The sequence below is a fragment of the Notolepis coatsorum genome (assembly GCF_963971535.1).
Source record: "Notolepis coatsorum genome assembly, chromosome: 20".
Taxonomy (NCBI): domain Eukaryota; kingdom Metazoa; phylum Chordata; class Actinopteri; order Aulopiformes; family Paralepididae; genus Notolepis; species Notolepis coatsorum.
The window spans coordinates 12,567,236-12,638,575 of record NC_140184.1 but is presented as its reverse complement, the minus strand read 5'-3'; the positions used below and the strand labels follow the sequence as shown (position 1 = coordinate 12,638,575).

The window sequence follows — 71,340 nt, the reverse complement described above, 5'->3', positions numbered from 1 at the left end:
CCCCCCCCCCCCCCCCCCCCAACATATAATTTTGTTATTAAATAAAAAGTCCCTCCTGGTGAGGGACTATTTTTTGTTACAAAACGTGTGTTTATTCACTATATATTGGGGATACGATGTGTGCGGGAGCTTAGAGGACTGTATATAATTATCACCTTAGGGGGTGTGGTAGGATGCCTTAACTCTTAAACTAATTGTACCAAATACACAACTGAGTGAATAACTTAAAATGGAGTCACCTAAACTAGAAAGAGCGAGGAAACTGTTTGAAACATAATGCTTTTATATAAGCAAAAAAGGGAAAAAGGATACATACAAAATATTGTTATCACATTACACAAAGCCTAATTAAATACTATTACTAAATTTAGATGGGCGCCCAAATAGTTCTAATAAAGTGTTCTGGCCAAACGTTGCCGCGGTTACCACTGTGACAGAGGAACAATTCCCTCTGCAGGATGAGAGAGATGGAGGTGATGAGGAGTAGTAGACCGCTGCGTGTTGATGAGGGCGGGAAGACGCTGCCCGGTCCAATAGGCGCCACTAGTCTGCTCCTGCAGACCAGATGCTCCGCTGTGGTGGTCCGAGTGTCTCGCTCCGCTCCGTGGTGCTGCACGGCGCACGCCGACAGCTGCTGCAGACACGCTGGTCCCCTCTGTACCACAGGTTACTGCTATGGCTACTTCTCAGGACTAGTTGTGTCCCTTTACAGCGACACAGACCTTATCTAAATGTTCTCTGGTCTGTGTTATATATCGACTGATATGTCCAGTATAGAGCAGCTATCGAAGCATGAGCCGAAGCTACTTTAGGTATTAGCGCCGAGCTAGCTAGCTTCGGCTAACTGGTAACGATAGATGGGGAATACTATAGTCTGCTGTAATATGCTAATCCCAGACGTTTACTAAACATCAAATTAGCTGGGTACTAAAACTCACTCTCTCTTGGTGGTATAATGTCCGCTTGGTAAGCCACTTTACATACTTGGTCACCGTCAAACTATAACGTTAACGAGAGCAACGCCGTGTGTACGTCCGCTCTCTTCCGTGTCCGGTCAAGTTCAACGTCACAAGCTCATAGAGAGGAAGTGACGCAGATACGAGGGAACACTAAACCACCTCTGGCCCACTAGATGGCAGCACCGTCATATAACCTGAGATGCAATCAATAGGCAGACAGTGTAACATTATGTGGTAAATAATAACTTAACTCCCACATATTAACTTAAAGGGGGATTATTTTAGGTCTAATTTTACCTAATTGCAGACCCTTCAGCACAGCCGCCCCCTGATTTGCGGCGCTAATCAGTACTGAGGTCTGCTGAATGTCTAGTAGTCACTCAGGCTGGTCAGAGTACGGGGTAGTCGGATCAGTCGAGCCACTGGTCTGTGGTATGTTCTTCCTCCGACATCCACGATAGCCGAGCGGACTCTTCCGTCTTGCCCTTTTACCACACTCTTCACCCCTCCGGTGAGCCAGCGGGCTCGGGGAAGCGCCTGATCCACGATCATGACTGGGGTTCCTGGTTCTAGGTTGCCTCTTTCAGTGATCCACTTGCGGCGGCCTTGCAGCGATGGGAGATATTCGGTGGTGAACCTCTTCCAGAATTGGTCGGCTAGAGCCTGACTATACCTCCATTGTCTTCTGCCGATGATCTCGGTGGAGGCGTAGACCGCAAAGGGAAGGGCCGCGTCTCGCCGCCCCATCAAAAGGCTGTTGGGTGTTATGGGGTCGAGATCGGCCGCGTCGCTACTGACGTACCCCAGTGGCTTGGAATTCAGAATGGCTTCAATCTCCACCAGCACGGTGTTGAAGACCTCTGCCTTCGGAACCTGTCCTCTGAGCGCGGCTGCTAGAGCAGCCTTTACTGACTTGACCTCTCTCTCCCACGTTCCACCGAAGTGGGGTGCATTTGGAGGGTTGTAGGAGAAGGTGACCTGTTGGGAGGCCAGCTCGTCCCTCAACTCCTCACTCATCTGGTGGTAACTCTTGATGAGTTCAGCTTCTCCTCCCTTGAAATTCGTCCCATGATCAGACCATAAGGTATGGGGTCGCCCTCTCCTTCCAGTAAATCGACGGAATGACTGGAGGAAGCTGTCTGTTGTCATTTCAGCCAGCACCTCGAGATGGACGGCTCTCGTGGTGAGGCACTTGAAGATGATTCCCCATCTCTTAGCAGTTGCTCTCCCGATCTCCGCCTTGATGGTGAAGGGCCCGAAGCAGTCCATGCCCGTGTTGTGGAAGGGCGCTTCTTGGAGACGGAGGCGGCAGGATGGGAGGTCAGCCATTCGTGGCATGATGGGTTGGGCTCTGAGCTTCTGGCAGTCTGTGCATGACCGTTGGTAACGCCGCACAGCCTCCCGGCCGCGAAGTATCCAGAACCTTCTCCTGAGCTCCGCGAAGAGCCGCTCCGCTCCAGGGTGATACAATTTGGTGTCATAGTGACGAATCACCAAGTTAGTCACCGGATGCTTCGAGGGGAGTAGGATGGGGTGTTTGCTGTCCTCAGTGAGGCCCTGAGCCCGTCGTAGGCGGCCTCCGACACGTATGAGGTCTTTCTCGTCCAGTTCGGGGGCCAGTAGCCTCAGCTTGCTGTCTCTTGGTAGCTCCATCTTCCGTCCCAAGCACGCCATCTCGATCTGGAAGACCTCCCGCTGCACCCTCTGCAGCAACATGATCTCAGCTGCGGCGTAGTCGTCAGCGCTGAGAGGGGTCGGGTCTCCGGGACCGGGGTTCCGGTGGTGGAAGGTACGTACTTGGAGCTCTTCTAGGGTCTGGCAATCCTCAACCTTGGGACCGTCAGTATTTGAAGGGTCTTGGAGTCCAGTGAGGCCGCAGAAGATGGACTTCTTAAGTTCCACCTCCACCTCTGCGTTCTCCAAGTTCGGAGGAGAAGGCCAGTCTTCTTCTGGCTTGCGTAGGTAGTCGGGTCCACGGTGGTAGAGGTTGGGACGTGCCAATTCCTCGAGGGTCGCACCTCTGGTGATCACGTCCGCCGGGTTGACATCTGTCGAAACGTATCGCCAGCAGCTGATCCCCACAAGCTCTTGGATCTCTGTCACCCTTGTTCCTACGAATACTTTATATCTGCACGAAGTCGACTGGATCCACTGGATGACTGTTGTGGAGTCAGACCACATCGACACCGCGTGAAGGGGGAGGTGCAGCTCTTCCTTCAGCATCTTTCCCAACTGGGCTCCACTTAGAGCTGCGCAGAGCTCCAGCCGGGGAATGGATTGCTGCTTCTTGGGTGCAACTCTTGAGCGTGCAAGAATGAAGGAGACGTGGACTGTGTCGTCGGGCTCCACCGCGCGCAGGTACGCTACTGCACCATATGCCTTCTCAGACGCGTCACAGAATACATGAAGGGAGAGCTGGCTGCCGGTCAGACTGACGCTCGAGGGAAAGTAGCTCCTGGGAAACTCGATCTGTTGGAGGGTGGGGAGCTCTTCTTCCCACTTCTTCCACTTCGCCCCGAGTGTCTCTGGTAGGGGGTCATCCCATCCCTTCGCCTCAGTCCACAGCTCGCTGACCAGAGCCTTGGCACGAGTCGTGTAGGGGTTGATGTAACCCAACGGGTCATATTGACTCGCCAGAGTACTGTAGATCGACCTCCTGGTTACGTAATGGCGAGTTTCGATTTTCTTTTGCCGGTAACACAGGGTGTCAGACTTGAAACGCCAGAGGAGACCCAGAGTCATTTCCTGGGCGTCCTCACTTGACTGGGAGAGCCAGGTCTCGCTGCTGTCAGCCTTCGCTTCGTCTGGGAGGTCTCGGACGACCTCAGGGTTGTTGGTGGCCCACTGGCGGACCTCAAAGCCAGCGGTGGCCAGGAAGGTGCGTATGTCATGCACCAGCTTGTAGGCCTCTTCCGCGGTCTCCACGCTGTGGAGGCAGTTGTCCACATAGAAACTGTGGTGGACAGCATCGGAGACTCCGGGGGGTGCGGCGCCGTCGTCGACATGAAGCTGCAGGGCGTAGGTGGCGCAACACGGGCTGCAGGTCGTCCCGAAGGGCAGCACCTCCCACTGATAGATGGACGGTTCCGGGTCGTCTGGGTTTTCTCTCCACAAAAACCTCATGAGTGGCTTATCTTCGTCGAGCAAACACACCTGATGGAACATGCGTTTGATGTCGCCACTGATGGCGGTCTTCTGTCGTCGGAAGCGCACCATGACTCCGAGGAGAGGAGGGGTCAGAGTCGGACCGGGCAGGAGATAGCGGTTGAGGTTCTGCTGGCGCACTTGAAAGCTGCAATTAAAGACCACTCTGTTCTTTCCGTTGTGCTTAACGTTATGGTGTGGAAGGTACCATGACTCGGTACTCCTTTCCGCCTCCTCAGGCTTCAGCCTCCTGACGAGTCCAGACTCTATGAGCTTGCTCATTTCTGTGGCGTAGGCGGCAGCCGTCTCGGGGTCTCTGCTGAGTCTTCTTTCAGTGCTAAGCAGACACGGCTTCGCTACTCCTGGGGGAACCTTGAAGGTCGGCATGGGCTCTCTTCTCAAGAGCGGTGTGGCGTATCTGAGGACACCGCGCACGCAGACACGCTTGGTCTTGGCTTGGAGAAGATCCATCGCCGCCTTATCTTCTTTGGAGCGAGTGTGTATCTTCTCGTTTTTGTATGGAGCAATGTCCAGCCGCCATAACCTCTGAACATTCTCCAGCAATGCCTCGTCTTCGTGCCCCGCTCCAATGAAGAGGCAGTGGGTCTGACGGGCGTTCAGATTTCTTAGACTGATGGGGCCCTGCAGGGTCCAGCCTAGCGGAGTCTCCAGGGCGACGGGACATCCGGGTGGACCCGGGATGATGTGCTTGGGTAAAGTGAGGTTCACATTATCGGAGCCGAGCAGGAGGGTGGGCTTCACCTCCATTGCAGCGTTGATCCCCAGATTACGGAGATGTGGGTACCTCTTCATGAGGGACTCCATCGGGTAGCCGTAACTGGAGAGGCACAACCCGGCAGCTGTGAATACGCGGCTCACTTTGAAGACTTCCTTCGGCCGTCCGGCCGGTGTGAGGGTGAGGGCCACACTTTCTCCTCGAATAGTGGTGCGCCCTGGTTGGATGGTGAGGAGATCCAGCTCCTCTGCGTCGCCCACGAGTCCAAGGGCGATGGCAGCCTCACGCATCAGCAGCGTGCGCTCCGAGCCATCGTCAATAACCGCGTAGGTCTCCAGAGTCTTGTCGCGGTTCCGCAGGACCACCGGCACAATCTTCAACAGCACGCGGGGAGTGCTGCCTCTCACGGGGCCCACGTAGTAGTTGCGTAGCTCTCTAGAGGGCTCATCACGGACTTCCGCCACATAAGGCTTAGCCTTGTCGTCTCTATTGTTGAGGTCGTGGAGGGCCGTGAGGTGGATCTTCCCGCACCCGCTCTGTCTGCAGGGTCCCTTGAGGGTGCAGTCCTTTGCTCTGTGCTCACGGGCGCACTTCCAGCACCGCTTATTCTCTATTATCCACTGTTTCTTTTCCTCTGTAGTCTTCTCCTTGAACACGGGACAGTTGTCTAGCCAGTGGACCTCTGTGCAGCACTGGCATGGCGGCGGAGTCTTCTTCTCTCCTTTCTTCTGGGAGGAGAAGCCTCGTTGGCCTTTCGGGGGCCCTTGGTGCTCCTTTGATGTGGTTTCATGTACGGTGGTCAGCACCCTAACGGGCCGCCCCGTTCGGTCGGACTTGTCTCGTCCACTGCCTCTCGGCTCTTCCCGCTTGGGGAGGCGGATGTGCCTCATCTCCGACTTCAGGAACTCTGAGAGCTCCATCAGGGTAGACAGTGGCTGTTGGGGGTGGAGACGCTCGTGTTCCCGTCGGAACCTCTCTTCCCTTTCCTTTGGAAGCTTCCTGACGAAGCGTTCTACGTTGGAGCCTGCATAGAGCTCAGTGCGGCCGGCGGCTCCTTGGAACGTCAGGAGGCTCACCAGAGCCTGTACCTTCAAGGAGTATGCGTCCAGGGCGTGGTCGTCCTTTATGTCTGCCATTTCTCCCAGCTCGTGGATCTCCTCCACTATGTGGTCCCACGGGCGTCCCCAGCGCTCGTCCAGGGCCTGGATAGACGAAGTATAGGGGGTGGGGGAGTATGCGTTGGCAGTGCATATGAGCTTGGCCGCAGGCAGCCTACAGTGCATAGACAGCTCGAGGAACTTCTGTTGCTCGCTGTGGTTGGCGGCGCCCAGGAGGAACTCCAGACACATCCTCATGTCATGGTACTGACTTCTAGAATTGTCTTTGAAGAATGGGATGGCGCTCCCTGGTGGGCGCTGTGGGAGCGGGTCGTACCTAGCGGCCGGTGCAGTTACGGGCCAATGTTGATGGGATCTGGAGGTTGCTTTGTGTGTGGCGGGTAGCCGCTCACATTGAGAGCGGGGTGGCGCCTCTCTTGGTGCCGTATATTCCTCCTGCAGACGAGCCAGTCGCCTTTCCAGGTCTTCGGAGTCGGCCTTGTCCCTTCTTCGGGGTCGGGGATACGTAGCCGGGTGCTCCTCCCTTTCAGGCTGGCGGCGCTGGGGTGAGTTATTCCTAGTGGATGCTCTTGATGATTGCCTGGAGGCAGAGGCCGATTGCAGTTGGGCGGTAGCGAGCCGGGTGTACTCCAAGGCCTGGGCTGCCGCTCTATCGCGCTCCCGCTCCAGTGCTTTCGCGGCTCTTCTCTCTCTGTCGAGCGCATCTCGTTGGAGCCACTCCTCTCTTGCGAGTGCATCTTGGCGTCGTTGAGCCTCTCTTGCGAGCGCATCTTCGCGTTGTTGTTGCATGCATTGGAACATGAATTCTGTTTGGCTTGTAACGCTCCCTCTGCTTTGTGCTCTGCTGGGGGGCCTACTAGTTCTGCGAGTGTCTACGAAGAACTCTCCCGGTTGGAAGTGATTGAAGTCCTGCCTGCCGCGTGGCTCCACTCTGTCTGGGGGATTGATATCCTCTCCAGGTTGCGAGTCGTTTTCAGCGGAGTCACTCTCCTCTTCTTCTTCAGACTCATCTTGCTCATCATACTCATCTTGGTTGGCGGTATCCAGTGGCGAGAAGGTAGTGATGTCTTTACTACACGAGACTGCCACCTGGTGTCTCTTCTTCTCTTCAGGCCGCTGGGGGGTGTCAGTCGGGTCTGACTCTGTTCTCAGAGTCTGATCTAACTGCGGTGTGGCAGCAGCACCCTCTACTAGCTGGGGTGTGCCTGCCGTCTGATCTAACTGTGGTGTGGCAGCAGCACCCTCTACTAGCTGGGGTGTGCCTGCCGTCTGGGTTGTAAAGTCCCCTACTGTCCGGTCAGCTGATGTGTTTAGCATATGCTGATTGCTCTCCGAACTAGGGCTACTGGGTGTACCCAGGACACAGTCATCTAGTCGGGAGGGTAATCTACGCTCCCTAGGAGCACGTGTCTTCCCTTCAGGGAAGGGGGGGGGGGGACCCTTTGAACCTACCTCGCTCTTTTGTGACATCCTATCTGGTTTAAATCCGGCTCGAAGGACCAAATTGTGCGGGAGCTTAGAGGACTGTATATAATTATCACCTTAGGGGGTGTGGTAGGATGCCTTAACTCTTAAACTAATTGTACCAAATACACAACTGAGTGAATAACTTAAAATGGAGTCACCTAAACTAGAAAGAGCGAGGAAACTGTTTGAAACATAATGCTTTTATATAAGCAAAAAAGGGAAAAAGGATACATACAAAATATTGTTATCACATTACACAAAGCCTAATTAAATACTATTACTAAATTTAGATGGGCGCCCAAATAGTTCTAATAAAGTGTTCTGGCCAAACGTTGCCGCGGTTACCACTGTGACAGAGGAACAATTCCCTCTGCAGGATGAGAGAGATGGAGGTGATGAGGAGTAGTAGACCGCTGCGTGTTGATGAGGGCGGGAAGACGCTGCCCGGTCCAATAGGCGCCACTAGTCTGCTCCTGCAGACCAGATGCTCCGCTGTGGTGGTCCGAGTGTCTCGCTCCGCTCCGTGGTGCTGCACGGCGCACGCCGACAGCTGCTGCAGACACGCTGGTCCCCTCTGTACCACAGGTTACTGCTATGGCTACTTCTCAGGACTAGTTGTGTCCCTTTACAGCGACACAGACCTTATCTAAATGTTCTCTGGTCTGTGTTATATATCGACTGATATGTCCAGTATAGAGCAGCTATCGAAGCATGAGCCGAAGCTACTTTAGGTATTAGCGCCGAGCTAGCTAGCTTCGGCTAACTGGTAACGATAGATGGGGAATACTATAGTCTGCTGTAATATGCTAATCCCAGACGTTTACTAAACATCAAATTAGCTGGGTACTAAAACTCACTCTCTCTTGGTGGTATAATGTCCGCTTGGTAAGCCACTTTACATACTTGGTCACCGTCAAACTATAACGTTAACGAGAGCAACGCCGTGTGTACGTCCGCTCTCTTCCGTGTCCGGTCAAGTTCAACGTCACAAGCTCATAGAGAGGAAGTGACGCAGATACAAGGGAACACTAAACCACCTCTGGCCCACTAGATGGCAGCACCGTCATATAACCTGAGATGCAATCAATAGGCAGACAGTGTAACATTATGTGGTAAATAATAACTTAACTCCCACATATTAACTTAAAGGGGGATTATTTTAGGTCTAATTTTACCTAATTGCAGACCCTTCAGCACACGATGTATAACCCTCACCTAGCTGTGGGGTTGTGTGCTTGTTTGGGAGTGGGGCAGTTTTCTTGAAAATTGTTTTCTGGTCGCTATATATATGTGTGCTTAGCAAGGCCTGTGGCTAGCACTCGGTCGAAAGACTTGTCTTCTCTCATCATAAAAGACGGCGTTCTTCTTGCAGTAGTAAGAGTGAACTTTACCTTTTTTATCTGAGGGGGTTGTGTGTATTCTGTTACGTTTGGGAAATGTGGCATCGAGTCCACAACTAGGTTGAGTATTAGCCTACAGAAGTAATCACATATGTAGCTATTGTACCGAGGTCTTTGGACCCTCTCTTTAACGTCTGTTGTGTTTTCTTTACTTGGTAAAGGTATAAAAATGCGGGTGGCGAGTTTCGCACATGAGCCAAAAGCCTTGTATAAAAGCCTGTTTTTTACACAAACAAGTTTATCGTCTGTGGCTGGCGTGCAAACTGTTAAGCTTTATCCTAGAGGTATATACGCTATACTGGAGACACAAATGGCACAAAACGACACAAGAGGCTTATGGCGGGGACTGAAGACAATAACTGACTACAAAGTCAGCGCCCCCTCAATGGGGAGCGACGACGCCTCTCTCGCGGACAAGCTCAACTCTTTCTACGCTCGGTTTGGTGTGGACAGTGGCGCTGCTAGCTCTCCGGCTAGTGACGTCACTGACGCGCCGGCTGTTGTGGAGGGGGGGGGGGGGGGGCAACCGCGGGGGGGGACGGACGCTCTCTCGTTGTCGGAACACAGTGTGAGAAGAGCATTTATGCAGGTGAACACCAGGAAAGCGGCAGGCCCAGATGGTATAACAGGACGCATACTTAAGTCCTGTGCCAACCAGCTAGCCCCGGTGTTCACCGCCATATTTAATCAATCCCTGGCGGAGTCAGTGGTCCCTGCCTGCTTCAAGATGTCTACCATCATCCCTGTACCGAAGAAACCCTCCCCAACATGTCTCAATGACTACAGACCGGTGGCACTCACCTCTGTGGTCATGAAATGTTTCGAGAGGCTGGTCAAGGACCACATTTGTGCCTCTCTCCCCAGTGATATGGACCCTATGCAATTTGCATACAGGACAAACAGGTCCACTGACGACGCGGTCTCCCAGGTACTGCACAGCACCCTCTCTCACCTTGACCGTCAGAAGGGGGGCTATGTGAGACTGTTGTTCATTGACTACAGCTCAGCGTTCAACACCATAGTCCCCACCAGACTGGTGGACAAGCTGATCGAGCTGGGTCTGAGCTCCGCCCTGAGCGCCTGGGTACTGGACTTTCTGAGTGAAAGACCCCAGGCGGTCAGGGTGGGGGGTCAGACCTCCAACACCATCACCCTGAGCATCGGGTCCCCCCAGGGCTGTGTTCTGAGCCCCCTGCTGTACTCACTCTACACACACGACTGTGTGGCCAAGTTCAGCTCCAACTCCATAGTGAAGTTTGCAGACGACACGTGGTGGTGGGGCTGATCTCGGACAACGACGAGAAGGCCTACCGGGAGGAGTTTGAGGTACTGGAACGCTGGTGCCAGGACAACAGCCTGCTCCTGAACATTGGTAAAACCAAGGAGCTGATCGTGGATTATAGGAGAGGACAGCAGGAGACACACACACCACTGATGATAAACGGGGCTACCGTGGACAGGGTGAGCAGCTTTAAGTACCTGGGGGTCCACATCTCAGAGGATCTGACATGGTCAACACACATAGACACAGTCGTAAAAAAGGCGAAGCAGCGCCTCTACCACCTGAGACAGTTAAGGAAGTTCAGAGTATCGGGGAAGATACTCCAGTCCTTCTACTCCGGAGCTGTAGAGAGCATCTTGACTGGAAACATCACTGGCTGGTATGGAAACAGCACGGCACAGGACAAGAAGGCCCTAGAGAGAGTGGTGCGCTCAGCCGAGCGTACCACGGGTATTGCACTACCTCCCCTGCAGGTTCTATACAACAAGAGGTGCAAATCCAGAGCCTGCAGAATAATGAAAGACCCCCACCACCCCAATAACAGCCTGTTCCAGCTGCTGAGGTCAGGCAGACGCCTGCGAACCCCAGCTACTAGGACAGAGAGGCTTAGGCTCAGCTTCTTCCCCCAGGCCATCAGAGCCTTGAACAATGAACACTGCCACAGAGTGCCACAGAACACTGATCTATCCACACACAAGCACACATGAGCACACACACGACACGCACGTTGTGCACGCTCACACACTAGCAGCCACTTTAACACTTTAACATGAGCAGACACACACTCATGCCGCACACGCCCACACTTATGGCCAAAAAGGAAAGGTCACTTTAAATTAGTATAACAACAGTAACAGTGTATTGCACTACCTAAGCTACCTAGCATGTCCTATATGCCCTGTAAATAACTATGTACAGATACCGAGATGTCCCACCATGTTACCTGTTACCTGTTTATTGCACAATGTTGTTTTTTATTGGATTTTATTACATGTTGTACCACTGTATTGCACATTGTTGCGGGCAAGACCACCCGCATTTCATTGTATACTTGTATGCCGTGACAAATAAAACTCTTGACTTGACTTGACTCTTGGCTTTTCATGTAGCATGCTAGACAACTGGTGTCATGCGCTGCTTGTTATTTTCATCGTATCCGGGGTGTGGGGTCATAGGGGGTGAACTGATAAACCCCTCCCCCCTTTTACTGATTGGCCAGGGGGTTGGACCTCCTGTTCGTCTGTCTTCCTGTCGAGCTGTGGGATCAGCGCGTCACATGGAGGGGAAAGGGGGGGGGGGGTTCCCTGGTCCCACGCCATATTAGGATAGGTGGGTCACGGGATTTCCCCAGCCATGGAATACGTCACTGGGCACGTTTCTATTGGCCATGAGACTTCCGTGAGTTCTTTCAGGCTCCGTACTACGGACCACTGTCATTGTCAAGGTTGGGTGATGCGATGCGTTGGAAACTATTTGTTTTCTGCTCTGCTCTCTATTGGAATATGTATTGGGCCTTTGGTCACGTGGCTCAATGTTTACATATATCTTTTCAATTGTTACTCACGTGGAAGGTCTCTCGGGGGGATTCTCTGTCTTCCCTCAGACGCGTCATATGGGACCCATATCTGTGTCTTATTTGACCGGCTTCCGGCTGCTCGTCCCAGACAGCATGGAGGGAACATTGTCTGGTTTTCTTATTAGAATTTACCATTGATGTGTTTTTTGGGTCTCGACGTGTACATAGGCGCTGGTCCTGGGTGCTTTCGGTGTGGAACCACGTCATGGGCTGGCGCGCCTTGGTTGCCTGATTCATAGAAACAGCGTTTTTTATGCGAGCGACTGGGAAGGAGATTTTTTATCTCTACCGAGCACCAGTGTACTAGGTTAGACTCGACGACTCACGTTCATCTCCGGGGGAGATGACGGATAGATCAAAACATTGGCGGAGGGGTCTCACGCCCGAGGGGTGGGCCACCAGGTGGCGTGATTACCAAACCTTAGCCGCATTTCTGGCAGACACTCTCTGATTGGCCGACGTCAGTTTCTACACTGGTTAAGCTTAGGCACTCTTCGAAGTTGGTTAAGGTTAGAGTTTGTCTTAGAGTGTGACGGCAAGTTCTTTCGACGGTTAAGCTTAGGCACTCTTTCGAAGTTGGTTAAGGTTAGAGTTTGTCTTAGAGCATGGCGATAGAACGCCAGGTAGTTTGCAGGCTGTTCGACGTGGAAATGGGCAAAGACACAGCTCGTCGCGCGATTGGGCAAACATGTCAGTGGCCAATCAGAGAGCGTCAGTCAGTGCCAATCAGAGAGCGTCTGCCAGAAATGCGGCTAGGTTTGGTAATCACGCCACCAGGTGCAGTGCATTCACGTGCTGACCATCTTGGTGGCGCCCTCTGTGATGTTTTGGATTGACGCGCGTACCTACCCCCCTCTTAGGACTGGGTATGGCGGCGTGACAGTAGGACACAGGACTGGTTCTGGTCGCGCCGGACCAGGTCAGTTAACCCGTTGTCCGCCGGGGCACAGATCTGCTGTTCTGGTACCCCGAAGGACTTTGTGCTTTTCCGGGGGGAAAATGCTGGGTCGGCCCAGGCGTCGCGGGGATTGATATCATGGATGTGTGTGTCATATGTATGCCACTACGAGTTGCCCTTCACAGTGATGTGCTTGGTCCATATTGTGTTGTACCTTGCGCTGTGTTAGGGGGCCTGGTCCTTCTCCATTTGTTTTCACTAGGGATGTCCGATATTATCGGCCGTCCGATATTATCGGCCGATATCGGCAGTAAAATGTGATATCGGAAAATATCTGTATCGGTTAAAAAAAAATACAATAACAATATTTGTTATATATATATCCAGTGAAATGATTAGTTACCTGAAATTATTCCGTTTTTTGGGGGGGGAAACCCTGCATATATCGGTATCGGTTGATATCGGTTGATATCGGTATCGGAAATTAAGTGTTGGACAATATCGGAATATCGGTATCGGTAAAAAAGCCAATATCGAGCATCCCTAGTTTTCACCCCTCCCTCCCCCTGCTGGGCAGGGATGGGAGGGGGCTGTCGAGGAGCTTTTTCTGTTGAACCCCTCTGGCATCCCTGTGTAGGTCCCGGTCCGCCGGGCCCAGGTCCGAACTCGTTCTCGTCTACCTGTTGGCCTGGGATAACCCTTTAAAAACTGAAACACTTGTACTGCCTGTATAGCCGGTGTATACGCGCAGTTATGTTTCTGAGTTTTTTCTTGGTGGGTTAAAGGAACAACCGCCTCCTGTTAAACTAAACATAGGGGGGTGGTTGGTTCCCCGGTGTGTTGGTAGCAGAGTCGACTCTCGGGTTGAGGCCGGGCTTGACCCCGTCTCCCCGCGAGTGTGCCCCTGCACCTTTCATGACGTCTGCCAATCGTGTCAGCCTTCTCTTGAACCTCGACCCCGCTGGAGGGGTCGGGTTTGTGGAGGTTGCGACATGGTGCACAGCATACCGAACGCCCCTTCCGCTGGGGTACTGTTCTCACAGTAGACCCCTTAGGTGCCTGTCTAGACTGCAGTGCTCCAGGCACAGGTCGAGTTATGCTCTTGGGGCCTGTTGCCTGGATTGAGGGATCAACCTATTTGAGGGTTGTCTCCCCGGCGCGCCGACTGGCCCCACAGTGTTGTGGGGGTGAAGCCGCTTGGAGTGCTTCAGAGCGGCGTGCCAGGGGGGAAGGGCCTGCTCTTGATTTGGGCCCTGTGTGGGGGGTGGTGTCACCAGTGACCGTCTGGTGGGGTCCCGATGCTACGGCATCGTTGGCCTCACCGGGCCCCCTTTTTCGGGGGGTCCTGGCCCTCAGGTTGTTCCTGGGGCTGGGTCCTCCTCCGCGCTCCGGGGTTGGGTTCTTGACCTTCGACCCTGTGATGTTGGGGGCTGTGACAGGGGTGTTTTGCTTCCCATCCGTTCCCTGGTGGCATGTGGGATGCGCGCCTGAGTGGTCGCGGGTCCTTCTGTGAAGGTAAGTCCCACGGTCTGCTCACCCTGTGCGTTTTGAGGTGCTAAACCCTCTTCGCACAGTCGGATCCGATTACCTCCCGTCCTCCTCTAGGGGGGTTCAGGGGGCTCGGGTCCTCCCCGGTTCTGATGGTTGTGGGGGGCCTCAGCGGGTACATCTGTCGAGCTTCCGCTCTGCTCAGCTCCTGTGTTCCACTACGAGCAGAGCGTAAGCTATTACGAAATATAACATACGGTTATTCTATAACCATAGTTATACGAGTATAGCGAGCGCTCTGCTCGGACTCACTGAGGGCCCCGTGGTCTTCGCCTTCGGTGGTGAACGACTTGGGAAGGAGCTGATGGTGTCGCCACGACCCCGCTTATGTAGAGGAGCGGATGTGGGTGTGGCCAGGCGGATGGGTGTGTGCATGTGGAGAAAATTATTCATTATTAGACTGGATAAAGGGACAGTTCCACTACTAGCAGAGCGCTCGCTATACTCATATAACTATGGTTATAGAATAACCGTATGTTATTGTTGTGTCCAGTGTGATGCTGGAGGGAGGGGTCAGTAGGGGATTAGAGGCTGGCAGCACATGTCAGTTAGTGAGAGTGAGACCACAGCGTGTCGGACAGCTGGGTTTATGAGGCTCAGAGTCTGTGACACACGACTCAGCGCACATCATACACAGAAAGACACGTTAGAAAGGTTGGGACTCTTTAGCAGAGGTTATGCTGGCTCTCTACAGGCACGTGCACAACACCCCCAACTGTTCTGACACATACTCACCTGTGGATAGACACACATACAGTATACTTACATGCACATTGACACACATCACATGTATGCAATACTGATCAATCATGTTAAGAATATATGGATATGTTACCCATATACTCTGTATGATAGCATGTACAACAGTGCTGTATATAACGCATATTTACATTTATATATTTACCGCATATATATATCCATATTTGTCTGAATATACCTGCATATACAGTAACCACTCTATATACTTGCTTGTACACCTGCATATAACCCATATGATAGCATGTACAAATGCTGTATATATCATATATATATATATATATATATTTATTCTCACCACATACATACCTATCCACACCTGTCTGTATTTACCTGCACATAGTCCTTTACAATATCTATATCTGTACATATCTTACTCTTACTAGTTACTAGTACTCTTACAAGTACATATCTTACTCTTACAGCTAATTATGCTGGCCAGTATGACTACTACCATAGTGTCTTTATACCTGTATCACATAACATACTACAACTCTGTAGCGGCACGGTGGTGTAGTGGTTAACACTGTCGCCTCACAGCAAGAAGGTCCAGGGTTCGATTCCCGCTTGGGGACCCGGTTTCCATGATGCCAGGTACTCAGGTGGGGTATCTCCCAGGCCTTTCTGTGTGGAGTTTGCATGTTCTCCCCGTGCTCGCAAGGGTTTCCCCCCCGATAAGATAAACCCAATGGAAAAACATGCACAACAATAGATCGCTAACGCTGTGGCGTCCTTGACGAAGACGGACAGGAGCACTTGGATTGGTCCCTGGGGCGCGGCTCACGTTGACGCCCTATATGCTCCTGGCTGCCCATGGGGGGAAGGACGACGGGATGGGAAAAGTGCAGAGAGACATTTCATCTGCGACTCAGTGTGTGTGTTCCTGTGGGTCGCCCATCTCGTGTGTGTGTTAAACTGCATGACAAATAAAGACTTCTAGTCTAACCTATTATTATACATACATCTGATTAGCACTACACTCAGTAACACTGAGCACTAACCTCACTCACTAATTTGTATATTTTGTACCCAGTTTAATCACCTGTACATTGTATATTGCGGTTGTACCTTACCTCTACATGTGCACTCTGGTTGGATGCCAAACTTACTTTCGTTGTACTGTACTTGTGCTGTATGATGACGATACATTTTAATCTAATCTAATCTAATGGTTTGGTTTTGATTGATTGATTGACAACTTTATTAACAGATTGCAGAATGGGTACAGTACAGTACAGCTCAATACATACAATTGTTAAGGGGATGCAGACCAGAGAAAGACTTTCGTCTTGTTTACATCAGGGTCCCCCATTTTCAATTCATCATAATTGTGACATAATTGTCAATCATAATGGTGGTTCAGAGCCTCTTGATGTGTGAATGGCAATGTGTTCTTTGAGACTGTGTGTTGACTTAGTGTTAGTCTCACATTGCCAGGTGTATTGTTAGCTAGTATTTTAGCATTGTACCAACGCAGGAGAAATGCCGGGCAGACCTTCAGTGCTAGAGGGGGGAAAAAACATGGGTTTATTTTAATTTCTCAAAACAATCACAATCTTCAGGGGGTGGTGCTAAACCCAAAACACATCTTGCAAAATTTCATTTAATTTCAAAACCTTTATTTAAACTTGAAAGGCAACTGAGGTTTCCCTCATTTACAGTCACATCGAGTGTACATACAGAAATAAGCAAAAACAATACATAAAATCACACAGCATATAAAATCATAACAATAAGACAACAAGGCGAGACAAAAGTAAGGATAACTACTACGGAAGCCCTAAGAGGCCGTACATTCATACATTTTATTTACTCCGTTTTCCCGTGATAACGAGTTAATTTAATTTGTTTTCTCGTGATAACGCGATAATTTTCTCGAGATCTCGAGAAAGCGAAACGATAGTCTATATATTAAATCACTGCAGGAAACATCATTCAGTGTCGCAATGTCAGAGGAGCAGGTAGCCCTTTCGTGACTATGATGCACTCTGTGCATCACAGTCACGAAAGGGGCTAAGCAGGATATTGATCACCGCGTCACATATCTCTTCAATCAAGGCCTGACACAGGCTGAAATAGCTTTATGCCTTGCTGTTACAGATAATATATATATACACATTAGTGTGCGTCAAAGTGCAATCAAAGTGAGCTCTCAATGAGCACCTGGCTATGGGAGGCTGCAACTCGAAACTGGCCCCTGTATGTCCAAACCCCTCCCACCCCCTCCAAATGTACAGTTCCCTACCCATCGTATGTATATTTTCTGTTAGGATCTCTGTTTAACAGTAGGCCTACTGTATATTTGCATATCTTGTATGTCATAAATGTAACAGTACTGTGTATACCTGTATGTCATGTACCCCCCTGAGATAAATTAATCCGTTATCACGAGAAAACGGACTTTGTTTTCCCGTGATAACGAGATAATAAGTCGTTATCACGAGAAAACAAATAAAATTAACTCGTTATCTATGTTGGAGAGGATGTGGAATGATCGGAGAGCATACACATATTTTCTGGGACTGTCCAAGGGTGCAGACATTTTGGGTGAATATCAAAAATGAGATTAAAACCATTCTAGATCTTGACTTACCTCTGAATCCATCGTACTATATCTTGGGATGTATACCAAAAGGCACATACTATGGAGATACGTTATACATCTTGAGAGTGATACTGTTAATAGCAAGGAAAATGATAACTATGGCATGGCTACAAAATCAACCACCGACAATCAAACAATGGACCAAGAGACTGAGACAGATGTATACAATGGAAGAAATGACTGCACAATTGCAACTGAAAAAAGATATGTTTATGCAGAGATGGTCACTTGAAACCTTGTACCTGGAGATACACTAGCATGAGTCTGACCCTCCTGACGCCCTCTATATATATATTTTTTTTTTTCCTTTTTTTTTTTTTTTTTAATCTTTTTTTCTTTTCTTTTGCTAAATTTATTTTTCTATTTATTTTTTCGTTTCTTATCCTACAAAAAAAAAAAAAAAAAATTGTAAAAATCCCTCCCCCCTGGGTTGTTTATGAGACGTACTCTTATTTTGATTACGCTGAATACTTTGAAAACAAATTGAATAAGAGGGAAGAGCCTGAGTAACAAATGTCATTGACTATGTGAATCAAGTATATTATACTGTATGATTAATGCAATGTGATGTTCATTATGACACAAAATAAAAGAAAGTTAAAAAAAAAAATTAACTCGTTATCACAGGTAAACGGAGTGAATAAAATGTATGAATGTACGGCCGCTTAGGGCTTCCGTAGATAACAAATCAATTAAAACATGTACAACTTGATTGACAATGGTTGGAGATCACGGTTTTAAATTCTGCAACAGAGGGAGATTCCATGAGCTAAAGGGGCATCATAGTGAAATGCAGATTTACCCTGTTGTGAGCAAACTTAGGGGACCTTATGGACCAGCCAGTCACTAGAACAGGTTCCATAGGTACCAAAAGTCCATTCCAATAATGATTAAGCCGGTATAGCTTACCAATAAGGGCCTTACAAATTTACAAATACCAGTGTAGCATTGGTTGAGAAATGTTTATCTTGCTAGCTCAAAGATTTGATGTTGCTGATCCTACGTATACTTTGATGATGATTTTCTTTTTAAGTAAAAAAAAAAAGAAAAAGTAAAATCTTAACGAGCGGATTGGGTGAATTAACTGAAATATTTGGCCAATGGGAGGCTTATCTGCCTGGCTAACATCCTGTGAGTCAGACTGACTCAGTATCAGACAGAGTAAGCTGCTGACTGCTAGCTCTTCTTCATACGTCATTGCCACAGAGTTTAATTCACATTAGTAAAAGTCAGCGCTGACCCGTACGATTGAAGCAATTGGATTAGAGGGTTTGACATTTGTGAGCCAATCCGTCGAATTTGATTCATATTCATACGTCAGCGACGACCCTCTCGAATTGCAATTGTTCGGGATGATTTGACGTTTGTGGGTGGAGGAGGACATGGATGAGTGGGATGATGTGACGTTTGTGGGTGGAGGAGGACATGGATGAGTGGGATGATTTGACATTTGTGGGTGGAGGAGGACATGGATGAGTGGGATAATTTGACATTTGTGGGTGGAGGAGGACACAGATGAGTGGTGCAAGTTACTTCATCCCATTGTTTCTAAGGTCTGGGTGTGGGTGGAGCCAAAGAAGACAGAGATAAGTGGTAGAAATCACTACATTCAAGTTTGTTCAAATCTTGTTTTATTTGTCACATATAAATAAGGTACGTTATAGTGAAATGCTTGGTTCTGTATGACCCTCCTGAGATTGTGTTTCATAAAACCGCAAAATACCAAACAATATACAAAATACAAAACTAAAAATGTACAAAATGCTGAAATTAGGTTTTAATTCTGGGTTAGACCTTCTGCCAATTCTAGACTTAAAAGCTCATTTGGGAGGAAGAGCTCACAAACGCTTCATGGTCTTGTGAAGTCAGAGCCCCATTCATCATCTACGGGGCAGCCCTCGACTTTACATCCTGAATTCTTGCCACTAGGGGTGTCCTTGAGCAAGACACTTAACCCTTAATTGCTCCTGATGAGCAGGTTGACACCTTGCATGGTTGCCTCTGCCGTCGGTGTGTGAGTGTGTGAGTGAATGGGTAAAATGTGAGGAACAAATTGTAAAGCGTTTTGGATGAAAGCTGCTATATAAATGGGTGGCGTAAGTGCCCCCGGAGGTTAACATTTTGTTTTTCACAGGGGTGTAAAGTATCGTTACAATACTTAAGTACTGTTTTGGGGGATTTGTACTTTACTCAAGTATTATTAGGTTTGTATACTTGTACTTTTACTCAATTACATTTCAGAGGAAAAAAACATACTTTTTACTCCTTACATTTAAAATGCAGACCTACAAAGTACAAATCTCGCAGGTCCAACTATTTTAATTAGTATATTTGTTTCTCTGACCGAACTAATGTTAACGTTTTTAATCCTGCGGCCACACTTTATTTAAAAACAGCCAATCAAATCCCCATCAATGGAAAATGAACCTGCCCATACCCATGCTGATTGGTCCTTGTGCAAGACTAGAAAGCGGGGATTAAACACCTGCTATCAGAGGAATAGACAGTCAGAAAAAAAGTTTACTTTTACTTTTTAGTACTTTTACTCAAGTGTGTTTTTAGCCAGATACTCTGACTTTTACTTGAGTGTGATTTTGAGACGGTACCCATACTTTCACTTAAGTATAATTTCTGGGTATACTTTTTACACCCCTGCACAGTAGTCAAGCATTACTTTTGAATGTCTCCAACGCAGACTTTTTTGAGGACAGCTTTCCTTATAAGTCTGACAAAACTCTGGGGTCATGGCAGGGTAATTATAAATACAAATAAGAATAAAAAGTATAGTAGTTAATTAAAAAAATATGAGAATAAAGATAAAGGTCTGAAGACAGGTGAGACATAATGTAGACTATATTGATAATATCACACAATGCATGAACAGCATCCTTGTATAATATACAGATTATATCCTAAATCAACCCCATGTACAAATATATAGCTAACCTAAGTATACTCTGTACAATGTGCAATACTCCACACAGAGTCTTAGTCTACCTTGGTTTAAAGTCTTTAGCCCCTCAGCCAGCTCGTAGTGAGTTTGCCCCATGCCATGTAATCAGGACTGGAACCTGAGCCGTCCCTTGCCAGGCCATTGTGGCCCCAGTCATTATCTTATCTCCCATTGTAGCTCGCTGTAATTCCCCCCCTCATGATTGATGATGTCGCTGTCTGATTACACCAAGACAAAACCCCTCTAAGATCACCTTTCTCTCCTGTGGCCAACTCTACCAGCGCTGCTGGAGAGGGTAGGATCACAACCGAGACACCATTTTGACTTCACCCCCCCCCCTCCCCCCCCCCCCCCCCCCCCCCGTCACGAGCTTGCTGAATATTTACTCTCAGCTATAGTCAGTATTAGTAGAACCAATAGACTTGGAGACAGTTTTTTCCCCAGACCCATCACCACCTTGAACTCTGATATGCACTAACAATACCACCCCCTCTCCCACACTGTGCAATATATAACCATTCAATGCAATTTTCTCCCAACTTCAAGTGCAATATCGTATCTAGCCGGTTAGACTACTGTAATGCACTTTTCACAGGTCTCCCTAAGAAAACCACAGAGAGGCTTCAGCTAATCCAAAACTCTGCAGCCCGACTGCTAACTAGAACCAAAAGGAGAGAGCACATTAGTCCAGTCTTAGCTGCTTTACACTGGCTTCCTGTAACATTTAGAATTGACTTTAAGGTCCTTCTCCTTACATACAAAGCTCTAAAGGGACAGGGACCTAGCTACATCGCCAACACTCTAATAAATTACACGCCAGCAAGAACACTGCGATCATCATCAGCTGCTTGACTACTAGAGGCTCCCAGAAACAGTCAAAAGAGGATCGGTAATGCAGCCTTTATCAACTATGCCCCAAAACTGTGGAACAAACTACCCCATAACATCAGGGAAGCCAACTCGCTAGACATCTTCAAAAGACAGCTTAAAACCTATCTCTTTGCTCAGGCATTTCAATGAAACATCAGGGATATCCTGACACAAATTGTACTTACCTGCACTATTCTTACCCTGCTTACTTTTATACACTGCCTATCATGTGTCGGTTCTATGCTAATTTTATCTCACTACCTCCTACTGTATGCACTGTAATTTTAAGAGAACTATTTTATCACACTTTTTACTTCTTACTGATGCACTGCTCTGTTGTATGTTAAATACCCTGTTGTATGTCCGTTCTATTTTATAATTTTTAGACTATTTTTTAACTGAATCATTTTAAACTATTTTTATTATTTGTATTACTGAATGAAACTGTAAACAGAAAGACTATTGGGATGCTAGATCCTAATGTGAAACACTGTGATTTACCATACCTTGCTACTAGGGATGTCCGATATTATCGGTCTACTGATATTATCGGCCGATATCGGCATTAAAATGTGATATCGGAAAATATCGGTAGCGGTTAATTTTTTTTTTTTTTACATTTCTATAACCTTTATTTACCCAGGCAAGCAAGTAAGAACAAATTCTGATTTTATTTATTGTCAAAAGTATGCATAATGTTGTGTTAATTCCACAACAAGAGATATGTAATGTTAATTACCAGAAATTATTCCGTTTTTGGGGGGGGGGAAACCCTGCATATATCGGTATCGGTTGATATCGGTATCGGAAATTAAGAGTTGGACAATATCGGTATATCAGTATCGATAAAAAAGCCAATATCGAGCATCCCTACTTGCTACCTGTCTATCTTTTTTATGCTCGCTTATGCCTGTATTTTTTACTGTTGTGAAGCACTTTGAACTGCAACCTCTGTATGAAAAGTGCTATACAAATAAAGTTATTATTATGTTATTATTATTATTATTATTATTATTATTATTATTATTATTATTATTATTATTATTATTATTATTCATAAGTGAAATGATCTACCCTTTACTGTCTGACACTGTGATTGTTGTATATTGTATAGTATTGTGACATTGTTTCTTTTTTATTACTTGTGTGTATAGTACCATATCGTGATATTATGGTTATTTTTTATTACTTGTGTGTATATATAGTATCATATTGTATAGTATTGTGACATTGTTTCTTTTTTATTACTTGTGTGTATAGTATCCTACTGTATTGTATAGTATTGTTACTTCTTTTTTACTTTATTTGTTTATTTGGACGGGACAATGCAAAATGAATGAACACTGTGGAGTGTAAAAATTGCCGGATTTAGCACGAGGCTAATTTCCATCCGCTGTCCCCAGACATTAAAACAGGACTCATAAAAAGAGTAAGAAATAGAAATGTTCAAATACATAAAAACAGGACACATAAAAACAGTAAAACATTTACAAATAAATGATATTATGTTTCTTTTTAATTACTTGTGTGTATAGTATCATATATTGTATAGTATTGTGATACTACGTTTATTTTTTATTACTTGTGTGCTTTTATGCTTATTTTCTATTACCAGCACCTTAAGTTCGAGTCCCTAATCTCGTCGTACACAAGTATAATGACAATAAAGTCTATTATATTCTAGTATGACAGCGATATGCTGGTGGCGCCGTCTCTCTGCACAGATACACGTTGAATTAATGACTAGCTAGTAGGGATGTCCGATATTATCGGCCGACCGATATTATCGGCCGATATCGGCAGTAAAATGTGATATCGGAAAATATCGGTATCGGTTTAAAAAAAAATTTAAACAATAACAATATTGCATACAGTGAAATTATTAGTTACCTGAAATTATTCCGTTTTTTTGGGGGGGAAACCCTGCATATATCGGTATCGGTTGATATCGGTATCGGAAATTAAGAGTTGGACAATATCGGAATATCGGTATCGGTAAAAAAGCCAATATCGAGCATCCCTACTAGCTAGAGAACAGTTTTGAATAATGATATAATCGATGGGGAGTTTCTAATATGCATAAGTAAGGATTTCCATGGAAACGTTCTATTGGTTGCTCCTGCACTCCAGTAGCATAGGAAGGTGGGGAGGTGGGGTAGGGGCAGGGAGAGAGGAGAGAGGAGATCTTGTGTCTATAAAGCAACATCGTTTCACTGGGGTTTCTCCTGTTATGATGCCTCTATGTACCTACGCAGCATGTAGAGCTATGACTGGCTTAACACTATTGGTGATAATCAAACCGTAAACAAAGAGGCCTATTGAGATGTTAAGATCCTAATATGAAGAACTATGTGATTTAATGTTCTATGCCTTACCTTGACTCTGTCTATTTTCCTGCTATCTATTTTATACTTATTTTATGCCTGTACCTTTTTGTAAATGTTGTGCTCATTTTATGCCCGTCTTTTTTTTCTTTCGTTTTTTACTGCCGTGAACCACTTTGAGCTGCAATTCTTATATGAAAGTTGAAAGGTGCTATACAAATAAAGCTTATTATTATTATGGCTGTGGCTCCTGCTAATGTGAAAGAAAATGGTTGGAAGTCCTCTCATCAAATATCAAATGCCAACTTACTTTTTATAGAAATAGAGTTGGATTGGATTGAAGAGGAAGCAATTATCTAGATCCACCAAGAAGCACTTGGCAAAGTACTTGCAGCAAAGGAGGTTTGCCGCCGAGAAAAGACACAAGAAAACCATTGTATATAAATCATTCAAACAGGAGGCTCCTTCGCTTGAGGCCAGGTCCCTGGCTCGGCACGAACAAATCAGATTGGTAACCTGTGCTCTTTTTTTTAAGAGCGAGACAGCGAGTCCCATCCCTCCATGTGCCTGGTGTGGACAGACGCCTCATTATCTGTGCCATGGGAGACAAAGCCGGGGCCGGCACCCAATGCCCCCGCGCCGGCGTCCGGTTTCCAGGGCGACGACACACGGCAACGCCGGGCCGCTGCCGGGACAGACTCATCTCTGACCTCCGCGGACGCAGGTCGCTCGCAGAGTCACATTAAAGTTTCAGAGGACCCAAAGGTCCCCGGCAGGAGTGTTAACAGAAGCATTGTCCCGACTCTCCCCCCCCCCCCCCCCCCCCCTCCCCGACTCAAAGGACCTGGGTAACAAGGCACCTGTCCACGTCCCGGTCCCTCCCCTCCAAGGCCCTGGACGCCCCCCCCCTGGGTTCGACAGATACAGTGACACGTAAAATACATCCACCTTTGGAGAGAGTGAGAGATAGAGATAAGAGAGATCCAGTGCACGTACTGTATGTTGTTTTCACCTAGACCTAGATCACTAGACCTCTTAGGTCATCAGGGACTGGTCTGCTAACTGTTCCTAGGACCAGAACAAAACATGGTGAAGCCGCATGCTGCCGCTATGCCACACATAATAATAAATAAACTGCCAGAAGATCTTAGATCTGACCCAACTCTGCCTATTTTTAAGAATAGGCTAAAAACCCTTGTTTGTTTCTGCATTTAACTGCTGCTAAAGCACTGCAGTCTTTTGTTTAATATATTTTATAATTCTAGAGAATCATTCTTTTATTTTTTTATACTCTGCCTTCTTTTTATCGTTTTCTTTTTTGTGTACAAGCACGTTGGATTGCCTCCGTGTATGAAATGTGCTTTATAAATAAATGTGACTTGACTTGACGACTCGCGACAGCTAAGCGGGTGATGGACCTGTGGAGGCTGAATGTGGGATTGTGTTTTCAACAGGACCTGCAGCTCACTGGCACAGAGACAGTGGGTCACATTACAGCTGCATGCCGTCTCAATAAGACACCGCTCAGTGTTTCGGCAAAGAATTACAGATATTTAAATATATATATATTACTCCATTAGGCAGTGGTGGAAAGTAACCAAGTATTTTTTTACTCAAGTACTGTACTTAAGTAAAGAATGCAGAGATTGTAAGGAAAGCAAGGTTCTTAACTCATTCAGCGCCAGCTATTAGACGGGGGCCTGTCGTAGCGAGTGCGTCACCTTGTTTGTAGAGCTATAACTGTATTCTATATTATAGCTATGGATACAATACTATGGCCCATTTGACATCACCTATCTATCGTTTAGTATGTGAAAAATAATAAATGTTTTGAATATAAGTATGGTTTTAGAGTGGTCTGGGGTAATTCCCGAAAGGCTGTGTTATAGCCTCATACGTGAATTCTACTATAAACGTTGCCGTTTCTTGCCTGTACACGTTACTATTCCCAAATCAAATCTATATAATAGGTATTATGTTCCATCATGAATGCATGAAAGGGGGGGGGGGTAGTTTCTGATTATTATAAGCATTGCACGATCAAGCTAAAATGTACGTCAGATCGTGCTTACCTGTAATCGGAAGTATTCCAAAAATAATATTCCATATTATTACACCGGTACATCCGATGTCCATTTGGTCCACGGCATAACCCACCATAACATATGGATCGGGGATATTTGACACGCTTCAATGGAACCGGGAGAACCGCTCGACTGGCCCGACCCAGAAAACTGCGCCCGGTGACATTTGACCGTTCCACAGGCCAAGATACAAGGTTTCAAAGGGTGCTCGATACCGCCGTCTAGCTGGATGCGGCCGATATTGCACTTTGGCGATCTCAGACTCATTCCCTATGGTAACACCAAGGTCCCTGGATGAATAATGAGTGATGGAGTGTATTACTGTGGAAATATGTATTGAAAGAAGGACACATTCAATAGTCAGTTGTGTGTATAGAAAACCAGGATCCAACATTGATACCTTCACAGTCAATATGGAAAGGTTGTTTACTAAAACAAAACAAAAGAACAATTATGTTTGTGGGGATTTTAATATAGACTTGTTGAATCCTAACAAGCATAATTCAACAGACAAATTCATGGAAGTATATAATGTATAGTATGGGTCTCTTTCCAACAATCACAAAATCAAGTAGAATAACATCTCACAGTGCCACTTTGATTGATAATATATTTACAAATAATGTGGAGAGTAAAGTAAAATACAGGAGAGTTAGAACTGAGGAATCTATAGCCACATTTAGATATGATTTATTGAATTATGATTGGAATGGAGTATACGAAGCAGCTGATATTGACAAAGCATATGACTTATTTTTATATATTTAAAACATATGACAAATTGCCAAATAAAACAGTATAACAAGAAGAAACAGAGACCCCATGGATGACCAAGGGACTTGAAAATGCATGTAAAGGCAATTTATAAAATATAGAACATCAGAGGCTGAACAAAAATATAAGAGATACAAAAACAAGCTGACAATATTATGAGGGTATGTAAGAAGGATTATTATTGCAAAATAATAGAAAACAATAAAAACAATGTAAAAGGAATATATTAAATAGTATTATTAGAAAAAGACAACCTAGTCCAACTTATCCAGAACGTGTTATTGATAACAACTTGACAATTACCGATATAAATGATGTGGTGGAGGGATTTAATAACTTCTTTGTTAACGTGGGTCCAAAATTGGCTAAGGAAATGATCAATACTGGGGATAGATGTGCTGATGGGGAATTTGAAAAGAGAAACACAAACTCAATATTTTTGGGAACTGTAGAAAAGAAATATTGATATTGTAAATAAGTGTAGGAATAAAACATCTACTGATTGGAATGATATTGATATGTCTCTGGTAAAGAAATGAAAAATGGAATTGTTGACCGACTTACACATATATGTAACTTATCATTAAAAACGGGTATATTCCCAGAGAATATGAAAATTGCCAAAGTCATCCCATTATATAAGGCTGGTGATAAACATCTTTACACTAATTACAGACCGGTTTCTTTGCTTTCTCAGTTCTCAAAGATACTTGAAAAACTCTTTGTTTCAAGACTGGACAATTTTATGAAAAGCAGGACTTGCTAATGGGCAGCCAGTATGGTTTCAGATTAAACAGATCAACGTCTATGGCATAAATATAGTTAGTAGATTGATTGACAAGCTAAAAGCAATAGGTTTTTATAGTTTATCCGTGAGCTGGATGCAATCCTACCTGGAGGGGAGAGAACAGATGGTGGAGGTAAACGGTACACTACCCCCCCCCCCCCCCCCTCCCAGTGAGCTGTGGTGTTCCATAAGGAAGCATACTAGGACCGTTACTGTTCCTAATTTATGCAAAGTACAAGTTCAAGTTTCATTATTAGTTGTATCCAGAAATTCTTATGGATCTTCTGACTCACGTTGAACTTCCTTAGGCGCCTAAGGAAGTAGAGGCATTGTCGTGCTTTCTTGACTACACTGTCAATGTGTGTGGTCCATGTCAAGTCCTCGGATATGTGGACTCCAAGGTACTTAAAACTGTTCACTCTCTCGACCAGTGCCCCGTCGATGCTGAGGGGGCTGTAGTCCCTGATCCCCGACCTCCTAAAGTCCACAATCATCTCTTTTGTTTTGCTGACGTGCAGGGAGAGGCTGTTCTCCTGACACCATCCCGCCAGAACCTCTACCTCTTCCAGGTAGGCCCTCTCATCGTTTGCAGAGATCAGGCCCACCACTACTGTGTCGTCAGCAAATTTGATGATTGTGTTGTTGTTCTGCTGTGCCACGCAGTCATGTGTGTACAGCGAGTAGAGGAGGGGACTCAGAACACAGCCCTGGGGGGCCCCTATGTTGAGGGTGATGGATGAGGAGGTGCAGTTGCCTGCTCTCACCACCTGAGGTCTGACCGTCAGGAAGTTCAAGACCCACTGGCAGAGGTCATAGTTCAAGCCCAGGTCCCTGAGCTTGGCTATGAGTTTGGAGGGGACTATGGTATTGAATGCTGAGCTGTAGTCAATGAATAGCATTCTCACATAGTTCCCCTGCCTCTTGTCCAGGTGTGATGCTGCTGTGTGCAGCACATGGGCAATAGCGTCCTCCGTGGACCTGTTGGGGTGATATGCAAATTGCAGGGAGTCCAGGTTGATGGGGAGGGAGGAACAGATGTAGCCCTTCACTAGCTTCTCAAAGCACTTCATGGCTATGGAGGTGAGAGCTACAGGGCGGTAGTCGTTGAGGCAAGCAGGCTTGGATTTTTTGGGTACAGGGATAATGGTGGACTTCTTCAGACAGGTGGGGATGACAGCCTGTTCTAAGGACAGGTTAAATATGTTAGTGAATACCGGGGCCAGTTGGTCGGCACAGACTTTTAGGACGCGGCCGGGGATACCGTCCGGTCCTGCTGCCTTCCTGATATTCACTTTCTTAAAGGTCCTCCTCACCTGATGTTCTGTTATCCTGAACACTGAGTCTCCATCGGCAGTGCCCCTCCCCTCCATTGCAGTGGTTTGTAAGCTGGTGTTGTTATTCACAGCCTCAAACCTCACATAGAAGGTATTGAGATCATTTGCCAATGAGATGTCACTGTTCAGCTTGAGGGAGGTTTCTTTGTAATCTGTCATCGTTCTGAGGCCCTGCCACATGCCTCTAGAGTCAGCCTGTTCAAACTGAAGTTCAACCTTATCTCTGTAGCGCCGTTTTGCCTCTATTACTGTCCTCCTTATGTTGTATCTCGCCGCCTTGTGTTCATTCATGTTGCCTGTCACAAGCCCGGCGTTGTATGCTGAGGTGCGCGCTTTCAGAGCCTCACGGACGGATTTGTCTACCCAGGGCTTTTGGTTTGGGTAAACTCTAATTGTGGTAGAGGGGATTGTTTCTTCTACCAAAGTACAAACAAAGTCCAGCACTGTTTCAGTGTAGTCATTAATATTGTCTGTGTTATCACAGAACACATCCCAGTCTGCACATTCAAGTGCAGCCTGGAGTGTCTCCTCTGATTCCACAGTCAAACGCTTAACCTCTCGCGTTACTACAGGAACACGGTTGAGACTTTGTTTATACTGGGGTAAAAGAAAGATGGCATCCTGATCTGATTTGCCAAAGGCGCTAGCAGCTTGAGACTTGTACCCGTTCTTAAATTGCGAGTAGCAATGGTCTAAAATATTCCCGCTTCTGGTCGGACAAGTCACATGCTGATAGAAATTCGGCAACACTTTTCTCAGATTAGCGCTATTAAAATCACCCGCAACCACAATAGCAGCATCAACGTTAGCTGCTTGGAGATCAGAATGACCGACGTTAATTCTCTCGGGAGAAAGAATGGTCGGCACTTGATGGTTATATACTCCAGGTTTGGGGAGCAGTGGTTTGAAAGCTCCTTCACGTTGCCTGGATCACACCAATTGTTATTCAACATGAAGGCTATCCCACCTCCCCGCTTTTTACCGGAATCTTCCTCTGCGATCTTTTCGGTGGATGAAGAAGTGATCGGCCGGTTGAATGCCGTGGTTTGGGACGTCCGGTGTCAACCACGTCTCGGTGAAGCAGAGAACATTACAGTCCCTAATGACTCTTTGTAATTGAATCCTAGCTCTGATGTCGTCCAGTTTATTTTCGATTGATTGCACATTGGCCAACAATATGCTGGGCAATGCCGTTTTGTGCCTCCTGGATCGCAGTCTCTCGGACACCAGCTCTCCTTCCTCGCCGTCTGCCTCCTTTGTTGCGTGGGCCAATGTTGTTTCTACCCAAGATCTCAGCAGGCCATTGTTGTTGTTCGGCGAGCCGATCCAGAGAGCAATCCAGTTGGTAAGTGTTCCTTAATCCAATGTCTATGAGTGACTGACGGTCATACACATTAAATGCACCAACCGTTGGTACAAACAAAACTCTTAAAACTATAAAAATTTACAAAATTAAGCACAGTCTCGACGGAGCACACAGAGAGGCAGCCGGACGTAGCGGTGCCATTTTTCATTTTACATTGGGTGTTACAGTGGGTGACAATATTGTCACAAGGAAAGATCAAATTACATACCTGGGGTCCATCCTAGAGGCAAATCTTTCCTGTGACAAAATGGCAACCAATCAAAAAAGTCAACCAACAATTTTAGTCGTTATGCCAATTTTCCCCTCCCCTTCCTGGTCGTTGCTTGCATGTGCCCCCCACTGGTCGGTCTAGGGAGCCCTGAAGTCTATCAGATGCTTCCTCCGAGACAAAACAAACTGGTCAGACTACTGCTTGACCTTACTCCTAAAACCCACCTCACCCCTGCCCATTTTGACAACCTAGGATGGCTTAGAGTAGACGGCAGAGTACAGCAACTTGCAATGGGCCTGGTCTACAAGATACACTAGACCACTAAGGTACCCATGTACATGTCGAGGTACTTCCCAAAGGTCAGTGAATACCACAAAACACCAGAGGGAGTTCCACAAATCATGTGCAACCCAGATTCGGCTCAAACAAGGGACTAAACACGTTTCGCAATTATGCCACATCAATGTGGAACGCCCTACCCACAGCTGTAAAAAAAAATGTAATCCCTACCCAGTACCCACCTTCAAAACCGCTCTCAAAGAGCACCTACGGGAGGCTGCCATTCGAAACTGGCCCCCTTAAATGTCCGAACCCCCCCCCCCCCCCCCCCCCCCTCATAATGTACTGTTTCCCCCCCCCTCGTATGTATATATTTTCTGTTAGGATCTATTTAACAGTATTGTATATTTGCATATCTTGTATGTCACAAATGTAACAGTACTGTATATCTGTATGTCATGTATATCTGTATGTCATGTATGTCATAAATGTCATGATATATATCTGTATATCTGTGTATGTCATAAATGTCATTATGAATTGAAAATGGGGGACCCTGATGTAAACAAGACAAAAGTATTTCTCTGGTCTGCATCCCCTTAACAATTGTGTGTATTGAGCTGTACTGTATTGTACCCATTCTGCAATCTGTTAATACAGTTTTCAATCAATCAATCAATCAAGCAATCAATCAAGTAGAGGAATTAACAGGATGTATATGTAGCACCCTGAATATGTGGCTATTATTCAGAAGTGCTGACTTGCCTTTTATCTCCCCTTGGTGCACCAAGACATATTAACTAGTTTCCATTGATATTCCCTCGAACAATGACGCAGGTTTCTCCTTCTCCCACCGGCTGGAATATGGATTATAAACAGTAAAACTGGATCATATTCTTCCACCCAGTGCTTCCTGTGGGGCTAGTTGGCGGTACCAGCAGGGGGCGGCGGTGGCAGGCAGAGTGTACGAGAGAGACGGAGAAGGAAGCAAGTCAACTGAGACGGAAGTGGGAGGAACCAGCTCTCTTCGACATTGGACTTGGATGTGATCGGTCGTGTCTAGACAGAGCCCCGTTGTGGATCACGCGGGTGAACGTATTGAACTTGAGTATATTACGGGTTATACTAGAAATGTAAACGTAGTAGCGTGTTGCATGTTTCCCCACTGAATAACCCTAGTGATACAACGAGTTATCCTAGAAGAAACGCGGTATAGCCAAGTGTTGGCTTATGTTAACGATATTCCCTCTAGTGAGGTGCCCCGCCAGCGTGGCTTGAAGAGGACCGGTGTTTAGAGACACCCTGCGTCATTATATATTGCGGCTAGCAGGAGGGCTGTTTGGGACCCACAGAGTAGCTTCAGTTAAGGTAGGGCTAGATTATTGTCGCGCGTCTACCCAGCACCGGCCATCAACAACCAGTCTTCGCCGGCGTTCGACATCTGCTCTGCACCGGCTGTCTTCAGCCCAGCACGGGAGTTCTTCCCGTCCAGCAGAGGTCGCCATCACCCAGCACGCGCTCTCAGCCCGCTACTGCTCCCTCTGCTCCAGCCCCGCTTGCTAGCGCCCGTGACGAGAGCGTTCGACGCCATCTTGCTACCCGGACAGTGGTGGCGCGGCGAGGCCGCCATCTTGGTTGAGTACATTAGGGCTTCGGTGCTCAGGATCCTATTGCACAGTACACAGTGTGTCACGGCCTACGGGCGAAGCTAATGGTTGCTAACCACAGTTCATAGGGGTACCCCATAAACATTACATGCCGGCATTAGTATAGGACTTTTGTTAGGTACAGTGGGCCCACCTTTTCATTTCTTTTGAGTGTAATAACGTGTATGGTCATGCCTCTTAATTTCCTGTCTCGTTAAAACTGTTTCTTCCTGGGGTACATTAATGCTGCCGTAATATGTAAAGCCTTAGAGGAAGGTATTATTGTATAAGTGTTATATATGTTATTATTATAATTATTAGTAATTAGGAATAATGATAGTATATACCATTTGACTCACTGCCAGTAATACTTGTCACTGCCCATTATAAGTAACACTAAACGAACTAAGACGGGAATTGTTGTGTGTGCGTGTCCGTTATTGAGTCTAACCCTAACCCTTTTGATGCAGGTAATATTATTATTATTTGACCCTTTCTCCTTCCAGTCATTAAGGTCTCTAGTGGTCGTCGAGGGAGGGTACTGCTTGCGGGGGGAACGAATCTATTTATGCATATCAGTCACTAGGTGTGGGAGGGTTAACGGAGGTATTCAGGGAAGTGAGAGCGAGTTGGGGAGTACTGCTGACCGCCCCGGAGAGGCGAGGAAGACCAGAGTACCAAACCAGGTTGGTAAATCACGGGCCCCATTCACTCCCACTACCGGGCCCCAGTTTGACGCTCCAGGCCCAAAGACGAGGGTGCAGTCAGACGGAGCTCTACTGCGTCCAGCTACCTTGTGACTGCCAGCAACCGTTCCGACAAAGCAGGGATAATCCACCCTGCTACATATAGATAATAATAAATATGCAGTGGAAATTTTCATTGATCTACAGAAAGCCTTCGATACGATTGATCATGATATATTGCTATATGTATGGTATTAGAGCAGTGGCTTTCGATTGGTCTAAAAGTTACATTGGAAAAAGGCAGCAATTTGTACAGGTGGGTCAGCAGAAGTCAATGTGCCAAAACATTACCTGTGGTGTCCCACAGGGGTCAGTTCTGGGCCCAAAATTATTCATTCTATACATCAATGATATTTGTAAAGTGTCAAATGTATACAAGTTTGTTGTTTTTGCAGGTGACAAATATTTTTTGTTCTGGGGAGGACTTGCAGAAGCTTTTGGAGGCAGTCACAGAAGAAATGTGTAAATTAAAATATTGGTTTGATATAAATAAGTTATCTCTAAATGTGAACTAAACTAAATGTATGGTTTTTGGAAATCGTAAAATCAGTGCAGCAGATGTTCAAGTGGAAATTGCAAATGTCGTAATAGAAAGAGTATATGAATTTAGGTTTTTGGGTGTGGTAATTGACCATAAGCTCTGCTGGAAACCCCAAATAAAAAATGTGTGCACTAAGATAGCTAGGAGCACTGGAATTCTGGGTAAAATATGACACATCCTGAACCAAAAAACACTGCACACTGTATTGCGCACTTATATTGCCATATTTAATGTACTGTGTGGAAGTTTGGGGAAATACCTATAAGAGCACCCTACAGGGTTCCCAACGTTTTCAGGCCGCGACCCCCGAAATAACGGTGTTAGAGAGCCGCGACCCCCACTATTATAGGAGGTAAAAAATTTATTATAATTTTTTTTTTTTATAAATGGAAATGTATGGTTGAAACATGCAAACGTTCAAACGCACACACACTAATAAGGAGGCTTTTAACCAGGGACGGACTGGGGAAAGCATTCAGGCCAGGAAATATAGTGCGAAATATAGCCCCAGTCAGGCCACTTTTTAAGCGGGGGGTCCCCCACCAGGATTTTTTTTGTTACAAAGACTTCATTTCCTGCATTCTGGTGCAGGAATTTTTTTATTTGTACCCTTTAAATGCCAGTGTTTGTGATGGCATCACAAATTATTATTAAAAAACAGGCTAGCATATGTATGATTAGCAACAACACTGCTTTTGATGGATTTTCTGTTTTTTTGTAATGTCAGATTGAGAGAGAGAGAGAGAGAGAGAGAGAGAGAGAGAGAGAGAGAGAGAGAGAGAGAGAGAGAGAGAGAGAGAGAGAGAGAGAGAGAGAGAGAGAGAGCGAGAGAGAGAGAGAGTTCTCCAACTTGTATGAGTTGCAGTGATCTCCTTGTTGTTCCCCACCTAGGTTATCTAACTAGAAACAATGGCCTGGCCGCGTGAATACTTTCGGCAACCAACATGCCCTTCCGCGTTGCTCTGATTGGCCAGCGACCGGCCAGCCCTCTACGCTCGTTTTCCCCCTACGCCGGTAACGCGTGCATGCGCATTTCGTACTTGTCTCCCTGTGGGGAGGCGGGGGCCGCTGGTGTACAGCTGAGAGCTCCAGCATAGCTATGTCCGCGAGCTAGGCGCAAGCCAGAGTAAAACACAGTTTTCAATCAATCAATCAATAATAACATTAACGAGACTCTCGTTGTGTCTATTCTGCTAACGCTACCTCTCATTGCTTTAACGTTACCTAGGCTCTCGTGTCTATCTGCTAACGTTAACGTTAGCATTAGCATTAGGCTAACAAGCTGTAACGGCACCAGTCTCGCGTCTATCTGCTAACGTTAGCATTAGGTAATAACCGGTTTAAAATGGATGGTGATTACCTCACGTTGTGTCTATTCTACTAGCATTAACCATTAGTTGCTAGTACAAACAATCAATAGCGAGTTATATTGATCACACTATGTACGATAGCCATGCTAAAACGCTAGCACAACATTAGCACCTAACCTAACAACAAGCTTAACAAGTCAGCGATCTTTTTGTGAGACTAAACTCTCCGCTCGGTGGCAAATTGTGTTGATGGTTTTGTTTCATCAATAAATGAGGCAGAATACACAGTGACTGTATCCTTTTTTGTTTATTGCACTTGTTCCCGCTGCAAATGAAATCCTATGCGAGACATTAAAGATGGCGGCTTTCTGTTTTTGTGGAGAGCCTCCAACGAGTGACGCATCTCTCTTCTGACCAATCAGTGGTCTGCAGTGTTTCACGTTACTTTTCTGGTACCACAACCTTTCGCGTTGCTCTGATTGGCCAGCGATCGGCCAGCCCTCTACGCTCGTTTTCCCCCTACGCCGGTAACGCGCGCATGCGCATTAGCGCTGGCCAATCAGAGCAACGCGGAAGGGCATGTTGGTTGCCGAAAGTATTCACGCGGCCTGGCCTGCTTCTAAGTTCAGTGGCCTGACTGCATAAAAAAAAAATCTATTTTTTTTCCTTTTTGGAAATTTTCTTTTTCTTTTTCTTTTTCTTTTTATCATCTGGCGACCCCCACTTTGGGAACCACTACAGAAGGTATACGGGTACACTGCAAAAAAAAAAAGCAATAAGAATAGTAAATCATGTTGTATGTGGTATCGTGAGAATAATAATTTATTTTTAAATACACAAACATTGAAATGTATGGACATAGTGAAATTTAGAACTGCAAAAATGATGATCAAAGCAAGAAATAACATACTGCCAGGTAATATTAAAAGAAAAATTAGGGATCGGGAGGTAAAATATGATTTAAGAAGGAATTATAATTTAAAACAACCCTATGTCCGCACTACTCTTAAAGGTCTGTGTATTTCAGTTTGTGGTGTAATGCTGTGGAATGGCTTAGATGAAGAAACAAAAATTAATGAGCAAGAACATTATACAGTTCAAAAATAGATATAGGAAAACTCTCATTGATGAGTACAAAAACGAGGAGCTCTAAAACTAAATATTTTATATATTATTTAAATTTCTACTAACATTTGTGTTATTTTTTATTGATGTTTATTTTGTTTGTTATTTTAGGTTTGTAAGAGATTTTGTTTTATGATATTGTGAGGAAGGGGCAGGACTAGATAAGCATTTGCTTCCTTCTGCTCCTTCTCAAACTCATTTGTTTATCATTTAATGAAGAATCTAAGATTTCATTTTAAATGACTTTCTTTAGTTTATCCTTTTTATTGTGTTTTTTATTATGGTTGATTGTTTGAGATAAAATAAACTCAAGTACAATTTTGAGCTACAGGGTACTTGTACTTTACATGAGTATTTTCATTTACTTTATACTTTTATTCCACTACATTTCAATGGACATATTGTACTTTTTACTTCACTACATTTATCAGACCTCATCAGTTATAGTTACTTTGAAGAAAAGGAATTTGCAATCAGAGCAGCATAACTGACACATACCACTTTAACATCGGTCTGAATACACAAACATCATGGATAATGTGTACTGTTACTTTAGATACTTAAGTACATTCAATAGCAAATACTTCTCTACTTTAACTTAAGTAGAATTTGAATGGAGGACTTTTACTTTTACCAGAGTATTTCTACTTTTACTTAAATTAAAGGAACAGTGTACTTCTTCCACCACTGCCAGTAGGTCATTGTGCAGACATGCGTTTGCTTCTGTCTTCCAACGAATCACATAATCTAAAAATAAAGCGTGATTACACTTCAGTCTCTTTGCCAAACTGAAAAGCTTGTACATGTGCTTAGCAAGTGTAATTGCTTCAAATTATCATTATTGTGTCATTTGAAAAAAAAACATGAACAGATTTTTCTGCCACATATGAAGATTTTCAATGTTGGGTTTATAGAAAACAAAACAAGTGTGTGACCGCCTTATTAAAGATTCCCTCTATTCAGTGTAATTGTCCACTCGGAACATAATCTGAATGTGGTCATCATCTGTGTGGCAGGCTGCACGAGACACTTGGCAGAAACTCCATAAAAATCACTCTTAACGACATCTGTTGAAAGTGTCGCCTATTTCTAGCCTAGAAAACCACTCACCCCCTACTGTTAAAACAAGACGACGATTATCCGTTTGTTTAAGTTATTATATTGCAAACAAACTGAATGGCCGCTCAACAAAGAGGACACCTGCTCCAGATTTCATGACATCATTGCAGCCTGCTGTAGCTTGGCAAATCAGCCGTACAGAAAAGTGTAATCAAATGTATTATGTATTATCATTTATCATTTGGAGTAAGATTAAAACGAGGATTTATCTATATCCTCATTAAACGTAATTTGTTTTCCTATATTGCGATTTAAAAGTTGTATGCGGTTTAACCACATAATGCTATTCTACATTTGAGTACCGTTTCAGTGCAGTGCAAACGTGGACGTGGGCGAGACAAGTGCTGTCTGTCCCTGAAAAGACATCAAGACTTTCATCTCTGGTCCCACCGGAACTTACAAAAGCACCTTAGTGACTCACACAGCACACAAGCACACTTATTACATGCACACACTGCTGCTAACATATACCTTGTATTGTATAGATCGATTGTGATACATTGTGTATTATGTTTAGTTTATAGATATAGTTTATTGTTATAGTTTATTTATAGTTAGTAATAGTATAGTAGTTTGTATAGATAGGAATATACATTGTGTATATGATTAGTTTATAGTTTAGTTTATTTATAGCTTATTTAGTTAATAGTTATAGCTTACATTTATAGTTATAGTTTGTATAGATAGAATATACGTTGTGTACTATGTTTACAAATCTACTACGGTTGAGGAGCCGGGAAAAACAAGCATCTCACGTTTTTCTGAATATAGTATGTACATTTTAAAAAGCTGTGACAATAAAATTATCTGAATCAGAATACATATATTTTTTTTGTAATTGTGTGCATAAATTACAGCAATTTCCATTCATGCTGGGTTTTAGGAGTAAAGAGTGTTAAAGTGTCGTTTCAAAGTCATCTCTTCAGTTCTTAGGAAGCACCACACATACTCGATTGATTTTCACGTGAAGGAGCGATGTGAACTTTGACATTTAAAGGTCTTGAATGACAAGAGATACCACCCAACTTGAACGCCCCCCCAAAACACATGTAGAATACAAGCATGTACAATTAGATAACGTATCAGAAACCAACCGAGTTTTACCTTTTACAGATATAAAATACAGAACATACCTATGGGAAGCAACAGTTGTGATTGGAGGATCAAGAAAAGAGGGCAGGGTTTGAGATAGGTCAATTGAAAACCGTTTCGTGGTACTCCTAGTATCAAGAGTTGAATCGATCGACTAGACTCGAGAATGAAAACATTTCCCTGTTGCCATTTGGTGCGCATGCTCAGGGACTACGCTATTCTGTCTACTGCTGTACAGCAATAGATCCATAGAGCGTATTGCCTTTTGAAATAAAATCTTGTAATAATTACAATGCCCCTGTTTCTCATGATGGGTGTTTGCAAGCTGTATTCCATGTATCAGACAATGGCAACGTGAGGCTTCCTGGTTGAGAGCACCTTTTTATTGTCTTTTTTTTTTTTATTATACAGGTCGTATCACTGGGATTAAGATCTCTTTTTCAAGAGAGACCTGTTAACAACAGACAAATACAATGGATATTGGACAGACAAGTACAGTTGTAAAACAAAACAAGTAGAACAAAGGAAACAATTACAATCAATCAACAATCTAAAAAGTCAGAGTTAAAAACCTTAAAAACTTCCAACGGAATGAAATGCTCCAATTTCAAGGTTTTCTGTAATTCAAATCGATTTGTACGGAGTATAGTACTAAAACTGCTCAGTCTTTACATGTGGTGTAGTAAGTGAAGTAATCCTGTGACCTAATGCCATATATTTTGCATTTAAAAGCAATTAAGGAGATAATATAGGGACGTTTCATCATAAGCAGAGCCTTATAGATAAATAAAATATGACAAGTCCCTTCTCTTAATTAAAGGCCACCACAGCTCCTAAGGGTAGGAATAGAGTGCGAAGAGTATTGAGAGTAGAATAAATCCAGGTACCCAGGTGGGGTATCTCCAGGGCCTTTCTGTGTAGAGTTTGCATGTTCTCCCCCCTCTGCTCGCAAGGGTTTCCCCTCCAGAAAAAGAGACAAACCCAATTGAAAAACATGCAGAACAGATCACTAACGCTGTCGCGTCCCTGACAGAGACGGACAGGAGCACTTGGATTGGTCCCCGGGCGTGGCTCCATGCAGTCAAGCGCACAGAGGCATTTCATTGGCGACCCAAAATAATCCATGCGTGTGTTCCTATGTGAGTCGCCCATCTCGCATGTGTGCTACAAATAAAGACTTCTTCTTCTTCTTCTTCTTAAATCCATTGTAGGTTTTGGTCTTTTCATAGGCTACGTTGACAATAAGAAAAAATGAAATGACAACTGGCCGTATTCTTTAAAGTGCTCCACACTGCACTAGACACACTAGTCAAACTCCTTTCAACTGACCCACTCAGTTCCTGACGACCACAAATATTATTTGCAAACAACTCTTAGCGTTTGTTCTCCCCTGCTTGGAGTGCCAGATGGGTGGTGCCAGCTATTTTAGACTAAATTTTAAATAAATCTAGTGTACATTTCTGTAACTAACAAACTTACCAGACACTATCTGAATTGTCCTGATGCGCTCGCACCCTCTGTAACTTGATTGATTGATTGAACATTTTATTAACAGATTGCAGAATGGGTACAATACAGTACAGCTCAATACACACAATTGTTAAGGGAGAGAAAGACTTTCGTCTTGTTTACATCAGGGTCCCCCATTTTCAATTCATCATAACTTACTTACTGACGCAGTGAACCCCATATCTGGTACTCCAAACAAGATCAAATGCTAACATTTGCATTGAGCTAAAAGAACCCAGATCCAACTCCAGTAAAACGTAGGGCTATATAAATAATACAGTCTGAAATCTAGTTGCTAGACATTCTCAATAAAGAGGTAAAGGTATCAGGCAAAAACTATGTATTTGCTGCCATCTAGTGGTTCCGTCTTCTCCTGCACCTTCACTACAGACAATGGAACCGCTGTATGAACACTATTACAAGTTGCTCTCATTTAAACATGCAACTCACACTGAGATCTGTCCTGTGGGAGATGTCTACCTCCATGCCCCTTGTGCCCCCTAACCGATGCTGCTTAAGTCCAAGTCTTCCTACTAGATAGACTCAGAAAACAAATGGCCACCAAACCCAGGCTATATTTAGGTTGTTGTTGTTCTTCTTGTTTACCTTCTGATATCACATGCCTCCTGAGATCACAGACCCCAGTTTCTAGCACTAGCCCCCTTCACCGTCTACACCACTCTATTACTGTGTCTCACATTCCAGTTAGGATCACTGATCAAAACATCAGCTCTCATTACAAGTTCTACGACATCTTTCTTCAGTTTAGTAACAGGTGCCTGATTACCTTCCACTCACTCCGATACTTTGTCACCTGAATCGGATTACACCCCAGTCTGCCTTGTTAATCCACACTCTATAGAATGCAAAGGAGCCTGCTAAAACAACAGAATATGGATCATTGGATCACTTGAAGACTCACCCAGACTGATCCTGGTATTTTAGCGTTAACTGAATCGTGGTTGAAGAAGTCCGACAGTGACTCCTCTATAGTGTCGTTTCCATATAATGTGTTTAGGATTAAGATTAATTTAGGGCCAAATAACACTCTTTGATTGTGATTGGAGTGTATAGACCAACTTCTGCTGACATCAGCTCCATTGATGAATTACTCTCTCGTTTCTCAGAGGTTATTGTCCTAGGTGATTTTTATCTAAATTGGTTAAGTAATGCCTCCAAGTATCTTAAAAAGAGGTTGGTATAAATTTAACCCAGCTGGTCACTGAACACACTAGGCCAAACATGAAGAACTACTCTTAATTGATTTGATTTTCTCAAATAGATGTAACACAATTTCTGCTTGCAGATCATTTGAGTTGGGAATCAGTTTCACAGTGACATCCACGACACTTCTGACATCCACTACACTTCTGACATCCACTACACTTCTGACATCCCTGAGGTTGAATTAGCTTTGGATTTCTTCACTCGGTTATTAATAAACATGGTCCTTGCATAGTCGCCTCCGCCGTCGGTGTGTGAATGTGTGAGTGAATGGGTCAAATGTGAGGAACAAATTGTAATGCGCTTTGGATAAAAGCGCTATATAAATGCAGTCCATTTACCATTTACATACTGAAGTATGTGGTGGCCATTTTGGCTCCAGAGCAGCAACTGACTCAACAGTTAATCCATTAGGAAAGGTCATTATTATGATATCTGGCCTCAGGAAACAATTACTTTCGGCAGGTGATACATGGATTTGGATTTAAGTTAAAGATTGTTTGTGGCCAAAGAGTAGATTCGGGGGCGACAGTGGCTCGGGAGGTACAGCAGTCGTCTGGCAATGCGGAGGTTCCCGGTTTGATTCCCGCTCCTCCAGGGCAGCGTGTCGATGTCTTCTTGAGCAAGACACTTAACCCCTAATTGCTCCAGATGAGCAGGTTGGCACCTTGCATGGTTGCCTCCGCCGTCAGTGTGTGAATGTGTGAGTGAATGGGTAAAAAATGTGAGTAACAAATTGTAAAGCGCTTTGGATAAAAGCACTATATAAAAAAGCAGCCATTTACCATTTACCATTCTTCCGCATTTCGACTCTCAAGAGTCACTAACCAGGAGTCACCCTCAACTCTCCACCACTAACGACGACAGCTCCTAAAGTCTCAATAATCATCAGATGGTTCAAACTGACCTGTCAAAGAATTTACAACATGTAAAGGAATTAAAAAAGATATATCTGTTCTACCATCTTAAGAAAATAGAGCTTAATTAAAGGTGCTATAGATAACATTCAGCCACTAGATGTCGCATCAGCATGTCATTTATCCAATCAGGTGCATTCCACGTGGGGAAACGGGAAGTTGGATGGGGATACATGTAAACAACAACATTCATTTTGGACCCGCCAAAATTTTCAATCAATACTTTTTTGGGGGAGGAAAGGAATACATTTATTTAGCATATTATTATATTATATTATATTATTTATTTTCTAAAAGCTCTGTGTGTATTTCTTTTTAATTATTACTCTACATAAAAATTTTTATCTTTAGCACCTTTAAGTACAAAGTATCATGAGTCAACATTTTCAGACAATTAAAGCGATGTATGTAATAATCTATCTACGTATATAAGGACCACAGAGTCATTCTTTGTGCTCCCGCTGGCTCTTGAAGCCCCGGAGGAGGTATAAAAACACAACAACATTCACAAGGAACTGGATGAAGCCGAAGGAGGCCACGCCGTAGTTCTGGTAAAGGAAGCCACCGATAGTCGGCCCGATGGTGCGCAGCAGGGACTGCACGGAGGCACAGAGTCCCAGCATCGTCCCTGTGTGTGGGAGCAGAGACCAGACAAGCCACTTAGCACCAGCGGAACAAGACTTCTGCGAGAGTCTGAGTTTGTTTCTTTCTTTCTTTCTAAGTTTGCAGCAGTGTCACTGTGTGTGGTGAACTTATTATATTTTTTTGCTTTTCTATCCTTTTCTCCCAATTTAGTCGTTATGCCAATTCCCTTCCTGGTTGTTGCGTGCGCTGCCCCACTGTAATAATAATAATAATAATTCATTTTATTTATATAGCGCTTCTCAATGACCCGAAGTCGCTGACAGTAGTTGGGAACAAAGTAAAAACAAAGAAACAAAAACAAAAGGAACATGAGACCATGGGGGAAACAGGGGAAGACAGCATGGGATAGCACAAAAAGACGGAGCGACAGGAGACAGACATCAATCGGGTTGGAGGGGGGGGGGGGGGGGGGGGGGGTTGCGTGTATCCTTTCCCGCGGACTCGCTCGCTTCCTCAATTTATACGCATGGAAGTATTGACTGAATGAATGAATGAATGAATGAATGAATGAATGAATGAATGAATGAATGAAAACTTTATTTAACAGATTGCAGAATGGGTACAATACAGTACGGCTCAATACACACAATTGTTAAGGGGATGCAGACCTGAGAAAGACGTTTGTCTTGTTTACATCAGGGTCCCCCATTTTCAATTCATATAGAACGACTACGCCATAACAAATCATTAAAAAAATATACCGTTAACTGGAATATGTTGTGCCTTTACACATATGTTGGATTATGTAATTGGTTTGTCATGACAAACAAATTAAAAAAATCGCGATTTACCCGCTGGCTACAACAACACTCAGTGACTGCATGTAGTCAGAGCCAGAGCTCAGCGATGCCGCTCACGGCAGCACATTCTCGCCGCGGGCTGAGCTCTGGTGTCCGCTGGAGCAAGCCAGAGACAGCCGGCGATGCGATATTTTATTTGTTTGTCATGACAAACCAATTACATAATCCAACATATGTGTAAAGGCACAACATATTCCAGTTAACGGTATCTTTTTTTAATGATTTGTTACGGCGCAATCAATACTTCCATGCATTTGGGACCTCCATGTTTTGGGGGTATTCATCAGACAAATCGGATCCGGGGATTCGGCTCCCATCAGTCGGGCAAGAACTGCGGGTTTTCAGCCTCTCTCCTCTCTCCTGGAGCTTAAGGGGGAGCTTAGTATTCCTGCCTCTGAGGAGGTGGCTACAACATCAACACACAGTGACTACATGCAGTCACTGTGTGTTGTTGTAGCCAGTGGGTAAATCGCGATTTTTTTATTTGTTTGTCATGACAAACCAATTACATAATCCAACATATGTGTAAAGGCACAACATATTCCAGTTAACGGTATATTTTTTTAATGATTTGTTACGGCGTAGTCGTTCTATATGAATTGAAAATGGGGGACCCTGATGTAAACAAGACAAACGTCTTTCTCAGGTCTGCATCCCCTTAACAATTGTGTGTATTGAGCCGTACTGTATTGTACCCATTCTGCAATCTGTTAAATAAAGTTCTCATTCATTCATTCATTCATTCATTCATTCATTCAGTCAATACTTCCATGCGTATAAATTGAGGAAGCGAGCGAGTCCGCGGCAGCGGCAGAGCGGTGGATAGGGGTGCGGGTCACGTGGGGGTCGCGGCCAATCAGAGGAACCCGGAAACCGAATTCCGTTGCGGAAAGGATACACGCGGGGGGTTGGGGGGGGGTTGAAGGCAAGGGAGAACAGGTGGGTTTTGAGGCGAGCTTTGAAGGTGGAGAGTGTAGGGGAGTCTCTGATGGACTGGGGGAGGGAGTTCCAGAGTCGGGGTGCAGTACGAGAGAAGGCCCGATCTCCAAAATGTTTGAGTTTGGATGTCGGGACAATGAGGGAGGCAGTGGAGGAGGACCGGAGGGAACGGGTGGGGCGGTAGGGAAGAAGGAGATCAGTCAGGTAGGGGGGGCCAGGCTGTGGAGGGCTTTGAAGGTGAGGAGTAGTGTTTTAAAGTTTATGCTGTGTTTGATCGGGAGCCAGTGGAGAGAGTGGAGGACAGGAGTGATGTGTTCACGGGACCGGGTGTTAGTGAGGAGGCGGGCGGCTGAGTTTTGGACCATTTGCAGTTTATGGAGGGAGTGGGAGGTGATGCCAGTGAGGAGGGAGTTACAGTAGTCCAGGCGGGAGGAGATGAAGGCGTGTATGAGGGATTCAGCAGCAGGGGGGGGAGAGGCAGTGACGGATTTTAGCAATGTTGCGGAGGTGAAAGTATGATGTTTTTACAATGGAGCGGACGTGGGGGTCAAATGAGAGGGTGGGGTCGAGGAGGACACCAAGGTTTCGGACTAGGGGGGAGGGGGTGATGGTGGAGTCATTGATGGTGAGTGTGATGGGTCCGGATCTGGTGAGGGTGGTTTTGGTGCCAATGATGAGAAGTTCCGTTTTGTCACTGTTCAATTTGAGAAAGTTTTGAGTCATCCAGGTTAGGAGTTCGGTAATGCAGGATTCGATGTGACTGAGGGGTGGGCTGTGGGGGGATCGTGTACTGATGTAGATTTGGGTGTCATCAGCGTAGCAGTGGAAGTTGAGGTGGTATTTACGGATGATGTGACCAAGGGGGAGAATGTAGCAGATGAAGAGCAGGGGGCCAAGGACTGAGCCTTGGGGGACCCCCTGTGTGATTGGGGAGGGGGGAGGGGGAAGAGGTGTGGCCGGAGAGGGAGATAAATTGGTGTCTGTCTGTGAGGTAGGAGGAGAACCAGTCAAGTGCTGTGCCCTCAACACCCAGTTGGTGCAGCCTTTGGAGGAGGATGGAGTGACACACTGTGTCAAAGGCTGCACTGAGATCAAGTAGGATCAGGATGTTGTGGGCACCGGAATCAGCGGAGATGAGGAGGTTGTTGATGACTTTAACCAGTGCAGTTTCGGTGCTGTGAGCAGGACAGAAGCCAGACTGAAGGGGTTCGTAGAGGGTGTTGGACTGGAGATGGGAGTGGAGTTGGGAGGCAGCAATGCGTTCGAGTGTTTTGGAGAAAAAAGGGAGATTGGATATGGGGCAGTAGTTGGAGAGGTTGGATGGGTCGAGACTCGAGAGTGGGTTTTTTGAGGACAGGGGTGACAGCGGCGAGTTTATAGGGGGAGGGGACGTGGCCTCGGGATAGTGACTGGTTGAAAAAGGCGGTGAGGTGGGGGATAATAATAATAACTTCGTTTTATATAGCGCCTTTCAGAGGACCCAAGGTCGCTTTACATAAGGGGGGGGGGGGGGGGGGGAGATGACAAATTAACAAACATAGTGGACAGACACAACATATACATATATATATACACATGGATGAGAGCAGGGAGGCAGGCTTTGGTGAGAGTAGTGGGGAGGGGGTCAAGGGAGCAGGTAGTGGTCTTGGAGGTGGTCATGAGGTCCATGATGAAGGAGGAGTCGACTGGGGCGAAGGCAGTAAAAGGGGTGGGAGGGATGGAGTCAGGTGGGGGGAAAAGAATAGTGGGGGGGGGGCGATGGTGGGGGAGTTGGCGATGCGGGCGGTCAGTGAGCTGTTGATTTGAGATATTTTGTTATTGAAGGAGAGGAGAAACGAGTTGCAGAGGTCAGGGGAGGAGAGTGAGTTATTGTCCGGGGGTTGTAGGAGTTTCTTGACAGTGGAGAAGAGGGTCCGGGGGTTGCGGTTGCTGCTGTTGATGATGGTGGAGTAGTGGGCAGATTTGGCAGCTTGAAGTGCATCACGGTAGGAGGAGACGTGCTGTTTGTGGAGGTCGGCGTGGATGGTGAGGTGGGTTTTTTTATAGAGGCGTTCAAGTTGACAGCCGGTCTGCTTCATAGAGCGGAATTCTGGAGTGTACCAGGGGGAGGAGGTGGTGAATGAGACAGTGGTGGTTTTCAGGGGTGCCAGTGAGTCGAGGGAGTCAGAGAGAGTGGAGTTGAGGAGGAGGGCATAGTCGTCGGGGTTAGAGGGGGCGGAGTCAGGGGGAAAGGCAGAGCAAACAAGGTCTAGTGTGTGGCCTTTGTTGTGGGTGGGAAAGTTGATGTGCTGGGTGAGGCTAAAACAGTCAAGGAGGGAGAGGAAGTCAGGTGTGAGGTTTGAGTTAGGTTGGTCAACATGAATGTTGAGGTCACCGGTAAGTAGGATGTAGGTCTGGGGAGGGTGTGTAGAACTACCACATGCCTCCTGCAATACACGTGGAGTCGCCAGCCGCTTCTTTTCACCCGACAGCGAGGAGTTTCACTCTATTTCCCCCAGATCCACCTCCCTGCTGAACAGGCACCCCGACCGACCAGTAGGAGTTGCTATTTGCAACAACCAGGACTCATACCCCACCGGCTTCCCACCCGCGAACACTGCCACTGCCGATGGTAGGCGAGTGCTTAGACCTCTACGCTACCCAGCTCGGTGAAAATGCATGAAGGCTGGGAATGAAGATGGAGGCTGTCTAACATGGTCATACCGATGTCCATCAATGTTTGCTCGCTAGGATCTATTAAAACTGCAAATGTAATTATTATTATGAGGATTTTGCAGAGGTGCATACATTTTTTTATACACATTTAAGCTTTGTGATTTAGGATTGTAGATGAAGGAATCTCTACTATAGACCATTTCAAACATAACCATTCTGAATGGGCCCAAGTTTATTTCCCGTCGCAGTGTTTTTCTAATATAATAACGACAGGAAACACCTTGGGGTCCCGGCAGAAGAACGGCTGTCCTCTAAAGGGTCTTACATGGAGCTAAAGACTTGGGTAACGTGTCTTACCCGTTTCAGTAGAAGGTACGCTCTTGGTTAGCATACTGTCCGTGATGACGTTGAACACGCTGAGAGAAAACATCATGGGAATGACTATGAAACAGAACTGGAACACATTCATCATGAAAGCCTGAGGAGAGAAACAAAAACAGTACAGTAAAATAACAGAGGAGGGAAAAAGAGTTGACTATATATCAGTGGAGGCTGCTGACCAAATTTTTAGGTGAAGCACAAATTATTATATTATATTATATATTAAATAATATTTTTAAAACATCCCCCACTGTGTGTCAGTGGTCAGTGGACACAGATGAAAACATATTAACATTAGGTGACAGCGGAGTCGGACCTGACCAGATGAAAACATATTAGGTGACAGCGCACCTGACCAGATGAAATCATATTAGGTGACAGCGCACCTGATCAGATCAAAACATTTTAGGTGACAGCGCACCTGACCAGATCAAAACATATTAGGTGAAGGTGACAAGGAAGCCACAGACTCATACCCCCCCCCGACACTCAACTAACCGCCTCGGACAGTCCTTCATACCAGTGGCCATCAGGCTCCACAACAGTGGGCAGCGACTGCTGCCAGACATCGACCTAGAACTAATAGGAACCCAAGTAGGACAATAACACTACCTTATGCATACTGCACCTTATGTGGATACTGTGATACTGTGAATAATGAATAATGTATATTTCAGTTAGTTAGATAGTAAATTATATTGACCTATTTGTTTACACTGCTTGTGTTGTTTTCACTACCTGTACCCCCCCCCCCTTCCCCCATGCTGCTATGATGCCTGAATTTCCCCAAGGGGATCAATAAAGGAATATCTTATCTTATCTTAAAAGGAAAGATGAAATTACCTACCTGGGTTCCATCCTATAGAGGCAAATCTTTCCTGTGACAAAATGGGATCCAATGTAATAAAACTAAGTCAACCAACGAACTAGATTCCTGTACCGGATCTCCTCTCTGGTAAACAAGAATACCTTGAAGACTCTAACAGGAGCACTCATTCAAGGGTACTACGACTATGCTTGCACCTCATGGTACCAAAGCACCTCAAAGGCACTAAAAACAAGATTACAAACATCACAAAACAAACTGGTCAGACTACTGCTTGACCTTACTCCTAAAACCCACCTCACCCCTGTCCACTTTGACAACCTAGGATGGCTTAGAGTAGACGACAGAGTACAGCAACTTGCAATGGGCCTGGTCTACAAGATACACTACACCACTAAGATACCCATGTGCATGTCGAAATACTTCCCAAAGGTCAGTGAATACCACGACCACAACACCAGAGGGAGTTCCACAAATCATGTTCAACCCAGATAAAATAATAAAAAAAAAAAAAAAAAAAATAGTCATAACTTAGAAATTAGATTGCATAGGTCTATGAATCGATATCGCGATTCTGTTTCGATTAATTGCCCAGCCCTACAGTGTGTACAGTAAGTTAGCTTGGTGATTATCATTGTGATGTAGGCTAAGCTGCCTAGCTACTGTTAGCATACAAGCACTGTAGCCTACTTACTTTTTCATCCACAACGTTTTTTCTGATCCAGATGCATAAATCCACTTCTTCATGTTGCTCAGTTGCTGGTTTATACTTCGGTCCTAATGTTGGCGCAAAGTTTAATTTAGCCTGACTTGTTATATCTGTACAGCTTACTAACTACTAAACAACAACTTTCTCATAGTCTCAACTTTCACATAGTCAAAATGGGTCCAGCTGCATGTGAGGAGGATAGGTTTAGCTCGGGCCAATCTCAAGTTTCTCAAGTTTCTTTATTAGTTGTCATACAGAAGTACAGAATACTTTTATACAAAATGCTTCTTTATGTTACATTTTGTATAAAAGTATTCTGTACTTCTGTATGACAACTAATAAAGAAACTTGAGAAACTTGAGATTGGCCCAAGCTAAACCTATCCTCCTCACATGCAGCTGGACCCATTTTGACTTTGCAATGCAGAAATCTCTGATTGGATTTGCAAGGCTGCCAATCATATTCAACCTCCTTGTATTGGATGTCAAGGGCTGTCAATCAATCAATCCTCCATTCAATGGCAAGAGTTTAACTGCACAGACCGTTCTTAGATGAAGTTAATAGCCTATTTTGATTCGCTGTTATTTATTATTTATTTAACAATGGGTCACACCTGTGAAGTTTTCTTCACGAATAATTACTGCAGGCAATACTGCAGTGCAGGCCTGCTCAGAGCTGTCACTTTTGGCCATTTCTGAAGAAAAAAAATTCACTGAAATTTTTTTTACAGAGGAAAACATTTATAATAAAAAGAAATAATAATAATAATAAAAAAAAATATATATATATATAGTTTTTTTTTTTTTTTATATAGGTATATGTAAATTAATAATAATGATGAATTATGAGTGAATTTGTGTTTCACGTGTTGTCATAGAGAAACCTCCACTGCTATATATAAACTATAACCAAGTAGCTCAGACGAAGAACCATATATCTCTGTTTTACATTTTCAGAGGAATAATGTTTTCAAACTTTATTATCTAAACATGGCAAGTTAGAGTGTTGTGTTCATTCATAGTTAAAGACAGTAGAGGTTGAGTACTTTATTATCTAAAGATGGTAAGTTAGAGTGTTGTGTTCATTCATAGTTAAAGACAGTAGAGGTTGATTACTTTATTATCGAAAGATGGTAGGAGTGATATATCACATTCACACTCAACGTGATTTGGATTGATTATACAACTGCTAATACATGGGCAGTCCAAAGACATTTCTAAATAGACTTACAGTATATAGTTATTCAGTGTAAGGGCTTGCAGTCATATTCCACCATGGTCAATTTGTTTAATCAAATGTGACATGATTATTTGACTTGCATTTTAAAATGATCCCTTTGATATTTCCATACATTAAAGTGGCCTTGTGATAAATGTAGGCTGCTAAACAGAGATTTTGCGTCTGTGTGAGAGAGAGAGAGAGAGAGAGAGAGAGAGAGAGAGAGGAGAGAGAGGAGAGAGAGGAGAGAGAGAGAGAGAGAGAGAGAGAGAGGAGTGTGAGTGAGTGAGTGAGTGAGTGAGTGAGTGAGTGAGTGAGTGAGTGAGTGAGTGAGTGAGTGAGTGAATCTGTCTGTGAGTGAGTGAGTGAGTGAGTGAGTGAGTGAGTGAGTGAGTGAGTGAGTGAGTGAGTGAGTGAGTGAGTGAGTGAGTGAGTGAATCTGTCTGTGAGTGAGTGAGTGAGTGAGTGAGTGAGTGAGTGAGTGAGTGAGTGAGTGAGTGAGTGAGTGAGTGAGTGAGTGAGTGAGTGAATCTGTCTGTGAGTGAGTGAGTGAGTGAGTGAGTGAGTGAGTGAGTGAGTGAGTGAGTGAGTGAGTGAGTGAGTGAGTGAGTGAGTGAGTGAGTGAGTGAGTGAGTGAGTGAGTGAGTGTCTACCTGGGCGAGACCCACAAAGGCAGAGACTGCAATGGAGAGCAGCAGCAGGGAGCTCTCAGAATATCTCGCTGTAAGACGACCGATCACTCCTCCCTGAATGATCTGGAGACATAATCATGACCTCACCATTAATAACACAAAACACCAACATTATAATGCTGTTCTATTATAGTTGATGATAAGCTTTTATTATTCGAATAGGGAACCAAATCCTAAAATACCATTTTGACATTACTTAAAGGGGAACTCCAACATTTTGGGAAATTAGCTTATTTAACATCTTCCCTGGAGTTAGACAAGAAGATACATACATTTTTTGTCTCTGTGCGTGCATTTTAGCTTTGGGAATAGACGCTCCGTTAGCATAGCTTAGCTTCATCACTGGAAGTGAGGCAGGACAGTAGCCTTACAGTGCCTTACAGTGTATTGCAAGGTCTGACATTGACCAAACTTGATGCATGACCTTGGTGGGCTCTAGGTCAACTCCTGAAAAGGGGGTCAATGTCAGACTTTGCAATCAAAAGTTAGGGGGCTAATAACCCTTGCCATAATTTCAGTGCGCCCCTAACTTTTGATTGCAAGGTCTGACATTGACCCCCTTTTCAGGAGTTGACCTAGAGCCCAACAAGGTCATGCATATCAAATTTGGTCAATGTCAGACCTTGCAATACACTGTAAGGCACTGTAAGGCTACTGTCCTGCCTCACTTCCAGTGATGAAGCTAAGCTATGCTAACGGAGCGTCTATTCCCAAAGCTAAAATGCACGCACAGAGACAAAAAATGTATGTATCTTCTTGTCTAACTCCAGGGAAGATGTTAAATAAGCTAATTTCCCAAAATGTTGGAGTTCCCCTTTAAGATAAGCTATTCCTTTATTGATCCCCTTGGGGAAATTCAGGCATCATAGCAGCATGGGGGAGGGGGAGAGGAGGTACAGGTACAGTATGGGCAGGGTAATAGTAGAAGATTTAAATATAGATGATAAAGTATAGAATTATAAACTAAATATAGAATTAGAGTACAGATAAAAAAAAAAATAAGCAGTGTAAACAATATCATATAATATTATAACTTACCATTGAAACTACCCCAAAGTAGGCCATGAGGTATCCGTTCTGTTCAGGTTGTAACTCGAAAAAGTTCATTGCAATAACGGAGAACATCACCTGAAAGACGCCTGACAAGGAGACAAAATGGTTCATCAGGTATTCAAATATGAACCGTTGAATATTTGCATTTCTTTTTTTCATTATTATTTCATTAAATCATATACACAACAGGTAACAACTAGGGCTATCAATCGATTAAACTTGACAGCCCTAGGAAACAACACATAACACACAGGACATATAAAGCAACAAACAACCCCCCTTCCTCCCTCCCCTCCCACAGGACTTCCCTGAAAAGGAACCCCGGGCCCCGCGTTGTAGGCATGCCCACCACAAGCGGCCACGAGCACAAGCCAAATTTGCATATTTGACTTGGTGTTTTGGCAGATTTCATAATATTCAGCTCCCTCTGGTGACCAACCTGAAAGGGTTTCAAGCTTGCTAAAATGGTAAATGGCCTGTTGGATAATGGGTGTATTTCAATATGAATTGAACCCTTGCACCGAAGAACCATATAAGTCCATTTTGAAATGTTTTGGGTTGTGGCGTGGGACCAATCCAAGTGCTCCTGTACGTCTCCATCAGGGACAGCGTTAGCGATCTGTTCTGCATGTTTTTCCATTGGGTTTATCTCTTTTTCTGGATGGGAAACCCTTGTGAGCACGGGGAGAACATGCAAACTCCACACAGAAAGGCCCGGGAGATACCCCACCTGGGTACCTGGCAACCAGGCAACCTGGTCCCCAAGCGGGAATCGAACCCTGGACCTTCTTGCTGCGAGGCCGCCCAAGGAGTGTGAATGTGATATATCACAAGTAACTACTCAATCTCCACTGCCTTTAACTATGAGTGAACACTACACTCTGATTTACCATCTTTAGATAATAATGTTTATCTAAACACTGTTACTCTGAAAATGTAAAACAGTGTTATACTGTAGGTTCTTTGTCTGAGGTACTCAATTCTGGCAGCCCAGATTTTTTTTTATTGTATTTTTGTCAAATGTTCAAGTTAGATACAGATTAGGGCTGTCAGTTTATCGCGTTAATTAGATTAATTAATTACACAGCAAATTATCGCGTTATGAAAATTAACTCAATTTCTTTTTTTTTAAGTATTTTTCTTTATAACTTTTTTTTCTTTTCTTTTTTTTTTATCTCATTCATTCCATAAGAACGTAGAATAATATAAACATTTACAAACTTATTTTTTTTAATTGGCCATTTGCATGTTCTTGGTATCTGATTCTAGGGACATCTATGGATCTCAGGGAATGTATTTCCAGTGTCAGAAATACTGTGTCTGTTACTAGGCTTGAGTAAATTGTAATGAACCAAATGAGAATATCAATTCAATTCAATTATTATTATTATAATTTTTTTTGACTGTGAATAACACCATGCTAAAATTGACCAGACCTGAAAAATCTAAGCAAATGAATAAAGGGAAGATGATTAAACAGAAGGTTTTGTAGATACAGTACTGAATTCTGCCATCCGGACACATGCTATTTGAAATATGATTATAGAATATAGAATATCAGGCCTAAAATAGTTATGCGATTAAAATGCGATTAAGTAATTACAAATCCTGTAATTAATTAGATACAATTTTTTAATCGCCTGACAGCACTAATACAAATGCGTGTTATTATGGTCTGTAATAATAATGGTATTTTTGCCTCTAGTTTCCCAGACATGTTAACTCACCAGACGGTAAGCCAGAGACTATCTTCACAAGGAAGGTTCTAGTAACTCCTGGAAACTTCATGAGCCTCGCTATCTCCCCCAGACTGAAGACGGACTTGGCCTTGTTGTCACCTGCAGGAGGTTCACAAAGGATCAACACAAGTCTGTTCAAGAAACAGATAAACATTGATTATGGAGTCCATAATATTTTGTATGCATGTTTTCTTGGCACAAAAGATGTCCTGTTCCGTTTGCCCAGAACGCGTGGGGCATGCAAACAAAAAGAGGGCTCTTTTAAATACTTAAAAACATTTGTAAACAAATCAATGCTGTTTTGCATTGAAAGAACCACCCCTGAATATAATAGAATATATTAACCCTTTGCTAAATGAATTAGTACCTAGAATGAGACTTACTGTCTGTGTCGGTCCTTGGAGCTTGTACTTTAGTGTGTTTCGGGATGAACTTCACAACCAACAGTAAACTGACGGCGCTCCCTGTGGCAGCAACACATGCAGCAAAGCTCTCCCTGGGAAATGCAAACATCTGTAAAAGCACTGATAAATGGAAAGAAGTGGGCATATTATTATTTTTGTACGACTCTGGATGCTGCTTCCAGCACCAGTGTGAATGTAAGTCTGACTAAACATTTGGAGTAAAGTCTTCGACTATCATGCACTCTTCCACTAATTAGTCTTCCTTGTCTATATTAATAATAATAATAATAAATAATAATAATAATAATAATAATAATAATAATAATAATAATAATAATAATAATAATAATAATAATAATAATAATAATAATAATAATAATAATAATAATAATAATAATACACTTTATTTGTATAGCACCTTTCATACAAGATTTGCAGCTCAAAGTGCTTCACAGTAGACAAAATTGGAAGATCAAGAGCAATGCATAAAGTGCAGATATAAAATAAGTATAGAACGAGCATTAAATCACATAGTTCTTCACATTAGGGTCTAATATACCAATAGGCCTCTTTACGGTTTGATACATTTTTAAATAGACAGTAATAAAAGAGCACAATAGAGTAGACAGAGTAAATTAGTGCAATAAACCGGTTAGTCAAATTGAATAGACAAAATAAAAGATTACTACCTACTATGCTAATTATGTCTCTTCTACTATGCACTCAACACTGCAGCACCAGGGGCGGGGCTAGGGGGTGGCTACTTGGGCTCAAGCCCCGAATGTTTTCTGAAAAGCCCCGAATCTATTTAATTTTTTTTTTTTGACAATTCATCATTGTTACATGAAAATATGTTTGCACCAGATTTAGCAGAAGCTAATTTCCATCTGTAGTCTATCCAGCTGCTAACTATATTTGAGTGAGTTAAGTCTTGGTGTCATGGTAGACTCAGACCTAAGCTTTAAATCACAATCAACAAGTTGACAAAAACTTAATTCTTCCACCTTAGAAACATAGCTAAAGTACGGCCATTTATAAATCAAAAGGACGCTGAAAACCAGATCCATGCCTTTATCTCAAGCCAACTCGACTACTGTAATGCACTCCTTACCGGCCTCCCGAACAAATACGATGATAACTATTTTATTGCAATGCACTATTGCATTATTTTATTCTATTTTACTAACTATTTTATTGCACTGCACTATTTTACTTTGTATCAGTGAATCATAGACGCCTGGCCATAAGAGCATTCGGAGCATCTCTGCTCTCCCACTATTGAACTTGGGGGAGCAAAGGTATGCTCTTGCTCCACCACTTTTTGATCATATGAAAAATATGATATATCCCCCCCCCAATATATAAATCTAACCATAACTACGTTATGGTTAACTGAGTTTTATAGTGAAAAGAGCAGCTTTATTGGTCAAGATTGAAGGCTCTATATTGCAGGAAATTGCACGTACAGGTTAATTAAATTCAAAAAAAATCTGCCGTGGAGGGGGTGGTGACCCCCTCCAAACCACCCCTTGCCTGAAAAAAAAATTGAAAAAAAAGAAATTGGAAAAAAAAAAATTAAAAAAAAAGCGGGCACCTATCTGGGCTAAGCCCCGGATCTCCTATAATCCTAAATCCGCCCCTGTGCAGCACCCAAGTTGAACTGTTTGACGAACATTGTTACTCAACTGAAAGCGTTGTACCATTCCTGCTGACTTACGGTAATAATAATATCTTACATTTATATAGCGCCTTTCAGGAGACCCAAGGCGCTTAACAGGAGAGGGCAGCTAAGGGAGGGGAACAGGGAACAACGTAACAACAAAATAATAATCAAAAGGAAAGAAAGAAAACGAAAAAGAAAAAAAGGGAAATCAGGCAGAGTCATTTACAAATTTGGTGAAGAGGTGGGTTTTGAGTTGGGATTTGAAGGAGTGCAGGGATGTAGCACTACGGATGTCGTACAGAACTTGTAAGTTGCTTTGCATGAAGGCGTCAGCTAAATTACTGAATGTAAACGTAAATGCATTGAGCGTGTCAATCATAATCTTGTGTGTAATCACTTGGTCTAAATAACTGCTGTCAAACTGGACATTCTATCAACAATCAATCAATTACATTTCAAAACTCTGTCACTCATGACATGGAATGACCGTCTCTTTACTCATTAATCTAATGACATAATTCTACATTTGGAATATTCTGTATGTTAAGTTCTTCTCAATTATGTGTTATTTTTCTTTTATGTTATTGCCACAGTTATAAACAACTGAATTTTCCTTTTTAGGAGTCAATCATAACCCAACTATAGGACACCGAAGGGAATTCTATACGGGTAGCCTATAGAAATAAAAAGGATTTACACTGTTTCCAGTTATGATTAATTTGGGATATTTAACACAATCATTCCATCTAGTGAATAAAAAGGATTTACACTGTTTCCAGTTATGATTAATTTGGGATATTTAACACAATCATTCCATCTAGTGTAGAACACAAGATGGCTGCCGTTGCTAAGTTACAAACACATAACCCTCTAAAGCCCACATAGACAGAGGTTTGCCTGGACATAAGTGTTGTACTTTTTTTATAAAGTGTTAAATACCTTTTATGATCCAGGGGAACCCACCCTTTTATTTCTGGTGCAGTGTAAAGTCACCATCATACATTACCTTTGTGTGAGCATACAATATTTGACATTAAAAAAATAAGAAATACCAGTGAAAAAACCTCGTGTTTTGTTGAATAACACCATAGTTTACCAGTTTGACAGAGATTCAGATACAACTTAAAGCGAGTCCTTATCACAAACGGTTCCAAAGATATTTAATGTTTTGCAAAACATGTCTAGTGTCGCGTGGGCGGGGTTAAAGCAACCCCATCACAAGCCTCACTCCTCCACACACTCACTCACCCATAGCGCGTGCTGAGAGCGCCCCCTAGGGTAGAGCCAGCGATCATACCGATGCCGAAACACAGACCCAGCTTGGCCAGGGCGTCTGCCCGCGTGCCCGGCCCAGTAAGGTCCGCCACCACCATCTGAGCCCCTGAGGAACGGAGAGGGATCTTGAGAAGAAATGCATTTAATTTGGTATTAAATTGGTACATTATTAGCAATTGCTCCACCTGCCGGCCAAATCCTCCCCCCTGACCGACCTTTCAATCACAGTCGAAAATGCAGCTGTGACCGCGTCCCCAACCGCCAAGAACCTTGGTGTTGTCCTCGACGACCAGTTGAACTTCTCTGCTCACATCGCAGCGACAACCAGAACCTGCCGATTCCTCCTGAGCAACGTCAGAAGGATCCGCCCCTTCCTGACAAAAGAAGCCACCCAACTCCTCGTCAAATCAACAGTCATCTCCCGCCTCGACTACTGCAACGCACTGCTCGCTGGCCTCCCGGCCACTGCCACTAAGCCTCTTCAACTCATTCAGAACGCAGCGGCCCGCCTGATCTCAAACCTACCGAAGTCGGCCCATGTCACCCCACTTCTTAGGGACCTGCACTGGCTCCCCATTGCTGCACGAATCCGCTTCAAGGCCCTCGACCTAGCATACCGTGCAGCAAAGGGAACTGCTCCCGCCTACCTCCGGTCAATGGTCTCTAACTACACACCCTCGAGACCCCTACGCTCTGCATCTTCTGGCCGCCTCAGACCTACTCCTATCCAAGCTCCGGGAGGGTCATCAAAGAGAAGTCGCCTATTCTCAGTCCTTGCCCCACAATGGTGGAATGAACTACCCACCCCAGTTAGGACAGCCGAAACACGTCCAATCTTTCGCCGTCGACTAAAGACGCACTTCTTCAACCATTATCTGAATTAAAAAAATTAAAATAAAAATCTAACCCTAACTAACCATACTGTCATGCACACCTAATAAACTAACCTACACTGTGGCACTCAACACTTTGATGAACATTGTTACTCAGCTGATAGAGTTGTGCTCTTCCTGATGGCTTGTCGTACAGAACTTGTAAGTCGCTTTGGATAAAAGCGTCAGCTAAATGACTAAATGTAAATGTAAATTATATAAATGTAATATATATATATTAACCCCATTGAATTCCAAAACGTTTCCATAGCTTCATAGCCAATTTCCCATGGCTATATATCTGTGATGTAATGAATGGACAGTCTTTTACTTTACCTAGCTATGACTTGTGAACCCTTTACTGTAGTGGCGCTACTGTACGGCAGCTCATACTACAAGCTACGTACAATCTAATTCTGACACTGTCCATCTTAGTCTTTAGACAAAAGTATAAGTAAGGCGTGCATGAAGACTGAACGAGTTACACTTACCAGGTAAGGCGTGCATGAAGACTGAACGAGTGACACTTACCAGGTAAGGCGTGCGTGAAGACTGAACGAGTTACACTTACCAGGTAAGGCGTGCATGAAGACTGAACGAGTTACACTTACCAGGTAAGGCGTGCATGAAGACTGAACGAGTGACACTTACCAGGTAAGGCGTGCGTGAAGACTGAACGGGTTACACTTACCAGGTAAGGCGTGCGTGAAGACTGAACGAGTTACACTTACCGGGTAAGGCGTGCGTGAAGACTGAACGAGTGACACTTACCAGGTAAGGCGTGCGTGAAGACTGAACGAGTTACACTTACCAGGTAAGGCGTGCGTGAAGACTGAACGAGTTACACTTACCAGGTAAGGCGTGCATGAAGACTGCAGGTAGTTTGTGCATGAACAACATGGCAGGACTGTTTGCTACTGCCAGTAACAGATAGTAGACCATAGATGCGACACAGGATAAAGACAAGGCTGCCCGAGCTCCGAAAAGATCTGCAAACCTGCCAACGACATAAAATAAAACTCAAAGAGAGCACGGTGATATTTTTATGGAATATATAAGTTATGGGGTTGAAGGTCAACACGGAGTAACTACTGTTCTGAGTGTAGGCTAGTCGTATCAGCAAAGTAACACCCTGCAAAGTAACTTTATATATCACATATTTATATTTACTGCATATATATATATATTATATCCATATTTGTCTGAATATACCTGCATATAACCCCTCTATATACTTACTATACACGCATATAACCCATAGCTCTGGAGGATAGCTTGTACAAATGCTGTATACCATTGTATATTGCTTTGCTGTTGCACTTTACTGCTACATTTGCACTCTGGTTGGATGCCAAACTTCTTTTCATTGTACTATACTTGTGCTGTATAATGACAATACATTTTAATCTAATCTATGACAAGCAAATAGCCCCCATGCAAATTGAAGTAGCTCTGGCAACGAGACACTATTGCTTACCTGCCAAATATGGGACCCCCAAGCAGTTGAATGACACCAACCATGGTTTGCAAATAACCAAACCACAAGGTGTCAAAGCCAAGTCGTTTGGCCAAATACTGTTTGAGAGAGAGAGGAGTCAGTTGATGGAATACATCCCTAGGGTTTTCTCTTAAAGCTACCTAGGCATACCTCGAGTCAGACAAAAGTGGACTCAATGTAGCATTAATTCATCCATTCTAACATTCATTGCACACAACATCCACACACTCAGTTTAAACATTCACTTTAAACATTTGAAAAACTATTTTTTTCAAAACACGTATTTTATCTATTTATTCTCACACATTTGCACTCACTTCGACATTACATCTATAGTATTTGAAGTACTTTATTATACAGTACCTCTTCTACCTAATTTTTGCATTTGTATCTTGTATATTTTGTATATTGTTTGGTCGTATGCTGTTTTATTAAGCATAATCATAAAGAACCAAGCATTTCACTATAATGTACATGTACCATATATATCTGACAAATAAAACAAAACTTGAAACTTGTATCTGTGCTAAAGCAAAACTCCACCCTAAAGCAGAATTTCGCCTACCTTGTGCAATTCCAGTGATCTTGGGACAGTTCAGTCAATATCAATTAACAACAATTCTAGACGCTGTCTCTCTACACATCAAGACTTGGCCCATTGACAATGAATTAGTGACAGAATTTAGTTTGAGCCATTACATCCAAATAGGTCTGTGGCAGACAGGTGTGGTTAGGGCGTCAGCTAAAGGTCTGTGGCAGACAGGTGTGGTTAGGGCGTCAGCTATAGGTCTGTGGCAGACAGGTGTGGTTAGGGCGTCAGCTAGAGGTCTGTGGCAGACAGGTGTGGTTAGGGCGTCAGCTAAAGGTCTGTGGCAGACAGGTGTGGTTAGGGCGTCAGCTAGAGGTCTGTGGCAGACAGGTGTGGTTAGGGCGTCAGCTAGAGGTCTGTGGCAGACAGGTGTGGTTAGGGCGTCAGCTATAGGTCTGTGGCAGACAGGTGTGGTTAGGGCATCAGCTATAGGTCTGTGGCAGACAGGTGTGGTTAGGGCGTCAGCTAGAGGTCTGTGGCAGACAGGTGTGGTTAGGGCGTCAGCTATAGGTCTGTGGCAGACAGGTGTGGTTAGGGCGTCAGCTAGAGGTCTGTGGCAGACAGGTGTGGTTAGGGCGTCAGCTATAGGTCTGTGGCAGACAGGTGTGGTTAGGGCGTCAGCTAGAGGTCTGTGGCAGACAGGTGTGGTTAGGGCGTCAGCTAGAGGTCTGTGGCAGACAGGTGTGGTTAGGGCGTCAGCTAGAGGTCTGTGGCAGACAGGTGTGGTTAGGGCGTCAGCTATAGGTCTGTGGCAGACAGGTGTGGTTAGGGCGTCAGCTATAGGTCTGTGGCAGACAGGTGTGGTGGTTAGGGCGTCAGCTAAAGGTCTGTGGCAGACAGGTGTGGTGGTTAGGGCGTCAGTTAGAGGTCTGTGGCAGACAGGTGTGGTTAGGGCGTCAGCTAGAGGTCTGTGGCAGACAGGTGTGGTTAGGGCATCAGCAAGAGGTCTGTGGCAGACAGGTGTGGTTAGGGCGTCAGCTATAGGTCTGTGGCAGACAGGTGTGGTTAGGGCGTCAGCTATAGGTCTGTGGCAGACAGGTGTGGTTAGGGCGTCAGCTATAGGTCTGTGGCAGACAGGTGTGGTTAGGGCGTCAGCTAGAGGTCTGTGGCAGACAGGTGTGGTTAGGGCGTCAGCTAGAGGTCTGTGGCAGACAGGTGTGGTTAGGGCAGGGGTCGGGAACCTATGGCTCGCGAGCCATATATGGCTCTTCTGGTGACGGCATATGGCTCCCAGAATTTTTTGAGTAAAAAAAAGAAAAAAAAAAAAAAAAATTATAAATACTTGTGAGTGACATTTCTTAATAATACTGTCATTTTAAAGTAAACAGAAATTAGTTTTGAAGATACAGCTAATAGTATCTGTAGCTGAAGATATAGCGAGCAGAGCTGGCAAGGGAACACAAGTGGACAGAAATAAAAAATCTTCAACCTGAAGACCAGCTGATTCTTAAAACTTGGAACGAGCTTCCTGTGACATACTGTACCACACAATGCAGCGTGAGTATTGCCGTATTGACCATGTTTGGCTCTACATATGCATGTGGGCAGTCATTCTCGCATATGAGGTACTATTTCTTTCACTATTTGGGCACTTTTACACAATTCCTGTGAGTCTATGGAACACCTCTGTAATATATATATTTTTTTTATTCATTGTTTTGTATTTCTAATCAAGTCCTCAAAAACAGCATTTTTCTACCTCAAGATCTCGAGCTGTTTTGAGCCTGGGCTCCTAAACCACTGCGGGTCGTCGTCTTCCCCTGAACATTAACATGCAGCAGTGACTATATGACATCACATATAGGCACATTTTCAAACGACTCAGTTCAGTGAGGGTGAATATTGTGAGAGGAGAATTGGAAGAATGCGCCAATATGAGAATTTTGAGACATAGATCATATTAATATAAGTTCACATAGCTAGGAAACAATGCTAAACACTCAAAAAGGCCATTTATAAGATAGTTCCCCTTTTAATATTTCATCAAGGCAACTATGGTAATCACTCCCCACAGATCAAATTCCAAAACAAACTCAGAAGTGTCTGTTTTGTTGAAATCTGCACTGCAACGGTTTGTTTATACTTCAGAAGTACAATATTTAGACTAGGTTCCCAAAATGAATGGAAGTGAATGAGGAGCATAACACCTGGGATAAATGGTGGTGTTGAATGAATGAATGAAAACTTTATTAACAGATTGCTGAATGGGTACAATACAGTACAGCTCAATACACACAATTGTCAAGGAGCAGACCAGAGAAGGACCTTCATCTCGTTTACATCAGGGTCCCCCATTTTCAATGCATCATAACATGACATACATATACATGACATACAGATAGACAGTACTGCTACATCTATACATTTGATACCAGATTTACAAATACAGTACTGTTTGTGATACAAAAAGAGTCTAACGGTAGGCTGGCTACCTTATGTCATACGACTTTACGAGGAGCACCATGAAGAACACACGAAATAAATAATCCGAACCAAGACTATAAATAAGTGAGTTACTTACAGGAGTGATAGAAAACTGTAAAAACATCCACGTTATATCCATTGCTGTGATTAAATAAGTGATGTATATGATTCGCTGCCTCCTGGGTCGATCATGGAAGTCATGTTTGTCCCCGGACGGTTCCGGCTTTGCTACAACTATTGGATCCATCTCTCTGGCGTAAACAGCTAGTACAATATACACGTCGTTACCTTATCTAATTAGTGTAACAACGGCCGTCAAATTGATTAAGCATGCAAGGTTGTGCTGCACTAAAACCTATATGACTGAAGCAGGCGGTATCATCGTGATGAACTTTCACATCCTCTCCGCTCATGTACTTTGAAACCACACTCCTACGCAGAGAGTCGGACGACGGAGTCTGTGACGTACAGGCGTCGAGGGGGCGGGGCCGAGGCAATTTCACTACATTGTGCTCTGTTTGATTGATTGATTGAAGATTGTATTAACAGATTGCAGAATGGGTACAATACAGTACAGCTCATAATACACACAATTGTTAAGGGGATGCAGACCAGAGAAAGACTTTCGTCTTGTTTACATCAGGGTCCCCCATTTTCAATTCATCATCAATTCATCATCGATTCAAATGTATTGTCCATTACTAGATTAGATTAGATTCAAGTGTATTGTCAGACCCAGATTCGGCTCAAACAAGGGACTAAACACGTTTCGCAATTATGCCACATCAATGTGGAACGCCCCACCACCCCCACCTACCCAATCCAATGTACAGTTTCTACATCAAATGTATATACTCTTTTTTCTGGACTCTTTTTGTATCACAAACAGTACTGTATTTGCAAATCTGGTATGTCATAAATGTATAGATGTAGCAGTACTGTCTATCTGTATGTCATGTATGTCATATATGTTACGATGAATTGAAAATGGGGGACCCTGATGTAAACAAGACGAAAGTCTTTCTCTGGTCTGCATCCCCTTAACAATTGTATGCAGGGGCGTAGCTGGGGGGGGGGGGGTAGCTTAGGATGATTCCAAGGGCCCAGCACTGGGGGGGGCCCCCCCAAAAAAATTAAAAAAAACATTTTTTTTTTTTTTTTTTTTTACTAGACATCACTCAGGTGTATTATTGATGCTTTCATTGATACTATGTTTGTTTCTGAAGTGTGTGTGTGTGTGTGTGTGTGTGTGTGTGTGTGTGTGTGTGTGTGTGTGTGTGTGTGTGTGTGTGTGTGTGTGTGTGTGTGTGTGTGTGTGTGTGTGTGTGTGTGTGTGTGTGTGTGTGTGTGTGTGTGTGTGTGAGATATATATATGCTGAACTGCTGATCCAAATGTATAGGTAAAAACCATATTATGCGTTTTCATCAATAAAAAAATGGCCAAAAAAAATCCCTGATTGTATGTATTGAGCTGTACTGTACTGTACCCATTCTGCAATCTGTTAATAAAGTTTTCAATCAATCAATTCAATCAAGTCATTGTACAGCACAAGTACAGTACAACGAAAAGAAGTGTGGCATCCAACCAGAGTGCAAATGTAGCAGTAAAGGGCAACAGCAATATACAATGTACAGGTGATTAAACTACAAATTAGTACAACTCAGTGTAGTGCTAATCAGGTGTATGTACAGAATTGTACTATGTACAGTCAGTGATACAGGTCATTATGGTAGTAGTCATACTGGCCAGCAGTGTAACTAAGAGTAGGATATGTATATCTCCCTTACATCCATCTCGAAAGTCATGGAAAAAATAGTATACGAACAGGTCGAAAAGTACCTTGCGGAAAAAAATCTAATCTACGAATTCCAATCTGGCTTCAGAACATCCCACTCCACTGACACATGCCTTCTCTATTTGAACGACCACATCAAACAAGAGGTGGACGCGGGCAAATACTGCGGCATGGTCATGCTGGACCTACAAAAGGCCTTCGACACTGTCAATCACACCATTCTGATTGACAAGCTAAAAGCAATTGGTCTATCAGTGAGCTGGATGCAATCCTACCTGGAGGGGAGAGAACAGATGGTGGAGGTAAACGGTACCCTATCCCCCCCCCTCACAGTGAACTGTGGTGTTCCACAAGGAAGCATACTAGGACCGCTACTGTTCCTAATTTATGCAAATGACATGTCGTCAGCTTGTGACTGCAACTTGTTCCTGTTTGCGGACAACTCAGCCCTGCTGGTCTCTGACAAGAACAAGTTACAGGTTGAAAAAACCCTCAGCTCGGAACTAGGCAAAATCTGCATATGGCTTGCCGACAACAAACTATCATTACACATGGGCAAAACAGAGTCCATTCTCTTCGGTTCAAATAACAAACTCAGCAAGACCGACGGCTTCTCAGTTACAGTGGGTGACAATATTGTCACAAGGAAAGATGTACCTACCTGGGTTCCATCCTAGAGGCTATAATCTTTCCTGTGACAAAATGGCATCCAATGTAATAAAAAAAGTCAACCAACGAACTCGATTCTTGTACCGGATCTCCTCTCTGGTAAACAAGAATACCCTGAAGACTCTGGCAGGTGTGAGAAGTGGGTTTAGGAACACAGCCCAATCGTTGAACACAGGAGAGGAGAATGAAGCGTTTCAAGGGGTTTTAATTGTATTTCCCAAGCAGACAGCAGTACAATAGGAATGTGCAATAGAACGGGGTTAGAATGTTCTTGGGGGGTGGTGAGGATAGATGTACTGCGGCTGCAGCTGTGGGCAGAGGACACAGGTCTGTGTCTGGAGAGAGAGCAAGAGCACCTCTTGCGTAGCATGGGACGTCCAGGCAGGACGGCGCACTGGAACTGGGATCCTAGGTAGTGATGTTTAACACCACGACGACTTCTGGTCAGCGTCGTCGAGTAGAAGTAGGATCCTCATCAACGGGGGATGGGATACAGCTGTGAGGAGTGAGGTGCCTGACAGCGTGTGAATCAGAGGGATGAGGTGCAGCTGGGCTGGGTGACGGGAAGTGAAGGGATGCTGGCCATATAAGGGTGTGAGGCTTCCGTGGAGGAAGAGAGGAGGAGGAGGAGTGCGTGGTGGATGGAAAGGGGGATGAAGAGGAGTGTGTGGTGAACGTGAGGGGAAAAGGAGGGGGAGTGAAGTACGCTCGTGCTGTGACTATGACAGCAGGAGCACTCATTCAAGGGTACTACGACTATGCTTGCACCTCATGGTACCAAAGCACCTCAAAGACACTAAAAACCAAATTACAAACATCTCAAAACAAACTAGTCAGACTACTGCTTGACCTGACTCCTAGAACCCACCTCACCCCTGCCCACTTTGACAACCTAGGATGGCTTAGAGTAGACAACAGAGTACAGCAACTTGCAATGGGCCTGGTCTACAAGATACACTACACGTCCAAGGTACCCATGTACATGTCAAAATACTTCCCAAAGGTCAGTGAATACCACGATCACAACACCAGAGGGAGCTCCACTTTCAAAAACACTCTCAAAGAACACCTACGGGAGACTGCAATTCGAAACTGGCCCCTACAAATGTCCTAACCCAGTTGTACAGTAAATGACCAAGTATGGCTTTGTCAGTATTCCAATGTACAGACGCAGCGCTCAAAAATCAAACCAATTCTGCTTGTCTGCTGCTTGTTGCCACTTAAGTCTAGTACTCAGGTGTTAATTTTCCGGGGCTGGTGGCTGGGTGAACAAAGGGAGGGTACTTAACATAAGTGCTTCCCCAGGGAGGGGGTCGGGGGCTACTGCCCTCAGACCCCCAAAATAATTTGTATATGGGCTGACTTGGGGTACTGACCATATATTAGTGTTGCAATGCATGATAAGTAAACAGTGAAAAAAGCTAAGAAATCTGATGGGGCTGGGACGCGTGTAGCTTTATGCCAAGCAAGCAGTGCAAAAATTTACCGTAGTAGCGTGCAGTAATGCGCCTTTCATTTTCCGCCGCCCAGCGCCCAGGTCGCGCGGAAATAGGCTGTCTATTGCCATTCTCTTTGACAAACTCTAACCTTAACCAGCTCCTTAACAACGCCTAAACTTAACCGTTCTAACCTTAACCAACTCCGAAACAATGCCTAACCTTAACCTTAACCTTATATTGCCATTCTCTTTGACAAACTCTAACCTTAACCAGCTCCTTAACAGCGCCTAAACTTAACCGTTCTAACCTTAACCAACTCCGAAACAATGCCTAACCTTAACCGGCGAAAGAATACACGTTAAAAAAAAATCACGTTAAAAAATATTTTCGATGGGATTCGAACTCGCCAGCAAACAAGCCATAGGATCCACAGCCATGTGTCCTTGCCAATTGAGCTATTGCTAGATACTGAATTTATGGGCGGTGACTTATATATATTGAGCTCCGCTCGTGTCAACCAAGGCGGGATCTCATGCGCATGCGCGGGCACCTCGCGCGAGCACGCCGGCGCACGCACGCACCTGAGCGAGCACGCCGCCGCCGGTGCACGCACGGTAGCATTTGTCTGAAAAGAAGGGCGCTTTACCGCACTAGCGTGCGGTGACGAATGCGGAAGCATTTTTGCACTGTATGCTTGGCATTAACGTACAGGCGGCTGGGACATTTGGGACGAATAAAAATTTAAGATGAAAATCTGCCCAGCCTGTGGGAGGAAGTGGAGGTGTGAAATCTGGCCCGGTCAAGAACAATAGGAGTCACACAATCAGTTTTGAGTGCAGTGGTGGAGGAGTGGTAGAGGAGCAGTAGAGGTTTGAGTTTTGAGCGCTGTATCTGTACAGTGTACAGTGCCCCCCCCCCCCCCCCCCCCCAAACTCCATGGTAAATACCAGCGGTAAACTCAGGCAGGTTCCATGATACCCAAGTTTACGAATTGTGACATTCCAGTGACCCTTCACCTTTTGTGGTGCAAATATATTATTATTATGAACATGGAGCATCAGGAGACATCATCAGAAATATGACGTTGACATGCTGGGATTCCTAAAGATTGCTCAAACCGACCTGGATCAAGAAAGAAAGGTTGAATGATCTGACTGAATCTGCTGCCTTGCATCTAATTGGGCCTCACTTTATGAACTTTATGAACTGTCACCTCGTATTTACCATTTGGTCACATGACCGAATGTACTAATAGTCCGCAACACAAATTATATGAGCGATAATGTGTAATTCATGTGTGTGGCGCCTGCTGGCCGCGAGCGGCACTGCCTCTGTGTTTACCGTATTTACTGTCTGACACCTGGGCCCCATTCCCCGTACCTGGTTCAACTAAGTCGATCAAAAGTCCCATTAGCCAGCTTAAATGAACCTGATGATTGAAGTCAGGCTATCTCGGTTTCTCGAAGGCTGATTCGGTCTCGTTAATTCGAACCAGACTTCAGTAATCAGGATAATTGCGCATGGTCGTTTTACCTGAAAAGGGGGAGGTGTCGATCCCCGAAAACCATGATTTTCTAACACGAATATATCGCTGACAAGTTAAATGCATATCTATAGGCTAATTTTAAGTCCCTCATTACCCCAATCAATCAGATTATATTTCTTTAAATGTGCCTGCTGGCAGTAGGCTTAATGGAATGAATAATCTGTCATGATCTGAACTTTCTGGACAGTCCTCTGCCGCCCCCGGGCGGTCTGTTCGCGGTGCTACAGGCCGCCGCCCTTTGTATGGGTCTCTATGTACATATTCTGTCCAATCTGTTGTCTATCATGTTCCCTGTACATTTGCTAGTGGTCCTGTGTTCTTCCCAGTATGTTCAGATGTCCTAGTCTAGCTCTGTCTTCCCTGTGTTGTTATGTTACAATGTTTATTCCTGCCTGTTAGTTTAGTGTCTAGTCTCCTTCCCTTATATTCATGTATCCTAGCCTGTCAGCCCCCAGCTGTTCCTTGTCAAGTATAATTAGTTTCTGTATATATTCATGCCGCCCCCTGTCTTCCAGTGTCACGTCATTGTTTGAGATCCCTGTTTACGTGTTTACTGTTTGCCGTTCCCCTGAGTACCCTTCCGTGCTCTCCAGTAACCAGCACCTTTCCGTGATTTTGTTATTTTCCCCTATGACTTGTATCCTTGTGTCTTGCTCAGTAAAAGCTTATTATTGGAACGTCGACTCGTTGCCTCGTCTCTCTTACCCTACACACTGTCCTGCGATTGAATCCTACACCTCTCCTAAACTCCAAACTACCACAGAATGACGCGACCAAACCGGGATTCAGCGGACAAGGGGAGAGACCAAGCGAACCACGTATTGCTCACCATGGAGCGCGTCTTCGAGGGAGACTTCTGCTCTTCATCCTCGTTGGAGAGGATGCAGCTGCACGCGCTGCTCTCCTCCGCAAGCGCGACGTGCGGCGCGGAGCAGGCTCCACTGCTCGCGGAATACGACCGGCAGCTGGGACTGTTGATTCGGACGCTCTGGTCCTCTGCCCCCAGCGAAGCCACGGCTTCCAGCACACCCTCTCCTGCAAGTAAGACCTCAGTAGCGCCGTCTGCTAGCATAGCTTGCGCTGCGTGTAGGTCTCGGAGAGCCAGTGGTGCTAGAAAGGCTAGCTTAGCCTCACCTGCTAGACTACCGGTGGTTAGCACCTCAGCTAGTCCTACTAGCATAGGCCCCGTGGCCCTCACTGCCCAGGCAGCTAGCACAAGCCCAGTAGCTAGTACTGCCCCTGTAGCAGTTAGCATAGGCCCTGTGGTCCTCACTGCCCAGGCAGCTAGCACAAGCCCTGTAGCTAGTACTGCCCCTGTAGCAGTTAGTGTAGGCCCCGCGGTCCTCACTGCACAGGCAGCTAGCTCAGGCCCAGTAGCTAGTACTGCCACTGCAGTAGTTAGCATAGGCTCTGCGGCCTTCACTGCCCAGGCTGTTAACCCAGCCGTTAGCCTAGCTTCCAGAGCTAGTAACGCTAGTCCCCGCTCTGTTAACACTGTCCAGGCTACTAGCATAGCCGTTAGCCTAGCTTCCCCAGCTAGCACTGCTAACTCCGGCTCCGTTAACACAGTCCACACTACTAGCATAGCCATTAGCCTAGCTTCCACAGCTAGTACTGCTAGCTCTCGCTCTGTTAACACTGCCCAGACAGCCAGCTCAGGCCCTATAGCTAACAAAGCCTCTGATGCTGGGACCGCCCCGTCGGCCGGCAAGGCCCCTGTGGTTAGCTTAGCCCCTGTAGCCAATGTAGCTTCGGCAGCTACCCCCCTAGCTCACCCCTCTAGCACAGGCCCTATAGCTAATGAAGCCTCTGATGCTGGCACCGCTCCGTCGGCCGGCAAGGCCCCTGTGGTTAGCTTAGCCCCTGTAGCCAATGTAGCTTCGGCAGCTACCCCCCTAGCTCACCCCTCTAGCACAGGCCCTATAGCTAACGAAGCCTCTGATGCTGGCACCGCTCCGTCGGCCGGCAAGGCCCCTGTGGTTAGCTTAGCCCCTGTAGCCAATGTAGCTTTGGCAGATACCCCCTTAGCTCTCTCAACTAACACGGGCCCCATAGCTAACAAAGCCTCTGATGCTGGGACCGCCCCATCGGCCGGCAAGGCCCCTGTGGTTAGCCTAGCTCCCATAGCTTGCACAGCTAGCAGAACCTCTGCCCCCACAGCTAAGTCAAGGTTTTATTCTGTTAGGAGGCTCAGGGTAGGCTTGTTCTCTACCACTAGTTTACTCCCTCCTGCTACTGCTAGCGAGGCTTCTGCGACTGGCAGAACCTTTGGTGATAGAGCAGCCTCTGCAGTAGCTACCTACCTAGCTGCCCTCACGTGCACAGGCCCTATAGCTAACGTAGCCTCAGATGCTGGGACCGCCACTTCGGCCGGCATGGCCTCCGTGGTCAGCACAGCCCCTGCCGCTAGTGTAGCCTTGGTAGCTACCACCTCAGTCCAGTCCGCTAGAGCCCCGCCTGCTAGCGTAGCACGCACTGCTAGCAAGTCTCAGAAGGCTAGCAAAGCTAAGAAGACTAGCATAGTCCTTCCTGCTAGGGTAACTCCTACTGCTAGCACCTTAGCCCCTCCCGCTAGAATAGCATCTACAGCTAGCACCTTAGTCCTTCCTGCTAGTGTAGCATCTACAGCTAGCACCATAGCCCTCTCTGCTAGTATAGCGTCCCCTACTGGTCCTGTAGCCCCCATCTGGGACAGGTTTCATGAGGCACATTCCCTTCTACAAGGGTTCTTGGGTAATTATTCTCCGGCCTGCAGTCGGGAGGAGCGAAAGAACGCTTATCGCCTGGTGATCTCCATGATGAAGTGGAGTCCTGGAAGAGCATGCGAACTCCGGTTACCGGCCGGGAACATGTTTAGGGTGCTCTTCCAGGACCCCAACTCCCCAGCCGACTGCCAAGCTGCTAACCCTGTCAGGCCCTTAGCAGATAGCAAGGCCTCTGCACCTAGCTTAGCCCCTGCTAGCTTACTCCAGATCACCTATGTAGGCTCTGTAGCTGGTGCCTTAGCTCTTCCTGCTAGTATACCCTCTACAGCTAGCACACCCCCCACTGCTAGCAGACTCTCTGCAGCTAGTACTGCACTTAGCTTAGCTTCTGCTAGCTTACTCCAGATTGCCTATGTAGCCTCTACCACCAGCATGTCTCCCACTGCTAGGACTGCCCCTTCAGCTAGCAAGGTCAGATTCCCCACTGCTAGGACTGCCCCTTCAGCTAGCAAGGTCAGTCTCCCCACTGCTAGGACTGCCCCTTCAGCTAGCAAGGTCAGTCTCCCCACTGCTAGGACTGCCCCTTCAGCTAGCAAGGTCAGTTTCCCCACTGCTAGGACTGCCCCATCGGCTAGCAAGTTCAGTTTCCCCACTGCTAGGACTGCCCCTTCAGCTAGCAAGGTCAGTCTCCCCGCTGCTAGGACTGCCTCTTCAGCTAGCAAGGTCAGTTTCCCTGGAGCCGCCCCGTCGGCTAACCCCACAGTCTCGTCCGCTAGAGCCCCTACTGCTAGTACCTCAGTCTCGTCCGCTAGAGCCCCTGCTGCTAGCACCTCAGTCTCGTCCGCTAGGGCCCCTGCTGCTAGCACCTCAGTCTCGTCCGCTAGAGCCCCTGCTGCTAGCACCTCAGTCTCGTCCACTAGAGCCCCTGCTACTAGCCTCTTAGTCCTGTCCGCTAGAGCTCCCGCTGCTAGCGTTTCGGCGCCGCCGGCTGGTGTAGCCCTAGCGGCTAGCACAGGCCCCGCAGCTAGCATTACCCAGGTAGCTAACCCAGTCTCTACTGCCAGTTTAGCCCCTGCTAGAGCAGCTCTAGCTGCCCCTGTTCC

At 45.1% G+C, this 71,340-nt stretch overlaps 1 protein-coding gene across 1 annotated transcript; it reads right to left on the bottom strand.

Annotated features, from left to right (window-relative positions):
• Window positions 1–38,428: 38,428 nt before the first annotated feature.
• On the bottom strand, window positions 38,429–62,478 carry slc67a1 (solute carrier family 67 member 1). The gene is made up of 10 exons (XM_084337397.1): window positions 62,180–62,478; window positions 59,049–59,146; window positions 58,423–58,568; window positions 56,673–56,805; window positions 53,741–53,853; window positions 53,346–53,456; window positions 51,604–51,704; window positions 50,527–50,628; window positions 47,097–47,217; window positions 38,429–42,328 (listed from the first exon to the last, which is right to left on the bottom strand). Exons 1-10 carry the CDS (start codon window positions 62,327–62,329, stop codon window positions 42,144–42,146), a joined length of 1,260 nt encoding a protein of 419 aa, XP_084193523.1. The 5' UTR covers window positions 62,330–62,478; the 3' UTR covers window positions 38,429–42,143.
• Window positions 62,479–71,340: the final 8,862 nt, after the last annotated feature.

Coding starts and splice junctions, on each gene's coding strand:
- slc67a1 (XM_084337397.1), bottom strand. CDS start 62,329: ATGGATCCAATAGTTGTAGCAAAGCCGGAACCGTCCGGGGACAAACAT. Junction 58,569..59,048: donor GGGGGTCCCATATTTGGCAG/GTAAGCAATAGT, acceptor TGTCGTTGGCAG/GTTTGCAGATCTTTTCGGAG. Junction 47,218..50,526: donor CCTTTGTGGGTCTCGCCCAG/GTAGACACTCAC, acceptor TTCTCTCCTCAG/GCTTTCATGATGAATGTGTT.